Consider the following 72,089-nt stretch of genomic DNA (forward strand, 5'->3'; position numbering starts at 1 on the left):
ACAAATTTTTCGCAGGCTTGTGGCTTATATCGCCATAATTTATTATTTATTTTATTATTACTGTTATTTACTTATTATCCCAAACAGCACACGGATGCCTTTTGAATTTCCTAAGGATACTTTATTGGGATATATGACATATCCTGAGGACGTCTGTTTGTAATCCTGGTACGTTCTTAGGATATCCTAAAGAATAGCAAATGAGCGCCTCAATAATGCTTAGAAGTATCCTTAGGAGATTCTATTTTAACTTCCTAAAGATATTTGTAGGATGGTAATAATTTCATCAACCATATCTGGCTATAAGTAATATTTATTAAAACTTTACGACGTTTCGGCCATGGGTTTCAGCCCTTATCAAGTGCTATAAACAATTAATATATAATTAAATTGATAATATTACAAAATAATACGAATTAGGTGCTTAACTATTAATATACCAACCTACATAATACCGCCTTATTATAACAACCACTACTTTTTTTGATCTTTTACTTCATGACGTGATGTGATGTCATGATAATGTGTTACAAACTAACTATATTAATGTGTCAATACGGAACTATTTATATACTCAATCACTAGATCAGACTAAACGACCTTTATTAATTTTTCGTAGACATTGTTTAGATTGTCAGTATCTTTTGTAAGTTAATATTGTTGTCAAATTTCTTGATGAAAAACATCTCCGCTATTTCTCGTTTCCTGACATATTTTTCATGGTGTAAAATTTCGGGCGAAGACCAATCGAAATCATGTCGCATATCAATTTTATGATTAGTAATGACAGAAAAATTACTACTATGTACCTTGATGTTATTGAAATGTTCCTTTACAGGTACGCCTAATTGTCGTTTAGTTTGACCTATATATGATGCAGGACAATTTCCGCAATTAATTCTATACACTACTTCTGTTTTTTCTTTTAAAAATTATTACCACTTTTAATTATCAACTGGTGACTTCTTAGTTTTATATATATATATATATTTGTAGGATGTTCATAGGAATTCTTATAATCCTTAAAAGATCTACAATACATCCTAAATTAGTCCAGGATACATCATTGCGGTGCTTTATATGCTATTTCTAGGATTAATTTAGGTTATATGCATATTTTTTCAGGACTATTTCAGGATAAATTAAAAAAATTTTTTACACATATTATACATATATATGTATACAAATTTTTATTAATATTATTGCATATTATTGCATATTACAAATTTATTGCACATGAATAAAAACAAAAAAATTATATATATATGAAAAAATTCGAATTTGAAAAATTCTTTAAATTTGAAATTAAAAAATATATAATGAAAAGAAAAACTACATTAAGTAGACAACATCCATCATGTGTACATAGATGAGTAGATTTTAACTAAAAATAATATTTAAACCAAATAGAAAAGTTTTTTGCACACGGTAAGTGATTAACTTCGGAGCCTATCCCAGATAGCACAGTGAATTCTAACAGTATTCTTTAAGTTTTCTCTTTTTTGAATTGTAATTCTTGAGGAATTCATAGATGAATACAATAAGAATGATCGAGGAAGTTACATGCACCATGATTGGAATTCTTGAGAACTTCTTAAAGTATTCATGAAAACTTCTTAAAGTATTCATATAGTATTCTTCCATTCCATTTCAATAAATATAAACTTTATGAATTCAATAGGAATAATATTTGGAATTGCACGCGTGCACTAAAAAAATATACTAAATCTAAAAAAATAATTGATTTCAATATTTGCAAGAAAATATTTATTTAAATTAAGCTAAAATATATTTGAATCATTAAAATATACATGTATATTTTGCTGATTTAAATGTATTTTTGCTTAATTAAAATAAATATTTTCTTATAAATATTGAAATCAATTATTTTATTAGATTTAGTATATTTTTTCAGTAAATAATTATAATAAGAAATTGTGTAGGAAAAATAAATACACAATATTATTATTTTAACTTCTTTTTAATATATTAATTTCTTATTTAAAATTAAAATATATTATATTTTTATATGCATATATAATTATAAAGAAAGTAAATATATATGTAATTACAATATACATAGTTTATATTAAATACTGTAATTTAATCAGTTTACCACAAAATATAATATCACATATTAAGTACCACAGTTTTTGTTGCAATATTTCTTATATTTAATTATGCATCTGAAAAAATTTCATACAAAATGTCATGTATATATATATTTATACATAATTACAGACTAAAATAAAATATTTTCTTTATTCTACCAGTATTTATTTTGTTTTCTTTAAATGTATAATTATTATATATAACGTAAAATTCAACTTTTGCAGCGATGTTCAAGACTTATATAGTAATTGAAATATATTTTATAATGAATATAATATTTATCATAATCTCGATCAAATTAATATTTGAATAAGTAACTCACAAGTTTCTTTTCTACCTTCTCTCCGTCTTTCTCTTCCTTTTTTTATGCGATCGGATGCATAATTTAACCATGATTGTATAGCATCTTCTATTTTTTTCATTGATGATAATGTGTGCAGGGATGCTACAGAATCTTTAACAGACCAAATATTATTTTATATTATACTTAACGTAGACTAAATTATTTGGTGGGAAAAGAAATGTATATGACAATAAGAAGCGTTAAAAAAATAACAAATTTGATAATTATAATTTTGAAAGATGTATATACGTATTACGCACAAAATTGGCTCAATTATACAATTATATAATTAAATATTTAAAATATATTACTGTTATAGTCTTTTACGACTTACTCAGAATAAGTTTTGAAGCATGCAAATCTTTAAACCGAATAGTATTTTTTTGTCCGCTCCAAGAATATTGCACAGCTAAGGGATCTGCCATTATTCTCTTCATCGCTCACCTTATATGATCTCCAGCGTCTTTTCCACCTTCTTGCTTTATAAAAGTTTTCTATAAAATTAAAAAAATAATCGCACTTTTCTAAATAAATAAAATTTAATAAGACAAACAAAATATATATAGTTTTCGATAATATAATAATGTATACATATATACTTACAAATTGTTCTCGTTTCTTTGCATCTTCCGCAATAGATTTTTCAAAAGCTTCAAATTCCTCTTTTGTTTGTAATTGGCTAAATCCTACATTTTCCAATTGCGGCGTATTATTATTTCCATTGTTTATATTTTTGGATTGTAAGTAGTGTATTATTATGTCCAATTTCCTATTTATCTTGTCTGGAAAATTGCCAAAATACATTATATATATATTTTTTTTTGTTTAAATAAACATTTACATTAGAATTTTTTTAACTTCATAAGTATATGCATTTTTTTATTTATACCTATGCAAGGACAACAATTACATCTGTTCGCAGTTTTATTGTTGACAGTTCTTGTGGTTTTTGGTGCCTTTTTATGTATCAAAACTGTTTGTGATGTACCTTTATAAATAAATGTAACATGATAATTAATATCACATTGCAGTTACATTTGGAACAAGAAATATACACAAAAAAATATTTTGGAGAATTTAATTTCTAGGAACGTATATAATTTAACATAATTATCATTAACATTATTGTCATTGAAGTACAAGAAGATGGAAAGATTATGATAACATAAAAAATATATATCCCTACAAAACACTAGCGGGACTTCCGTTTCCGGTTGCGTGTGAGAAGGTTGAGGTGCTGTCAGTGTGTGTATTTGAGTGGAATATTAGAGGTGTGTGGAAGAGAAAGGGGGAGAGAGAGTGAGAGAGTGAGAAGCTGAAGGTGGCGAATGCAAGGGGAGTGCAGGCAAGTGGGGTGAGAAGGGAATAGAGCGGTGAGAAGGAAGAGAAGTGATGCAGGTAGAGTGAGTTGGCAGTTTGGAAGATAGATCAGGGGCACGAGGGGAGAGGAAGGTACTAGGAAAGAGGAGTGCAGGTGTAAAAGGAGAAGAGAGATAGGGGATAGGTGTAGGTGCGGGGAAAGTCTCTAGTGACAGAGGAGCCAGTCGAGGATATAGGGAAAGTCACTAGCAGAGGAGAAAGTAACGGAGATAGGGTATAGGGAAAGTCACTAGGCATAGAGTAAAGGAGATATAGATGGAAAGAAAAGAAATAGAGGAGATAGAAAGATTAAAGAAGACGGAGAAATGGGAGAGAAGAGGGAGCACAGGGACGGCAGAGGAGGTTTTGAAAAGGAAAAGGGAGGAATTAGAGGAAGTAGGGTTGAGAAAGGAGAGAGAAGAAAAAGGGGATTTGGAGTGGGCGTTCAGGAGAAGTAAAAAGGTAATAAGGTCGCCGGAGGTTGAAAGGAGGGAGGAGGCAGGAGGGATAGGGGAGATATTGAAAGAGATGGGGAGGGAGTGGAAGGAGGAGATAATTCAGGAGATGAGAGAGATAAGAAGAGAAATTAGAGAAGAGATCAAGGAGGGAGTAAGAGGGCAGGAGGAGTTAAGGGAGGAGGTAAGGGGGCTGAAAAAGGAAATGGAGGAGAGGGAGAAAAAGTGGGAGAGAGAAAGGGAGGAATTTATGGAAAGGATTAAGGAGATGGGGAAGAAAATGGAAGAATTAGAGATAGGAAAAAAGGGGGAGAGAGAGAAAGGGGAGAAGGGAAAGGAGAGTGAGGAGATGGAAGATAGGATTAAGAGGATGGAATGGAAATGGGAGAGAAAGGAAAGAGAAGAAAAGAGAAAGAATGTGATAATAAAAGGAATTAAGGGAGGAGAAGGGGGGGGTGAAAGGGGAGGTGGAGAAATTATTGAAAGAGATAGGGGTAGGGGGGCAGGTAGAGGAAGTGAGGAGAATAGGGGAGGGGAGAAGGGACGGGACAAGTATAGCTTTAGTAAGGGTGGGAGGGATGGAGGTTAAAAGGGAGATAATGGAAAAGAAAAGGAGGTTGAGAGGAAGGGAGGAGAGGATTGAAGAGGATCTAACGTGGAAAGAAAGAAGGATGATGTGGAGATTAGGAGAGTTGGCGAGAGGGGAAGAAAGAGAGGGAAGGAGGGCATGGGTAAGGTATGGGAGAATTTGGATGAGAGGTAAATGGTGGAGATGGGACGAGGTGAAAGAGGAACTAAAGGAGGAAGGAGCAGGGGATGAGAGGAGGGAAGAGAGGAGAGAGGAGGGAATAGAAGGAAAGGGGATGGAAGCAATACAGGGGACGGGAAAGGAGGGGAGGGAAAGAGTGGGGAAGGAAGGGTGAAAAAGAGAAAGAGAGAGAGGAGGGAAGTGGGAGGTAAAGGGCAAGGGAGAGGAGGGGAAGAAGGAAAGGAGGAAGGAGAAGGGGAGGAAGGATGGAAGGTGGCATTCTGGAATGTGGCGGGATTAAGAAATAAGGACGCGGACTTCTGGGAAGCGGTGGGAGAATGGGACGTAATGTTTTTTCTGGAAACATGGGTAGATGAAAAAGGGTGGGAAAGGATAAAAGGGAGGATGCCGGGAGGATATAAATGGGAGGTGCAATATGCGAGGAGGAAGAATAAAAAAGGAAGGGCTATGGGGGGAATTATAGTGGGGGTGAGAAAAGGGGTAGGAATAGAAGGAAAGTGTAAGGCGGATAAAGAGGGAATGGTGGAGGTGGGGATAGGAAAAGGAGGGGAGAGATGGAGGTTGGTGGGAGTGTACATAAATGGGGAGATGGAGAAGAAGCTAGGGGAGATGAATGAATGGATGGAGGAGGAGGGAGACAGAGTAAGAACGATAATAGGAGGGGGACTTTAATGCAAGAACGGGAAATTTAGGAGGAAGAGTGGAGATAGGAGAGGAGGAGGGAGAGGAAGGGAAGGGGAGAAAATCAAGAGATACAAAAGTAAATGGGGAAGGGAGAAGGTTGGTGAAGAAGCTGGAGGAAAAGGGGTGGGCGATAATGAATGGAGGAATAGCAGGGGATGAGGAAGGGGGGTGGACATATATGGGACCGAATGGGAAATCGGTAATAGATTACATAATAGGTAATGAGGAGGTAAGAGAGGAAATTAGGAAGTTAGAGATAGGTGAAAGGATGGACTCGGATCACATGCCGTTAATAGTGTGGTTGGAAGGGAAAGGAGGAGGAGGAGAAAGAAAAGGAAAAAAGAGGAGGAGATGGAACTGGACGGAGGAGGGGAAGGAGGAATTTAGGGAGAAGATAGGGGAAATTTGGGGGAAGCAGAGGGATGAACAAGAAGAGGAGGGTGTAGAGGGAGAGTGGGAGGAGAAGAAAAAGAAGATACAGGAAGTGTTAGATAAGGGGAATGAGAGAGAAGGAAAGGAGGAATTTAGGGAGAAGATAGGGGAAATTTGGGGGAAGCAGAGGGATGAACAAGAAGAGGAGGGTGTAGAGGGAGAGTGGGAGGAGAAGAAAAAGAAGATACAGGAAGTGTTAGATAAGGGGAATGAGAGAGAAGGAAAGGAGAAGAAAGAAAAAAAGAGAGGGTGGTTTGATAGGGAGTGTAGAAGAGAGAAGGGGGAGGTGGTAAAGGAGTTAAAAAGGTGGAGGAGGATAGGGGGGAAAGGAGAAGAATACAGGAAAAGAAAAAAGAATTATGAGAGATTATGTAGAAAGAAGAAGGAGGAGGAGAATGAGGAGTGGACGAAGAAAGCAATGGAAGCGAGGACGGAAGGGCAGGTTTGGGAGGTGGTTAGGAGGGAAAGGGGAAAAGGAAAAGGAGGAATGGGAGAGGGGATTGAGATGGAGGAATGGAACAGATATTTTAGAGATCTATTAGGAGGGGTAGAATCGAGAGTGATAATGGGAGGAAGAAGGACGGAGAAGGAGAGAGGGGAAGATCAGATAGAAAAGGGAGAAATTAGGAGGGCGATAGGTAGGATAAAGGAAAGAAAGGCGGTGGGGGTGGACGGGATTCCGGGAGAAGTGTGGAAATTTGGAGGAGAGGGAATAGAGAAGTGGGTATGGGAGTTGTGCAATAAGATATGGAAGGGGGAGGGGTGGATAAGGGAGTGGAGTGAGGGGCTGGTGGTGCCAATCTTGAAGAGGGGTGAGGGAAAGGAGGTTTCGGAGTACAGGGGGGTAACTCTGACACCGTCTTTATACAAAGTATATGCGACGGTGTTGGCAGAGAGATTGAGGGGAGAGATAGAGGAAAAAGGGATGTTGCCACCGAATCAAACGGGGTTCAGGAAAGGGATGGGAACAGTGGACAATATTTATGTATTAAATTATTTAATAAACAGACAAATAAGTAGGAAAGGAAAGCAAATGGTTCTACTGTTTGTGGACCTGAGAGCAGCGTTTGATTCGGTGGACAGAGTGAAGTTGATGGCGGCGTTAAGAGGGAGGGGGGTGAAGGAAGAGACGGTGAGGAGGTGCGAGGAAGTGCTAGGAGAGATAGGGTTCAGGGTTAGAATAGGGGAGGAGGTGGGGGAGAAGTTTTGGACGGGGAGGGGGGTGAGACAGGGATGCCCACTGAGCCCGCTTCTGTTTAACATGTTGATGGCGGACTTGGAGGAGGAAATGGAGAAAGGGAGATGGGGGGGTGTGAGATTAGGAGAGGGCAAGGTCTATACATTAGCGTACGCGGATGACGTGGTGCTGTTGGCAGAAGATGAGGGGGGGATGAGGTGTATGATGGAGAGGTTAGGGAGATATCTGGAGGGGAAGGGACTGGAACTGAATGAGAAGAAGTCGAAGGTGATGAGATGCAGAAGGGGGGGAGGGAGGTTAAAAAAGGCTAGTTGGTTTTGGAAGGGAAAAAAATTAGAGGAGGTAAAGGAGTACAAATATTTAGGATATGTGATTCAAAGGAATGGGGGGCAAGAGGGACAGGTAAGGGACAGAATAAAGAGAGGGGCAGCAATTATGGGACAGGTATGGGGAATAGGTAAGAGGAGATTTGGGAATAACTGGGGGAAGAGGTTGTGGCTCTTCGATGCGTTAATATGGACGGTTTTAGGATACGGGGTGGAGATATGGGGATGGGAAGAGAGAGAGGGATTGGAAAGGATACAAGAAAGGTATCTGAGATGGATGTTAGGAGTGGACTGGGGAACGCCTGGATATATGGTAAGGGAGGAATTGCAAAGGGAAAAGATAAGGACAAGGATGGGTAGAAGAGCATGGGGATATGAGAGAAGGTTAGAGGAGGGTAAGGGAGGATGGTTGGCGAGAATATGTTTGGGGGAGATTAAAGAAAGGGCAAAAAAAGGAGGGGAATTGTCAGGGTGGGAGAGAGAAAGAAGGGAATTTTTTGAGGGTAAGGGGATGGGATTAAGGGAGATAGAGGAAAGAAGGGAAAAGGGGGAGTTCAGATGGGAAGAAGTTGAGGAATGGGAAGGAAAGGAACAGAGGGAGGAGAGGGTGGGAAAAATGATAAAATCGGAATATAATAAGTGGTACAAACAGATTAAAGGGGAGGGGATTCCGGGCTATTTGAAGAAAGGGTGGGCGGAAGGTAGATGGAGGAGGATGGCAAGGTACAGACTGGGAAATGAAATGAAGGGAAATAGGTATTGGGAAAAGGAGGAGGATAGGAAGTGCAGGATATGTGGGAGAGGGTTAGAGACGTGGGAGCATGTGTGGGAGGAATGTATGGATTGGGGAAGGGAAGAGAGCTGGCAGGAAATGGTAAAGGAGATATTAGGAGAGGAGGGGGAAGGGGAAATATGGTTAAAAAGGTTAGAGGAAGCAAGAGGGAAAGGGGGGGAGAAGGAGAAGGAGGAAAAAGGAGGACAGGGAGATGAGAGAGGGTAGGAGATAAGGGGAGAGAGAGACGGGGAGAGTGTGTGAGTGAGTGTGTGAGAGAGAGAGAGGGAGGGAGAGGACAGGAGTGGAAGAATAACGGTAACCGGAAGCGGAGGTCCAACATAGGCTAAGTAGAATGTAAGATTGCGTAGGTTAAGATAATTTAGAATAAGAAAGGTTAGGGAAAGGCGGACGTGTGTGTGTGTGTGTAGGTAGGGCAGAATGCGAGAAAAGATGAGAAAGGCGGCGAAAAGGAGAGGCGTGGCGAAAAATGTAATTAGATTAAGTTTTAGGTATAAGTTTAGGCTAAGGAAAAAGGAAGGAAGGAATAAAGGTTTGGGAACGCTCCTTTAAAAAAAAAGCGCCTTGTAATCCCCAATTGGGGCAGCAATAAATATATCTAATCTAAAAAACACTAGCGGACATTAATATGTAATGTAAACGTTATAATTTTCTTTCCACTCAACAATGTAACTGTTATGTACAAGATGTTACATTACAGTTACATTGTTGAATCATAAAATTATAACATATTGTTGTTACTGTCCACTAATGTTTAGAGCACATACCCAGCAAACACCGATATATAATTGTTACATTGCTATAATAAAACGGAATATAACAGGTAATATAACGTGTACGTTACATGTAACATCCATGTTAGTTGTAATTTCCCACTCATAGGTGTAACATTTTTAATATAACATAGATTACATTGTAGTTATATTGTAATTATATACCAAATAGCACATTGATGTATTGATATAAGTCAATGCTATCTTGGGATATAATGACAATATAACTACAATGTAATATATGTAATATTAAAAATGTTACATTTATGAGTGAGAAATTACAACTAACATATACGTTACATGTAACATGCTTGAGTATATAACATTTATATACTGTGTTTGCTGGGTATATACCTAACATCATTATTTTTATATTATTATAATTATTTTTATTTTATTGCATTATAATCAATTGTGTTAATAATTACGTTTATAGAACTTAAATTCTCCAATTTGTGTTTATTTCTTGTTTTGTAGATATATATAAAAATGAATTAATTTTAATATTCGTATTACATGTGTATGTACATATAATTTTAAATATTACATTGTATTGGATAATTTCATTTTTACTTTTTATCATCATGCAAGGAATACAAATAAATATTTATCGGATAACTTCATTTAAAATAATTTTTGTATTACCTTCACAAATGTTGGAAATGTTTATGTCATTTTCATTAACGTCATCAACTAGATTATTCCTGGTATCTGAATTAAAATTAAGAAAACTTATAATTATTTTGTATTTTTTTACACGTATATACATATTCGTACATACATGCATATATACATATAATATATATATATAATGGCATTAAAACATTTTAAAGATTTAGAGTAAAAAGTTATATTTAATTGAAAGATTTGTGAGTTTTATGAAAATATATTAATAAAAATTGGTTCGAAACTGTATTTTATAATTACTAGATTTAATATTAATTTCTGTTTTCCAAATTTAGAATATATTTTTGTGCATAGATTTAAACCAGTTATAAAATCTATGATCTTATAATATATTAATAATATATGCTTATGCTTGAATTGTAATATACATAATTGTATCATATATGTCTGCTTACCAAGTGAAATAATAATCGGTTTAGTATTGTGTACAGGCAATTCTTCTGCTGGATTTTCCAAATCCAAATCGTCACTATCATTGTCATCTGCACAAAAAATTAAAAATAGAATGATACGACATATACCTATTATGCATGTACATGTACAATCTCGCATATAATAATAATTTTACATTTACTAGACATAAATCTAATAAATATCTTGATTAAATATGTTTTTATACTATACTCATGACTTGATCAATTTCAAGAAATGACAGTGATATATATATATGATAATGTCAGTCATAATGAAACTTATAGATGTCGTAATACAACAAATAAAACTTGTGACACAAGTTTTGAAGGTAAATACTATATATAACAATGTTAAAATAATGTTAATTTAACATGTATTATTGAATAAATTACACATATATATATATATATATATATATATGTGTGTGTGTGTAATTTATTCAATAATACATGTTAAATTAACATTATTTTAACATTGTTATATATAGTATTTACCTTCAAAACTTGTGTCACAAGTTTTATTTGTTGTATTACGACATCTATAAGTTTCATTATGACTGACATTATCATGAATTGTGGTTAATTGTTTTGATGTTGACATAATAGTTGGTATATTTTTGTCACAAGTTTTCTTTGTATTAATAAATTCGGAAACTTCATTATCTATGGTATCAGATGTTGATGCAAATTGATTTGATTTTGATACAGTAGTTCCTGAACTTGATGCATCTGCAATATATATGTATATATTTTTTAGAATAACATTTTTATAATAAAGAGAAGTTGTCTAATAATAATTTTAATGAATACGATAATATTACTGATAAAAAGGAAAAATATTAAGTGCAAAATGAAATAATTTGTTACATTTTTTTAAAACAAATTCGTTACAAATTATACTTTCTTATATACTTACACTTAACAATTAATATAATTATATAACACAATTAAGCTTTTTATGTTTAAAAATAGCAAAAAAGACAATATTAATATAGAATATTAATACACACTATAGTTATTAATGTATTATATGCTAGTACTATGTAATAGTCTTGTTATTATATATAATTTACTTCTCATACCCATGACAATATAATCCAATTTTGATGGCAACGGTTGTAATTTTGTTATACTAATAATTTTAGGTTTTTTTTTTACTTGTTTATCATCTATGAATTAAACATATATAAAAATTATTGTAATATAAAAGATATAATAATGTCAATAATAGAGCATAACATTTAATAAATGTATTGAAAAGACAAACACACACACATATCAGGTATATAACATTACCTTCAAATTCTGAGGAGATTTCTTCATTTTCAGTTTCATCGAATTTTGGATTTTTTTTCGAGATCGCTTTTGGGACAACTCATTATTTTTTTTTAAATTGTCGTATAATACTTCGTCTTGGGAAGAATACCCTGTGCACTGGCTTTCGAAATTTTTGCACTCCTGATAATTTTCTGTAGAAAATAAAAAAATAGTTCTAAAAAATTCATAATATATATATATATATATAAAATTCATAATATATATATATATATATATATATATATATATATACAGATATAAATAAGAATTAAAAAATTTACATTTTATAAGAGTTTAAATTGTAAATTTTTTAAATTATTACTCACCAAATGGCTCAAACAAACAAGCATAATCGTATTTTGTCCACTCTGATTTACATGATATTTGTTTCTTTATCCATGTTGTAATTATGGAATTTTTTTCAGTAGGCCAGTAGACAATTTTTTTTTCTTTATCTACTCAGTTTTCTGGGATAGATTGAAACCAATTGTCAACATGAACAACATAAAACATCTATAACCATTTATTTATTTTATACTATCTTTATATACACATAGAAAATAAAAATATATAAATTTAGTAAATATAATATGCAAAAAAATTTATTAAAAAAAAATTAATAATAATTGAATTACTAGTTTTATATTACTTATAAAGTAATAAAAACGAAATAAAATAGTTATATACAATATACAAATATAAAAAGATCTAAATATCTCATACGTTTAATTTAATCTTGTTACAGTAGTATACAATAATTTAAAAAATTTAATGAATGTTATTAATTACCACCAGTAATAAGTTACTTTTCAAAGATTTACTATTTAAATAAAAGAAAGTAACAGTAACTCATTTAGAAAAAGGGGGGAGGGAGAGAAGAATAAACAACTACTCTGATCCAATTATATCATACATGTATGTGCATTATGTAGATATATAAAAGGTCAATAATCGCATATGTAATTTATGAATTTTTAATTCATTCTTTTATCTAATATTAACTCTTTATTATAACTATCAAATATTCTTTTTCTTCTCATATTAACATACAAAATAAGAAGCGCACACACACAGACACACATACAGACTTTAAAAAAAAGGAAAGCAAATAAAAAATTTAGTGATAAATTAAGAGTATATGGTTTCAACCATAAGAGAAAATAATATTAATTCAGAATATTACATATAATGTTTGTTCAGTACAAATAATTAAAGAAATCACAATGAAGAATGTAAAAGTGGTAATACAAATGCTGAATTTTCTAACGTTATTTTTATACCTTTTTCTTTTATATGATTGATTGTAAATCTCTTTAATATTTTACTTTCACTTTTTATCAAATGTACACCTAATTTACTAGATTCTAGTGGATAAATGGGTACATCAGAAACTATCATTTTATATCCTATGCAAAAAATTTCCGAATTTAATGTTGCAATATATTTTATATTATATATACTGCCGTTTTTTAAATAACATATATTATTTGGTGCTGTTGTACGTAATGTGATCTTTTCAAAAAGTAATCCTTCATAAGAACCATCATTACAAAATGGAATGGCTAATTTTGTTTTATTTTTATGTATTAATATCGGATACGTTTTCTTTTCTACAGTTTTAACATTTGCAACTAACATTTCTTCCGATATTCGTTTGTAAAGTTGTGATAATGGTTTATCATGTTTGCGTAAGGATCTCTTTATATTCTTCATTTTATTCTCAAACGGAAAACAACTGAAATCATCTAGTGATGCTCGAAATGTACCTACATCATCAGCAAGATGTATTAAATTGTGTACGGTATATGTACAATTTTTTGTACCATACAGACATTTAAAATTCTGCACAAACCACATCAATAATTTTGCAGCATATTCTTTATTACGTATGCAGTTTAAAGGATCGCATAAAATTCTAATTGCGCAATGAAGAGCAGAAAAATGTTGAATATAATTATTTGGTAAAACATCATATAAAATGAATGGAGCGAAATACAATAGAAAAAAACGAAATTCCATAGCTTTCCACCTATGAAATTCATTTAAGTTTGATCTTGGTTTTCTCGATATTTCTGAAGGTAATTTTTGATTTAAATGTAACCGCTCGTTAAGTATTTGAAAAATTATGACTGCTAATGCGACATTCTTTGGTACCTTTTGTCCACAATAATAACAATCTTTTCATTATTCCAAGTAAAACTAAATGCATATAATCAAGTGGGAAAGCACTGACCATTCCAATTCCAAGTCTCTCTAATGGAGGATTTCCAGTATGATGGTTAGGATCAAATTTATTTTGAAAACTGTGATCAGTTCTACGTTCACAATTGTAATCTATAAATACTACTTTATCACTGATGTAGTTCCCTTTTATTATACAACGTTCACATCCACTATAACCAGTACAATATTTTATGCATTTAACAAATGAACGAGCTGGAGAGTCACAGATGATAGCTCTAATTCTAACAAAATAATGGTTACCATTCCATTCAAAACCTTGATCTCGTAAAATACAATATTCATCGACAAAATCATTTAAAAATTCTTCAACAGAAGAAGGTTTTGACATGCCGTGATAAATTCCAATAATAAAAGGCTTGGTCTACATTAATGATTTTACCTTGAATTGGCCATAATTGCTTGTTACTACTTTTAGAAATTGGCAATCCATCAATGTTTATATCAATTATTATAAAATTATTGATTAAATGAAGTTTGTTTTGTCTGCAATAATTAAGTAAAACTTTTAGAAGACCAAAATATAGAAATTCTCCATTACCGCATGGTTTACATTGTGTTACACTGACACATTCTCTCGATGTATGTAGGAAAACTCGAGCATCACTTGAAATATTTTCATTAGGATGATATTTTTTATATATTGTTAATAAATTTGACAGAGCATTATTAGAAATATTATTTGAAATAGCCCAAAATTGTAGTTCTGATGCAAATGTTTCATTACGATCTATAGATAAGTTAATTGTTTCATAATTATTATCCACTCTATTTTCGGTTAAATCAACTTCTTCAATATTAGAACTATTTGAATCGCTGCTGGAATACTGTAAAGTTTCATTAAAGTCTGTACATTGCGATGGAATAAAAAGATTTTCTATTTGATGTTCCTCAATGGTTTCTTCTTTAGTTGGGATAGCTTTATTTATATTACTTTTCTCTTCAAGATTATAATTTTCAAAAATATCTAATTCTATATTTTGACGTAATAATAAACGTCTGTTTCGTTGCCATCTTGATAATTCGTTAAATGGTTTTACTTGACGTTTCATTTTCATGTATTATTACTTAACATGCAAAATTAAATACAACTTACTTTTATTTTGTATAGTAGTTGTTATTATTTCTTAAGTTTTCAAACTTTTCTTGTGATGCGTGAGTGACTTTTATAAATCTGTAATAATAAAATATATGAATAAAATTATATAACATGATATTATACATTAGAAAGACTAAAGGAATAAGATATTCTATATAAAAGTAATATAAAAAAGTAATATGTGCACATATAATAGAAATTTGTATCCATAGTCAGAAATCACCTGTTGAAAGAACATGAGCTACATATGCAGACAAATATTTATCCAAATTTATCAATATATAAAGATTTTTATTGAATTTGTTGGCAAACTAACAAAATAGTTTGTTTACTGAATGATAAACAATAAAAATAAATCATGCGTTTATTTCAAGGTTATGTAGTAAAAATATATTTAGTTCAACTACTTACCATTCAATAACACCCAATAATTAATATAATTATAATGTAGCACTATGCCTGATGTAGTCTGATACAATATATAAATAAATATATTGCCACCCCAGGAAACGAAAAAAAATTTAAAAATATTGATAATAATTCATTGAACCGATATCGAATCAAATTTTTGGATTTGTTGAATCCATTTTCTATCCGTAATTCGTTTGAATCAGTAATTACGGATTGGCTATTTGCTTTCGGTATTTCACCCAATGTGCATAGAAATTAAACGTGCGACCAATCCGTTTGAATCCATAAGTACGGATTGGTCATTTACTTTTTGTATATTATTCAATGAACATCGAAAGAAACTTGCTATCAATCTGTTTGAATCCATAATTGTAAATTAGCCATTTGCTTTTGGTATCACATTCAATGTACAACGCAATAAACGTACGATCAATTTGTTTGAATCTATAATTGTGAATTGGCCATTTGCTTTTGGTATCACACTTAATGCACAACGCAATGAACGTGACCAATTCGTTTGAATTTATCGTATGATATTGAAACGAGAACATTTAAATTCACTGAAATAATAGTTGGACGTCAAATACTGTCAATTCGTGTAAATTCGACAAAAAAGCCAACTTTTGATTTGAAAAATTAATATTCAAATACACATATAGAATTTTCGATTTATATATATTTCAAGGTGATATAGAACAGTGACATAAAAATTACAAAATATATAACGTTATGTTATTACTAGATAGTGTATTTTATTAACATTTTATAAGACATCATGTAATTAAAATCATATAATTATAATAATAATCCATTATATATGGAATAAAAGTGTACATAATATAATAGTTCATTATTATTTAGTATACATTATACACATAATTTATTATAATAATCCTTGTGCTAAACTATCGATTTATATTATATATATAAAAAGAAACACAAAATATAGGAAATTGCGAACTTTTATTTAGTCAATCTCGAATATATTTGGCATAGCGCAAATAAATTGCTCAGTTCCTACGTCCATGACAACCATTTTCGAACAAACATCATGAATTGAAATTACAAATCGTTGGCCCGTCTCTTCTACAAATTTCCACATATGTGGCATATCAATGTCACCAATTCTTGCTAATGTCTCATCTGGAGACGTTGTTTCATCGACAGTGCATTAATTTGCACGTAAAATTACTTTTTCGGCAACGAATGTGGTAACTAAGAAGTGGCATCCTGTTTCAGGTACATTAATTATATCATCGATTCTAACAATTTTTCCGCATTTTAACTGTACAATAGTGTCGTTCCATTTTTTTGATCGTTTATAATTTTTACTATGGTACACCTGATTATTATATATACATTTGTTATATATCCGTTTTGTTGTAACTGGAGCGCTATCTGAGATATATACATGTTGTGAATCATAAAATACTACTCCATCATTTACTTCAACATTTACAGTCGACTGATTTTTCATGAACAATTGCTCACAAAACGCTTTTACATGATTCGGCGATGAACTACTTGACATTCCTACTTTATATGACAAAATCTGTAATGACTTTTTAGCTATTTGCTGCTCAACGCCCTTTGGTCCATTAACTAGCTGCTTTAACAAATAAATATTACATTCAAAAGGGTAGGTTGATGTAGCCCATAAAGGTCCACACTTCCGAACAGATTGAACAGCATGGAGCAACAAATGCACATTAAACCGCATTGATTCTTTTCCATATAGGACCTCAAACAAAGCAACAAAGATCATTAAATCTTGTTCGCACTTATTAAGTTCAGCATTTGTAATATTTGATTTTAACAAAATATAAGTACACTTTACAAGTAAAGCATAATGGTGTAAATACTTTTTGGGGATATAGTCTAAACATATTGGAATGCTATAATATAATAGCCATGATTTCCAATCTTTTGCTTTGTAATTACTTTGATCGGATATTACATGTGGTAATTTTTTCACGTCATGAGGTGGTTTGATTTTAAGTAAGCTTTCATCAATATTCTTAATTTTAGCAGCAGTTAAATGTATCAACGATGTTTTTACCCATAATTCCCAAATATGCTTAACAACCCCTAACAGAATTGTATGCATGTAGTCGAAAGGAAAGCCCCATACCATATCAAAATTTGAAATTGAGTTCAATACTGAATTGCCTTTTACTCCTCGAGATTGTATTAAAGATTGGCTTGAATGAAACTGTTGTATATCTCGCATATGGGATTCATGAGTTCTTAATTCCGGATTTTCATTTACAAAAGGATATCGCATAGTCGATATATATGTTCCTTTTTGATAACAATAACTACAACCAAAATAACCATTATATTTTACTCGATATTGTGTCAACGCTCGAGCAACAGAATCTGTTGAAAAGCATAACGTTGTTGATGTGAATGTGGTTTGACCACTATCAAGAGTCATAGAAATACCTTTTTCTCTTAAAGCATCTGCTTGTTCTACAAACACTGTAAGATATAAATTCATCAGTTTAGGAGTCGGTTCTTGCTTTACAACCATAATACCTGCTAATAAAACATTTTCAAATCTAATCTTGGGTGGCAAATCGTTCAAAATTACTGACAAAGGCCAAATACTACGTTTAGTTTTATGTCCTAAAGGTGCTCCATCTGTGCTGATATTATAACTTACAATGTGTGCTGAATTAGCAATTACTTTTTTATGTAATTCACCGTCATGTATGTCATTAATATAATTATATTGCTGTGTACCTTTTCTTGAATTAATACTCTGCATATATGCTGTGCGAATACTTTTAGCCTTTAAAAGTAACTCTATTTGATAACGTAAATCAATAGATAAAAAAAAGTTCTCGCACGACAAATTTAAGTTATACTCTTTATCACAAAGTTCGCATAATTTAGTTATATTAACAAAATCTTCTTTTCTAGTACGGTATATTTCACAATAGCAATCTGTACAATAGTAATGAAACAGTATTTTGTCATTAGGTGGGTCAAATGTTTTGTCAAAATAATAATTCGAAACATTAAGTTGTGTAAAATTAGGCCCTGCACAAAATTTAAGGACATTAATTAAACTTTTTCTCGCGTTATTCGACAGTCCAAACCGCAATGAATACCCTGCAACCATACGCATAACACTATTGACTGTTAAATCAGATTCTTTAAACATTATTTTACTTTTATCACGTTCTGAATTGCTTCTTTCTGTAAAATCATCAGTGATTGTCCTCGGATTTATTTCTTCCGAATCCTCGCCATCATTGTTACTATCTTCATCTTCCGATTGTATTTCTTCTGAATCGTCGTTATTATTGTTGCAGCTATCTTCGTCTTCTGGTTGCACATTCTCAGGTTCATTTTCAGCATAATCATTCATATGACCTACATAGATCCATTGTATTGCAGTATTGAAATATTTTCTGAACTTATTCTTTTTTTATTTCTTTATAGTTAGAAGAACAATAAATATGTAATATACAGCTTTTTGTAACAATAGTTTGTGGAACCGAGCCCATGTTTTTAAGATGAGTGCCATTAAGCCATCAATAAAAGACGAAAAAATTACAAGAAAAAAATTATTGATAAGTTTAAATTACATTAGCAATGGTATAATAATATGTAATATATATAATATATATATAATAATATATATAAAAATTATTTGGCTTGAATAGCTTAATCAAAATGGAGGCGTTATGCCAAGTTTAGAAAAAAGGTAAAGTGATTCAATATTTGCAAATGTTTTTCTGCATATAAGCATAAGAAATCTGTATAGAGTGAAAAGTATTACCTTCTTTGTTTGCATTAAGTAGTATCCTTGGTAAAACTGTGTTAAGTATTTTATTCCATTTACGACGAGTTGATATTGATAACAATCTTCTGTCGTACGTTGGATCCAGATGAAGCTTCTTTCGTTTTCTGTGCGATTGATTCATTTTCACTCTGCAAGTGATGAATATATTGAAAATGCAGTTTGTATATTATAAATAAATACTTGCAATGAACAACACATGTGTGAAAAACAAATTTGTTTAACGAAAGATGTTCTTTATATTGCATGCAAAAATCAATGTCTTGTTACAAAAGATAAACGATGCTTTTAACTTGTAAATACTGGAACGCGGTTTCAGTTTTTTTGCAGCAATACAATCTCTGTTCTTTTTAAAAGAAAGTTCATGCAATAAATTTAAAATAAAGTTTTTGCAATAAATTTTAGGTTAGGTTTTGCACGTTTATTTTATATTCATGTATTTCGAAAAAAAATGCAGAAAGTACAAGACCTTTTCTGCAAAACAAACAGCTAATGTGTGCGTAACGTGTAAACAGATAATTTATAAAGCATAATAGCACAAAAACATATACTGTGCACTTACACTACTTTGCATTTATCAATTCAGAAAATCGCACGTACATACCTAATCCTCGATTACCTTTTTTCTTCTATTCTCTTTCACTTTTAATAAATATCCTATTACAATTATGTAGGACAATTATGTAGGCTGAAGTCGTTTTAGATATGAGACACATGCGTTCACCACACTACAACCAGACTTTGGCTATGAATATCGGAACACAGCCAAAGTTCGCATTCGCAGTTCGGTGTCCGAATAACTACCGATTGTTGCCGAATCTACTCGAATGTGACGTCGCGCTTTCGCTGCGCATTGTGTGTGGACAAATGACGCGCGATTTGAATCTATACTTTTCTTCGTAAAGTCCGAGCGTTTTTATACCATGTATCACCGTGTATTCGTTAAACATTCCAAAATACCGTTTGATATTATATTAATTGTTATAATTATAATTGTTGTAAATAAGTTCCAAATGTTTGCTTATGTGAAATTCGCGGGTTTCGGCGCTTCCTCGTGTATGAAGGTAGTTGCCATTGAAGACATTAAAGTGAAAAGGTCAGACGTGAAAAACATTGATAAAAATAAACTTTATAAAGTGAAACATCCAGTGACAGGAAAATATTCGCATGCACAAGTGATTCTTGTGAATGGTAATAATTCCAATAAAAAATTGTACAATATTTATGAGTCTCAGCAAATAAAAATCGAAATAAATTTTTATTTACATATATCCTTTGCAGAGTCATTGGAAGAACTATCTAAAATAATTCAATCCAAAAGACCGGTAGTGAAGCCCATTAAACATCTTGCATCACCATCAGACAGTTTTAATTCATCAGCTGAAGAAACACCAGCAAAAAAGAAGGTAATAAATTCTATTTTACGTCTCTGCAAATGTGCACATTTCTATCAATTAACTTAAATAATGTTTTAAATAATATTTGTAGAATGATAAGTTTGATACCAATGTTGACACTAATTTGCAAAACCGTTTGCAAATTTTGCGGGATGAGCAAATTGAGCGAGAGATGATGATGACAACATCGCAACTGAACAATGAAGTGACATCAACACCTATTACATCATTAGTACGTTTGTTTTACATTTTTGTGTAAAATATATAATATAACGAACTAAAAGAGTTCCTTTTAATCTTATTCTCCATCGACAAGTAAAGCTAGCCTTCATATTGATTTGAAAAGTTTCAATTTACCTCAGCATTTATAGACTAATATGATTATCATACAATATATTTTGTACAATATCATAATATATATAAAATATGATTTACAGGTGACAGATTCAAGGAAAAAGCGAGATGCCATAACTCCTGAACAATCAAACAAATGTGTTTTGCTCAAGAAACAAAAGCTTACGGAGGTAAAATATTATTATTTTGCAATTATGTAGCAAAATGTTGATAAGATATTTTCAAGCGTAAATTCAAGTATGAGCTTCACCGCTTATGCTGATAAGCTACAGATATATTATATGTAAATATAATTTGGGCATCTCATGCCTTTTGTTATAATTTGTTCAATCTTAGAGTTCAATTTTAGAGTTTTTTAAATATCGTAACAATGAGTATGCATTGATACATTTATTTATTTTATATCTATGTATTAATATATGTATTTTTTTGTACTTTTTTAGATAAGTGAATGTAGTGTCAAATCGCATAAAGCAGCAGCAGAAGCGTACAAAAATCAAGTAGACTTCTTCAAGAAGGAATTGCAATCCGTGAAAGATGACTTAAACGTAAAACAAATAATATGGACAGAGGAGAAAACGGCATTGTCAAGAGAAATTTTACAGAAAGAAGAGAAAATTGAAAAACTCACAAATGAATTAAATGAGATACGAAATCTCAACAAAGAATTGCAAAAATCTGCAATCCAACATTTCGGCCAAATAAAAGGTTCGTGTTTAACTAGCTTCCCAGACAAAACATAATGTTTTAAATCAAGACATATACTCGTATAAGACGTCTTTAATACGTCTTATGTCTTGATTTAAGACATTATGTTGTCTGGGTTATATTTAATGAAATGTAACACATGGTTAACATAAAGTTATAACAGAAGCATGTTCTCATTCCTCTGGTGCAGCAACATTACAAGAGTTAAAAAATGCTGAAACTACAGACGTCTTAAATTCGATTAAAATAGCGGTTGGATATATTGAAGCAGATACTGAGAAGGTAAATTGCTTAACGAAATATGCATATATATTTTTATAATCTCGTTATTGATGTACTGTGAATGTGTTCTAGTATTTGCAACGAGTACCTAAAAGCATTTTGTTATCTTTGTCAGATGCATTCTATTAAAATATGATAAACGTTTTCAGTACTTACAGCAAATACTGGAACATCCTGCATAATTACAAAGGAATAAAATATGTATATAATTTAGAAATATGTACTGAATTTCTGAATTTACTTATATCTTATAATAATTATATTTACTAGTTGTTTGTTTTTTTAGATATATCTGGAGCATAACGTATGGATATCGACAGAAAGTTATGCCTTAGTAATTGGTACTGCTACGACACCCAGCATGTTTGTAGCCGAAATGATGCTAGTTCTGTTTCCTTATAAGACATTACTGAACAGTACCTTGTCAGGAAAACCAAGCAACAGGACGAAAGCGGACATTCGAAAAGCGTACAAGAAATTGGATCCAATAAAAGTGTTGGCGATAAAAGGTTAATAATAATTACTTTGGTTTTGTAATATTAATCGTTGCTGTACATAACTACGAAAATTTCAAATTAATTATGTAATATACTTGTATATATATAATTCACAGCAATATTTCGCCATTGGTTACTGACCGAAAAGAGAATGAGTGAAATTGAGGCAGATGAAGAGGTAGATAAAGCAAAAGAATATATGAGAAGGAAACTGGCAAGTATGAAAGGTAAATATATGTGCTTATATGTATTTGCGATAGTGATAATGTAATATTGAAACATAAGTATATTATTAAATTAATAATATTAATAATATTAATAATATTTATAAATTAATATTTTTAGAATCGAGGCAATTGCAAACAAAGAAAAAATTAAGCCAATCGAACGTGGATGAATTAAACAAACAATTGCAAGAGATGAACGCTATAATAGAAAATAATGCAGATTTTCAACATGACGATTTCACTACAGGTAAACATTACAGTTGCAAATTTGTCACATATTTACATTATGCTATTTGAAGGTTTTGCGCTTTGTATAAACAATAAGCCGCTATTGATTAATTTAATATATACTTTTCAGAATTAACAAATAATGAATAGCATTAAAGCAAATACTCAAGCAGAACAACAAGTCCTGACGAAGTCAAAATGACATTAAAATGAATCCTGATTTATAAAAAAGTGACTTTTAAAATCATTTTAGAGTCATTTTGATGTCATAACTTCTTGTTCTTGGATATAAATTAGATAAATGTAAATTAAAATGCATGTATAGTTTCAGATTCGCAATCATCTATCGAGACTGAATTAATAAATGAAACAGATAATAATAATGTATTGTTATTATCGGATATCGGCAATTGTGCATTAGAAAGTGTCGAGAATGTTGATACAGATGACGACGAGAATGACTACAATAATAATGGCAATAATGACAGCAAGAATAACTACGAGAATAACGGCAAAAATAATAGCGATGAGAATGACAGCCAGAATGAAAGCGAGAATGATGGCGAGAATGACGGAAAGAATGACGGCGAAAATGACGGCGAGAATGACAACAAAAATTGTGACGAATATATGGAGGAGATTGTGGAGTTCGTGGAGTTTCAAAACAATAGCCCAAATTAAATTAATAAAAAGACCAAACTGTGTTTAATCTATTGGTAATATTTATTGAAATACTTTACGAATATTCATATAAAATAAATAAATATGATATTAACAATTTTTACCTTGCACTATTTTATTTAAAATTATAATGTTAATTTTAGTTATGTTTTTTGTGATTTTCAGTGTTAGTTATTAGTATTGGTAATATTTTTTCCAGAAAAAGATTATTAGCCTATTCGTCTTGCTCGCTTTCATGCTGAAAGTATCAGTCTATCTTTCTTGCTCATTAATACATCGAAGAAAGATAGAATGGATGCTTTCAGCACGAAAGCGAGCAAGACGAACTTAACCTAGCTATATATATATCAATAAAAGTCAAATCTTTTGAATCCGTCTTTAAGGATTCATATCTGCTGAACTAGATCCACCTCTATTCACTTGAATTCACAATTTTGTAATAGGGAATCGATTCATATTTTCATTTTTGAATCTAAATAAATCCACTAGAATTTACAGGATTGTATGTAACGAGACGTATAGAAAACGGATTCAATGTGTTCAGTATCTATTAAATTCAATACTTTTTCGCGTATTCAAAAACTTTATTCATACAAATTTATCCAATCCAATCATTTCTCGTTTGCTGGGACCTTTTTATTGCAAAGTACGCACACTACGTACGTGACACACTGCACGAGATTACGAGATATGTCCGAACCGAACACGCACAGTCCAGATACTCGCGCATGCATGGAAAAATTACAATTAAGTAATTCCTTATGAATTCTCAAAGTATTCATAGTACTGTCGCAAAGTATTCATTAAAATGAATGTATAAAGAATATGTAAAGACGAACTGATTATGGATAATTCTTCAAGAATTCTTTAAATATTCATTTTTCTAATTCTGTAAGTATTCTTTAAAATGAATTTATTATGAACTTATATTCACCGTTGTGCTATCTGGGATACATATTATTTAAAAGAGATTAGGGCCAATTAAGTCGTCTAAAGTCGTTTCATCACCATTATCATCATCATCTGCTTCTTGGTTGTCTTCTTGCACACAGACCCTTGCAACAGATTCTGCTCTCTTATCCATGCTACAAAATTTTTTATTAGATTAATAAAATTAGTAAAATTTCACAAAAATTGTATTTATATTAATATATTACATACTTTTCTTTTTGTAGACGTCTATCTGCATGCTGTTCCATATTAGATTGGTTTTCATCTTCTTGCATCAAAGATTTCTTTGACTTATTTAAACTTAAAATAATATTAAAATTATATTAACTTTTTTAAAACTTTATTACTCATAAACATATTATTTTAATTTATAATATAAAATTTATAAAAGCAAAAAAGCAACATACTTTTTCTTATTACTACGTTCGTTTGCATGTCTCAGCCAAGATTTAATGAGCTGTGAAATATTTTGTTCAGTAGCTTCCGGAAAGTAAATTCTTACTGCACCTAAAATAAAATATACATTAACATATAATAAATATTTACAAAAAAATAAGGTATTAAGTTAAAAACAAAATAACATTATTGAGTTAAGAATAGAAGCTCAAAACAATAATAAAGCAATATATAGCAATTAGGAAGTCACGTAATTAAAAAAAGCTCAAAAAAATAATTGAATTTATTATAGATTTCTTGTATGTAAGAATATTACATAAATAATTTTTATTTTGCTATATAGTCATTATTGATAAATAATTATAAATTAAATATATAATATTTTAAATTTATATTTACCAAATATAATTTTTCGGAGATATAAATCAAAGAATAGATACTTTTTTTTCCTCCAACATAACTGAACATACTTCCGACTGAATCGCTCATAATTCGTCGTAATATGTTAAATGTTATTGACTTAATGTCTGTCCCACCAATCCGTGCCAGTTGTTTTATCTGAATAAAATTAATAAAATTAAATATTTTTAATTTTTACATTGTTATAATAGTTTATTGTTTAAATACATACTAATGCTTTACGATTAATCTTGTTATTAATTAATAGTTGTTCTAATTCTTGTAATTTTTCTAATGTTTCTACAGGAAAGAGTTCCATGTAGTCTGATTCTTGAGAACATCTTTTTTCTTTGTTTTATCATCTAACCCAAATGTTTGAATTTGATTTTGAATATAATCTATTTTAGTATTAATATTTCTTTGTTGTTCCTGTATTGATGAAATTTTATGCTTTATATCTAATAGCTTTCGAATAACATATCGTTCAAACTGTATTATTGCTGTAAATTAAAACATTGTAAAATAATAAAATATATGTATGTAAATTTGTAAATTATAATCTAGTACTTACAAGTATTAACAGAATCAGTTTTAAAATAAGCTTTAGGGTCGTGTGCACTTTTTATATTATGATTGAAATCATGTTCTATAACAATAAGAAAACAAAAAATTGTGAAATATTTAAATTAAATTTAAAACCATTAAATAATATAAAAAATAAAATTATTACATATACTTGTATCGATTATCTACATTATTATTATTTAGTTAAATACAATTGTAATTCCATTATACTTAACTGAATAATAATACAGATAATTAGTGCATGTACATGTAATAATTTTTGTATATTTTCATACTTATTTTTTTTCAATATATTTTGTCTATAACTTTAAAGTAAAAAATATGATGCTAGTACGACATGTTGTATATAAATAAAAATTACATATGTGATATAATAAAAGGCCAACTTAACGAGCTTATATGCTATTAATTGAAAAATTTTTATTTATTAATTTACGTCATACTATACAAAAGTTACGATAAACGTTTCGACTGTACGACAGTCTTTCTAAATTAATTTAGTCATTTCGACATCATAAATAAATACAACAATTATAAGATTATATGACGAACGCAGTACAAAATTCATGATTGTTGGCATGAGTTAGAGCGTCAGATGCTGTTATATTATGTAACGACACTGTGAACAAATTAATATATCCGCTCAAATATTACAATACATTTAGATTTTTAATAAATAGTATTAACTTACTTTTTTGTCAACGAACATAACACCTTTGTTAAAAAATTATTTCTTTTTACTTAACATAATCACAATGTGTACTTTTTTAAAAAACAAATCGATATCTGTATCTTACAATGTCGGCGCGCTGTATATATACCCAATTTTTAAGATGACGTAGACAATTTTTTTAGAATATCATAATAAGAACCGTCAAGACGCTCGGTGTCCTTTTTCAGGTTGATACTGTTGTTTTCTTCTTTAATATATATCATTTCTGATATCAACCTTTTATAATAATTCTTTTCATAATCTAGGATTTTTGTGTTGTTCCAATTGAAAGAGAGGATAACCGTAGCATAAGTTTTTTAGATATCTCACTCAAAATTATAAATAACATAATATACATAGATTGGTTTCAGAAAAAAACATTTTCGGGTAGAACACTCTCATATCATTCAAATCATCCTATATGCCACAAAAAAAGTGTAATATATAATTTAGTAGACCGGTCAATATTATTATCACATCCCCGTTTTCATAGTAAAAATTTAACATTAATCATAGAGATTTTATTGAGCAATAGTTATCCTCTTGATCTCATTTTCTCAGAAATCAATAATAGACTGAAGTTCCTTATTGTTAATAGATTAAACAAAGAAATGACTCAAGATATAAATAACGAAATCATAAATAATGACAATAATAAAAAATTCATAGCGATACCTTATATTGAAAGAATCTCGGAACTAGTAGCATCAGAATTAAAGAAATCAAATATAACAGTAGGATACAGATGTCTAAAGAAATTAAACAGAGTCATAAAAACGCAAAAAGACAGACATAAGCTCCAAAATAATTCGGGGGTCATATATAAGATTTCGTGTAATAATTGTGATGCTACATATGTAGGACAGACAAAAAGACAATTAGGTACAAGAGTAAATGAACATAAAAATAATATTAGATTAGATTCAGCAAGGCACTCGGTGGTTTCTGATCATATTGTAAAATTTACACACAATTTCAATTGGAACGACACAAAAATCCTAGATTATGAAAAGAATTATTATAAAAGGTTGATATCAGAAATGATATATATTAAAGAAGAAAACAACAGTATCAACCTGAAAAAGGACACCGAGCGTCTTGACGGTTCTTATTATGATATTCTAAAAAAATTGTCTACGTCATCTTAAAAATTGGGTATATATACAGCGCGCCGACATTGTAAGATACAGATATCGATTTGTTTTTTAAAAAAGTACACATTGTGATTATGTTAAGTAAAAAGAAATAATTTTTTAACAAAGGTGTTATGTTCGTTGACAAAAAAGTAAGTTAATACTATTTATTAAAAATCTAAATGTATTGTAATATTTGAGCGGATATATTAATTTGTTCACAGTGTCGTTACATAATATAACAGCATCTGACGCTCTAACTCATGCCAACAATCATGAATTTTGTACTGCGTTCGTCATATAATCTTATAATTGTTGTATTTATTTATGATGTCGAAATGACTAAATTAATTTTTTAACATATTATTAGGATATTGAGAAAGACTGTCGTACAGTCGAAACGTTTATCGTAACTTTTGTATAGTATGACGTAAATTAATAAATAAAAATTTTTCAATTAATAGCATATAAGCTCGTTAAGTTGGCCTTTTATTATATCACATATTTTAATTGTATACGAGCCGAAGTTTAATTTATAAAATATATATATTTAATTCACGCTGGCCTTACAATGCGTAATAATTATACACTTTTTAAGTTCCACCAATTTAATTTTAAGTTTGTACAACATAATTATGGACAACAAATCTTTGAAGATTTAAAATCTTGGCTAGGGGCGAATTATGGCAAAATAAGAACTGTGTCCAAATTAATATTTTTAAAACAATGTAGGACATTCAGAGTTTTACCTAAGCATCTATCAGACAATAGTAATATTAACGTATGTCATTATAAATCAAAAAAAAGGTTAGACAGTGTGTTGCATAAATTTAGAATGGAAATATTAAACATAGAGATATTTGACTTGCACAGACAAATAGGGTATTTTAACAAAAACATAAGATACTTTACACAAAGATTAAATAACAACATCCCATCCCAGGTATGGCAAGAGATTTATAACCACCATAATAGATTATTCAAAAAACAAATTTTAAACTTACATTACTTACATAAGAAAAAATTCTGTTGGTTATTGCAAAAAAAAGAATCGGATTACTATAATAATATTAAACCCATAGTTTTTTCTTGTTCAGAGAAAAATAGTGTAAACTCTCAAAATAATAAATATATTAATAACCACATTAACGCAACAAATTTTATAAACAGAACTATTAATCCATTAGAACAAACCAATGATAAATGGTTTATTAATTTGACTGATGTAGATATTCCAACTGATGTCACAAATTTATTGCAATTAGGTAGTGAATTTAGCCTTCCTATTAATACTGATAAAAAAACAGCTGTCCATGAATTCATTAAAGACATAGAAAGCAATTCGAATAACATAACTAATCTCACGACAATAAGAAACATAGCTATTCCACAGTTCTTTGTTTTTTTAAACAACAATACTAGGAAAGACATAATTAACGACAAACTTACTTTTATGTACAAAAAAACCATGACATTTTGTAAACAAAATCCCAGCATCATTTTCACAAGAGCAGACAAGGGAAACACGACCGTAGCAATGACCAAAGAATTTTATATAGACAAAGTTGAAGAATTATTAAATGACAAAGATAATTATATGACAATCAAAAACAATCCAATAATAAAAATAGAAAAAGACCTTAACAAAAATTTAAAACAATGGTTAAAAAATGAATGGATCACAAAAAAAGACTATTATTGTTTAAGTTCCAGTGATTCAGTGCTTCCTAAAGCATATGGCTTGCCCAAAATTCACAAGGAAAATGTTCCATTCAGAGTAATAGTATCATCGGTCAATACAGCACTACATCATTTAGCTGCATATTTACACAACATTTTAGTGACAAGTTTACCCAAAGGCAAAAGTCATGTTAACAATAGTTTTGAATTGTGCAACGCTTTGTCTGATCTTAAATTAAATAACAATGAAACAATCGTATCTTTGGATGTGATATCGTTGTTCACAAATGTTCCTGTGGACCTTGCAATAGACAGCATAAATAATAGATGGCATTACATTGAAAACCACACACCAATAGACAAAAATGAGTTTGTTAATGTAATTAAATTTATTTTGACTTCAACGTACTTCACATTCAACGAAACGATCTATAAACAAATACATGGAACTCCTATGGGATCGCCTTTATCTCCAATTATTGCTGATATTGTCATGCAAGATATAGAAACTAGGATTCTTGAAACTATAAAGGTTAATATAAGGTTTTACTATCGCTACGTCGATGATATCTTGCTTTGCTTGCCGGAAGATCAAGTCACATATCTAGTAGAAAAATTTAATGATTGTCACGATAGATTAAAATTCACAATAGAAAGAGAGGATAACCGTAGCATAAGTTTTTTAGATATCTCACTCAAAATTATAAATAACATAATATACATAGATTGGTTTCAGAAAAAAACATTTTCGGGTAGAACACTCTCATATCATTCAAATCATCCTATATGCCACAAAAAAAGTGTAATATATAATTTAGTAGACCGGTCAATATTATTATCACATCCCCGTTTTCATAGTAAAAATTTAACATTAATCATAGAGATTTTATTGAGCAATAGTTATCCTCTTGATCTCATTTTCTCAGAAATCAATAATAGACTGAAGTTCCTTATTGTTAATAGATTAAACAAAGAAATGACTCAAGATATAAATAACGAAATCATAAATAATGACAATAATAAAAAATTCATAGCGATACCTTATATTGAAAGAATCTCGGAACTAGTAGCATCAGAATTAAAGAAATCAAATATAACAGTAGGATACAGATGTCTAAAGAAATTAAACAGAGTCATAAAAACGCAAAAAGACAGAGATAAGCTCCAAAATAATTCGGGGGTTATATATAAGATTTCGTGTAATAATTGTGATGCTACATATGTAGGACAGACAAAAAGACAATTAGGTACAAGAGTAAATGAACATAAAAATAATATTAGATTAGATTCAGCAAGGCACTCGGTGGTTTCTGATCATATTGTAAAATTTACACACAATTTCAATTGGAACGACACAAAAATCCTAGATTATGAAAAGAATTATTATAAAAGGTTGATATCAGAAATGATATATATTAAAGAAGAAAACAACAGTATCAACCTGAAAAAGGACACCGAGCGTCTTGACGGTTCTTATTATGATATTCTAAAAAAATTGTCTACGTCATCTTAAAAATTGGGTATATATACAGCGCGCCGACATTGTAAGATACAGATATCGATTTGTTTTTTAAAAAAGTACACATTGTGATTATGTTAAGTAAAAAGAAATAATTTTTTAACAAAGGTGTTATGTTCGTTGACAAAAAAGTAAGTTAATACTATTTATTAAAAATCTAAATGTATTGTAATATTTGAGCGGATATATTAATTTGTTCACAGTGTCGTTACATAATATAACAGCATCTGACGCTCTAACTCATGCCAACAATCATGAATTTTGTACTGCGTTCGTCATATAATCTTATAATTGTTGTATTTATTTATGATGTCGAAATGACTAAATTAATTTTTTAACATATTATTAGGATATTGAGAAAGACTGTCGTACAGTCGAAACGTTTATCGTAACTTTTGTATAGTATGACGTAAATTAATAAATAAAAATTTTTCAATTAATAGCATATAAGCTCGTTAAGTTGGCCTTTTATTATATCACATATTTTAATTGTATACGAGCCGAAGTTTAATTTATAAAATATATATAAAAATTACATATATATTAATTTCTTTATAAATGTAAAATAAAATATATGAGTTTTTTTTCTTTTTTGAAAATAGTTTCAAAATTGGAAATAAGTATAATTTTGAAAAATAAAAAGTAAAAGTTTCTTTCAATTACAGACTAATGTAAATCTCTTAAATATCTTAAAACAATAAATATTACTTTCAAAGAAAACAGTTCATATATTAGCATAAATATAAATTAATTACCTGTGTTATTAATTGAATCGTGTCTTTCTACACTTGTTTTCTTTAAATGTATATTTGTTTCTATACTTTTCTTTGAAGGTGTAATTGTTGATAGATTAATATTTTCATTTTCTATCTGTTTTAATATACATCTTTGTCTGTAAAATAAAAATATAAATTAAAAATATAATATAAAATATAAAATAAAATATAAAATAAATAAATATAAAATAATATAAAATAAATATAAAATAAATTAAAATAAAAATATACATTAAGAATTAAATTGTAATACTATATATATATGTGCATATATATATATATATATATATATATATATAGATATATATATATATAATCTATAATATATTGCAATATACATATTATAATTTTCTATATTACTTCACAATATAAAAAATTTTTGTACGAACTTTTAAATATTTTATTTACTGGATTTTTATTTGATTCCATATTATTATTTTTCTTTTGTACTTTTGAAGATGGCACTTTTGGATAAGATGGTACTTTGATAATATTTTCTTCTTCATTTGAACTTATTTCTTCGCTACTAAGAACGGTTTTTACTCTATATTTTCTATTTCTTTTTGATGCTTTATCGTCACTTTCAGAATTTATATCTGATATAAATTCTGCTTTTTTTAGTTTAATCATTCCTTTTTCGTATTTATCTGAAAAATAAAACAATAAAAATTATTTGATAAAAAAACAAATTCTGAAACAAAAAAATTTTTAATTAAAAATAAAATTTTATTTCCCAAAAATATAAATAATTTTTTAAACATTTTTTATCTACAGCTTATAGCATTCTATATATATTTATTCTATTATTTTGTATTAAAGATTATCGAATAAATAATAAAATAAAAACGCAAATGACTCTACATTAATGTTATTTTTTTATATATTTATTACTTACTTGCAGTTGCTAAAATTCTCTTAACTTCATACAGCGGCCAAGAGTCCATTTTGGGTATACATTTTTGTACAGCTTTGGAAAATCGTTCAGTTGATGTAAAAGTAGGCCAATATGCTTGTTTCTTGTCTTTAGTTAACGAAGAAGAAGGTATCATTTGCAGCCCATCGTTAAATTCTACTATAGCATATTGGTCATCCGTTGTAACTAAATTAACGAAAATACATAAAAGATCCTTTCTGAACCCAATACTATTTAAACTGTATATGGAAAATCTCTAGAACAAAAATTGAGAAGAGAACAAGCAGAGAAAGTGTGGTAATAAAAAGATAAAAGATTTGGTCTTTTAACATATGCAAATATGTCATAATATTTCTAGCAAAAACCCTGCTAAATTAAAAAAAAACGAATTGGAATAAAATTAATTTATTGAACCAATATAGAATTCTAGCAAAAATCCTACTGAATTAAAAAAAACGAATTAGAATAAAATTAATTCATTGAACCAATATAGAAACTAAAAAAATTACTATTATACATATTTTTTTAATTCTATTTATGAATGCAACATTGGAAATACTACATATTTATTTTCTGATAACGGTAATTTAACATATTTAATATAAATATTTTCTATTGGCCACATTTCTAATTCACTTAAACCGTGCACACTAAATATTTTTAATAATGAAGAAGGACATGAAGTGTTATAAAAATCTTGCTTGTGTAAAAATTTCTGACCTATAATTACATTTGTATTGAGATCTTTATTGTGTACTATATTTTTTATTAATATAATAGTTCTATCAACCAATGAACAACAATTATCAGCTATTATCTCAGTACGTAAAATCATATTTGTTTTTCTAATTATTTTGTACTATGGATTACAGCAAGCATGTATTAATGGCCCAGATGAATGCATGGATTTCAAATCTATTGTAAAATTTTCAATTTTTGTTGTTGTAAGATTCTCTTCTATTTTGTTGTTTTCATATTCAATATATCTCCGGCAAATTTGTTATAGTGGTTTGTCATGCTTTTGTAATAATTTTTTTAATGTTTGTAAAAAATTTTCATATTTAAATGAACTAAAATTGTCTAATGAGCCAAATTTCTTTACATCTTGTACAAGATGAATTAGACCATGTACATTAAAAGAGATATTATGACTTCCATAAATTAATGCAAATGATGTAACAAAATGTTCTAATAGCTTTTGACAATAATCCAATAAATCATGTACTTCTGTGGAACATAATATTCTAATAGCTACATGTAATGTTATGAAATGATCATATATGTCACTACGAAGAATATTTTTCAGAGCTACAGGTCCTGTGTACAAAAGGAATTCTCGATATTCTGTAGCTTTCCAAAGTTTTATGAAAGTCAATGATCAAGGTTTTCGTGCAAACTCACATGGGACATGTATTTTTAATATAGTTTCTAAATTTGATGATATGTTTTTACATTTGCTACTTCCTAAACAAAATTGTTTATTATTGCCAAATAACCATAAATATAGTAATCGCCGTGTAACTCCTAAACAAACTAAATGCATATAATCTAAGGGTATATTATTTACAAAATCAAGATTTGGAATATTTTCAATAATTGATGTCTCAATATGAAAATTTTCATCTGTCTTTGTTCTAAATTCTAAATCTGTTATCAATGGAGCATCTATTTGAGGGAAGCAAACTTTATTATTGCGAAAAGTGCCTTCAGTTTTACATTTGGTGCAACTAGAATAACTAGTATGTCCTTTAACTTTTAATATGAATGCTTTTGCAGGAGTATCACATATTATAGAATCTATATTGCAATGAACATGTTTATTATTAATAATAATTCCATCACGACACAATAATTGTGTTTCTTCTATAAATTCTTTTAAAAAACTATCTGAATTAGAAGGTTTCTGTGTACTATAGTATGCTCCGATAATAAAAACTTGCTTTGATTGCCCTATAGAACCTAAAATTGGCCATAGTTGTTGATGCGATGACTTTGATAATGACAATCCATCTATATTTATATTTATTTTTATATTAGTAACATTTCCTGAGACAGATACAAATTTTTTTACTGACTTTAATAAACTAAATTGGCAATATTCCCCATCAGCACAATTTCTAATATTAACACTTCTGGGAGTATGCAAAAGTGCCCTAAGATCAGACGGTATATCACAATGACATTTATTACAAGTATACTGTTTTATGCCTTTTATAAGAGTACGTAAAGATGCTTGTGAAATATTTTCTTTAACTGCTCAACTAGCTAGAAATGTTTTAAAATCAATTTTTTCATTATCATTGTCATTATCAATTTCTTCATTACTCAAAAACTCTTGTTGCTCAAATAAAACTTCATTATTTTCTTCTTCACTACTTAAAGGGAGACTTGATTGATCAAAATCATTAATTTCATTTGATAAATCTACATCTATCTTATCTTGACTAAAAGTTATTGATGCATGCAAATCATTTGTAATTATTTCAAACGTTGATACGTTAGGTGGCACATTAGATTCCATACAGCACGAATCGCGAGGGATACGTTTCAAATTAGTTTCAGAGAGATATTTGTTACGAGACGATAACAATGGTTATCATTACAGATATGTATTTGATATGAAATAAATATGTGTCCGTTACCGCTCAAATTAGTTCCAATCTCCGCGTTCATAACATGAAATGTAGTTTATTTCAGATACGTAACAGAAGTGTAATATTGTTGCGTAACATACTTACAACAAATATATAACTGCAATATTTCAAAAATGTAATCGGTACGCAATAGATATGTAACTGAAATATATTTGGCTATCAATCATATAATTTTTTCGTAGGAGCGGAAATGTAAAAATTAAAAATTTTGCATAAATTCGACAAATAGAATTAATGAATTCACGTAAAAGTTTTCACTTCTTCCGTCTTAGGGTAAATGTGAAAAGTGAAAACTTTTACGTGAATTTATAACAATCCCTATTTGTCGAATTTACGCGACATTTTTACTTTTTATATACATTTCCGCTCCTACGAAAAAATTACATGGTTGATAATTAAATAATGCTTGCACTTCCTCTATGTGAAAAAGAATATAGACACTATATACAATAATATTCAACCATCAACATATAAACACACACACACACACACACATATATATATATATATATATATATATATATACTGCTATATATAATTTAAAAACTTCGGTTTTCAATAGTTTTGTACAGCTTTTCGTCAATAATTGAATATTATATATTTTTTCGTAACGGTCGGATATATATTATATAATTGAAACTTAAAATCCTTTTCGTTTAGATAAAGAAATATAATTAATAGAAGGTAGAAATTAGGTATAAGAAATTTTATAATGTAAAATGTACATTTGAATATGTGTATTTGAATAATATATATAAAATGTACATATGGAATTTTTTTTAGAATGTACATTTTGTACGTAAAATTGTTACACAAAGTTATTAAAAATTTTTAAGAAACTAATTTTATATTGCACTGACAAATATAGAAAATAAACATCAAAAAACGTAAATGTCGACAAAACGTAAGTATATATAATCTTATTAGATTATAACAAAAAATAAACTCTCTTTTTTTTTTAACTATAACTATTTCTATTTAACTCTGAATACGGTATCAAATCATTGATGAATAAGATTTCATCAGAATGCTAAAGATCAGAATTTTTATCGTCACTGTTGTCTTTTGAATTCACTGGTTTGTTGATCTTCGCTCTGAAACACAAAATTAAAAATATTGCATATTTTTGAAAAATATATTGTACATACATATATTATATATTTATTTAATATCATAATAATTAACTATACAAATATAAATTATATACATACATTTCTCTCTTGCATCTTAACGGGGCTTGGACCAGCCACTTCCCAATAAAATTGTCAATTTCCGTTTCCGACGTATTGATTTGCTGGCTCTGCACCACAACTACAAAAAATATACAATATATATCACATTATATACAATTAAAAATTAATTTTTAAAATGAGTATATAAATGTGTAAAATTTACCTCGAACTCTAGTTTGGTTATATTTAAATCTTTGAAACCCTTTTTCCCTCTGACTCTCGCCCAACTGAAGCCTGCCGCAATTTTGTTTGACCGGATTTCAAACAGGACATTTCGTGTAATACTTTTTACGTTGTCTCCACCAATTTGACAAAGAGCTGTACCCTGAAATAAAGTTATTTCTGAAAATATTTGTAATAAATTTAATAGTAATAGTAATAATAATAATTAAAATGTATATATGTGGATTAATATATGGATTAATATATCTATGGAAATAGATTATATAAACTGCTCTTACAACTTTTTGGAAATATTCAGTATCTTCTAAAGCACTCTCCAGTATATCCAGATCATCCAACGTTTCAATAAAGATTTTTTTTCCATCAATGACTTTCCTGTTAACAATGTGTAAACCTTCGCTGCGGTTATCATTCTTGAATCTATTAGGTACAACGTTTTCTTTTATTTCTGCGATGTCTTCTTTCATTATATAGACCTCCTGGAGTAACTTATTTAGCTTTCTAAAAACTTTTGATAATCCTTCTGAAATGTTAAATATTATAAATATTACATTATCAGAGATGGGGCTAAGTAAGAATGCAAATAGAAAGTTAACTATTTTAAAGTTGAATATTTTTGTATTGGCAAACGCGAGACGCTGGCGACGTCGAAATAATACTCGAGGTAGAGAAAAGTCATTAGAGAGAAAGACTTGTCAAACAATTTTCTATGAATATAATATACTACGTATAACGTATAAACCCGCCGATTGCACCAACGTTATTTTTGCTTTAAGCGAGACTTAAATATGTATCTATCTTTATCTTTCTTTCTAAATAAATAAAGACACATGTATATTTAAATAACGTTGGTGCAATCGGACCTAAGTGATAAATGAAAACTTACTATTGGTATTATAATCTGCATCTTTGTTTTTAAAAGGTCTTAACGGGAGTTGTTCCTTTTCTGAAATTATACAGAAACAAAACTGTATAAAATTACATATACAACATACATACATATATATATGCATTATAAATATTATTCTTTAAATGTATAGATACAAATAATTATATAAACTTACTGTTTGTAGTAGAATTGGTACATTCTATATTTTGTTCTACTGCAAGCTTATTCAATAATACTGTGGATTCTTTTTGTGAAACATTTTTATGTTCTTTTATTTTGGATGAAATAATGTTTCCAACTCTATCATCAGTTTCATTAATTAAATATGTTAAAATATTGTACGTACCTTCAATGAATACTTTAGACCAAATAATATAATACGCAGCAATATACACGCACGTGTGTGAATGTTCTTCGTTCTTCATGCACAAAATATATATATATATATATATATATATATATATATATTGGAAGAGGCACTTTAAGGCGATTATCTAACTTTTAACAACGATTTCGCTATCGTTATATATGTCGTTGCGCATATATATTTTCATATGTCGAAATACATGCGCGACGATGTAACGATAACGATGATAATTATTGTTAAACGTTAGAGAATCGGTCTACTGACCTCTCGTATCTTGTATAATACGTAAATGGAAAGTGTACGTGCGCACATTTTAATCCGATAATAAATATCTCTAGATTTTGTGATTGAATAATATTTACAACACAAATAATAGATCCATCTTTTAATACACAACAATTATTTTTGTCCTCTTTACAATTTATATAATATAAATGGGTTTTAAGAATTTTGTACTGATTAAGATTATTTTGCATAATTAAGTTATTCGGCAGAGGGCCTGCACAATGTTTGTTTTTCAAAATAGTATTTGATTGATTATCTAATTTTGAATGGAATTGATATTCGCATGCATACATTTCTCCAAAACGTCGCGCAACTTGTTGCAAAGTGTCTGATTTTCTTAAAATATTTTTTAACATTTGCAAATAATTTTCAAACCAAAAAGCGTTAAATTCATCTAATGCTCCGAATTTCTGAACATCTCTACTAAGATGCAATAAATTATGTATGTTGTGGGTTACGAATTGATCTCCGTATATAATTTGAAATGACTTTACAAAATGTGTCAAAAGTTTTTCAGCGTATAAAATATTATTTTGGTTTTCAATTAATTTTGGATTAATAAGAATTGATATAGCTACATGTAAAGTTAAAAAATTGATATAGATGTCTTACCGTCTATTATAAATTCATTTAGCACTACGGGTCCTGTATACAATAAAAATTGGCGGAACTCTGTAGCTTTCCAATACATAACATTGTTAAGACTTCTTGGTTTTCTTACAAATTCTATAGGAGTTCGTTCTCTAATTTTTATTAATAATTTTGAAATTTTTTGTATTTGAGTAGAATTTAAACGTATCGAAAGAGATCCTTTTATCCATAAAATCAATAATTTTTTAACGACTCCCAAGCAAATAAGATGCATATAATCTAACGGTACATTTGTCACTAAACCTAAATTAGGAACTATTGTTAATATTGTTTCCCCCTTATGATAATCTACATCCGTTTGCTCAAGAAAATCTGTATTAGTTCGAAGATGACTTGGAACATTTTCAACAAAACAAACTTTACTATTTTTATGCGTGCCTTGAATGTAACATTTTGAACAACTGCCATATCCGATATGACCTTTGGTGGACAATAAAAACGATTTTGCTGGAGCATCACAAACAATTGCATAAAGTGAAACTTGTATAGGCAATTTATTATTTATATTAGTTAATTCATGAATCAATTCTTTCACGAAATCATTTGCACTGGTTGGTTTGCTATTTCCATAATAGCAACCTACCATGTAAACATTCTTTAACTTAATATCGGATACTAAAATAGGCCAAAACAAAACTTTAGAGGACTTAGCTAAAGGTAAACCGTCTATGTTTAAAATTAAATCGATATTGGATGGGAGTGCTAATTTATCATAGTCAATTATTAATTTTTCAATAAAATTACGTAAACCGCAATGCCAATATAATCCGCCTGCTAATTTAATTATATTATTTTCACGCGGTGTTCTTAAAAAAGTTCTGGCATCTTTAGGCAAAAATGATAATATTGGAATATGTTTTTTTAAAATTTGTAAGAGGTCACTAATTGCATTCAAACAAATTCTGTATTTTATTGCCCACCACTTTAAATCTGACATGAATTCAGAACTCTGTATTCCATCGTTACTTACCAGTGAGTCGTGACATTCATATCTGTTACCTGCAGCATTGATGTTGTCTTCATCGAACTAGTCACATCCATAATCTTCGTCATCAGATAATGGGTCATCATCTAAACTACAATTTTCCGTATCGCTATCAGAGTTCACATTATAATCAGATTCATTATTAGCCAGATCAGATTTAGATGGAGGATTATCACCTGAAAAAAAATCTAATTAATTATCATGACAAAACTGATTATGTACTTTTCATTATCAAATTTATTTATAATTTCATCAATTACTATTGGATTGAGAAGATGATGAGCTAGCAGCTTGCAAGTTATCGGTAGAAGAATGATGCGAATAGCCGTAACTCCTTCAAGATCCTCACAAAATTGAATATCATCATCATCATCATCATTTACATATCGGAATCTGTCCAAATCATCCTGTGTTTCAGTAGCAACTAAATATCTACGATGACGTTTTGAGTACGACGAATATTTTATTTTGTTACCAGACATGCTGTGAAAAAATATATATTTTAAGAAAAGAATTAACTTATTTAACCTTCATAAGAGATTCCCATTATATATATTTTATATATATTGTTGTGTCTCCGCTTGGGAAAGGGGTTCAATAATTAATCTGCCACGTATTCACTATATTTACAATCGGTTTATTTCCTGTCCTTCGTATAACTCAGCCGTGTGTGTGTTCCTTACGCTATGCCGGAGAGGAAGAGACTGAATCCGCCGATACGCGTGTATATATATCGCACATTGTCACCTCCGCCATACCAACTTGCTTTCCTGTCCTAAACGCGATGTCATGCTTACGCGCCTATTTTGAAAGGCATGTAACTATGCAACATATTGTATATTTTATACATGTTTTTTTTAGAAAGGATACACACTATATATATATTTACTTACTAAAAAGTTTTATCTTAGAATTAAATAAGAAAATGAATCAGTTATACTGACGCAGGTTATGTAGCTGCTGGTAATAATATCCGCTCCGAAATTCAGAGTATTCCACTACTATCACAGAGCTCGCAATACACACTATAATTCTAACTATCCCGACAACGATGAAAATTTAAATAGTCACAAACTTACAAGAAATTCACCCACCGTCACTATATTTTGCATCTAACTCTTGCAATATGATCTGATTTCCCGTGAATTTGTGACCCAATGTGGCGTATATTTTCATGTGAAATGAAGATCTAATTTGTGTCAAATGCACAACCGATACCAAACTGATATCATTTTAATATATAACAAACGACATAATTTGTTACCTTTTGGATACATGTCAGATACGTTTTATACGAAGCTTATAATTCATCATTCTGTGAAAGCAAATTGAAACTAAATCTGCTTTCATCATTTCGTTCAAATACGTATCTAATATATATGTCAATTGAGACTAAAACTATGTTACGTTTCTATAATGTAACTTATATTTGGACGTGCTGTATGGGATACATTATTATATGTGTATGTCCATCATTTAAAGCTTTACTAATCATATCACTCTTTAATTTGCGAATTTTACGTTGTGTCGAAGAATTCATATCAAAGGTTTTTTTATTATTACCACATTGCATAACCTCAAAAGTTATTTTTACGTAAAAAGTACGTATAAAATGGTATAATTTTACCCTTCGATTTTTCTTGGTATTTTCTTGGTATCTTGGAAATGATGTAAACACTGTTAAATATTCAAATCACACACAAAGACACAAAGTGAATGCGAAGAAGCTGGCGAGAAAGCTTTTTCTTCTTCTTTCAAGGTGGGAAAGCTAAACAGACACACATCAGGCACTTTCTGTAATTGCGCGCGTAATGGTGCGCATACGCGCATGCGTACTCATCTAGAGTTCCTACATAATGTGATCGGCTTTAATACCGTTCACTAAAAAGCGGCACGGTAAGCCAATTAACGTTTCAATGTTTTTCAACAAAATTTATATAAAATTTTTTAATTTGTCTTAAAATAATTTTGAAAAAGTATGCTGGATCCTTAATGGCTCACATGTGCAAAAGATGTCCATAGGACGTCTAGAGGATGTTTAACATCCTGTGGATGTCCTCTGAACGTCTTTTAAACATTTGTGCTCTTAGATATAACCTAAATTAATTCTTCAAATAGCATATATAATACCTCAATTACGTATTTTGAATTAATTTAGGATGCATAGTGGACGTTCCAAGAATTACGAAAAGTTTTCTATTGACATTCTTAAGATTCTTAAATTAAATATTTCTTATAAAAATCAGATAAGAAATATATGTCGGCTCTCAATATTAATAATAATAATAATATATGAATTTTAAATTGGCCAATAGAGCCCAAGCGCGAAAAATTAATTCTTTGGAACTGTATCTTTTGGTTTGAGATTACTAAGTTCCATATATAAATTAATCTCGAACTTACATATGGAGAAAAATATAGGTTTGAAAAGTCGCTGAAGCGGGAATCGAACTCGCGTCTTTCACTTTCCGAGCAACTGCTCTTACCAAATAGCTCTTACCAAAGATAATCACATGCAATGATTATTCTTCATGTTATATAGGGTAAACCAAACGTTACAAGGGACATGTCACAACTGTCCGGGACCGATTTGATTTTCCTTGAAATATATTGTTAAATACACAAATCTAAAAGACACGTATTTTTTTATACGTACGCAATTTGAATTTTAAGGGGTGAAACATCCTTTTAAAGAAAAACGGTATTTTTCTTTAGGATCGAATATCTACTAAATTATGAGATAGAAAGAAAAAACGTAAAACAAATTTTAATGGCTTGAAGAGTACTTTAAAATTATAATATATGAACAAAATTTTTTTATTTTTATTATTTTTTCTAAAACCCCATTACTTAATTTTTTTTCAAAATTAAAAATTTTGATTTACCTAATTTAAAGCTTATTTTTTTCCAAATTCAATCATGTGTAATAAAGTTATTTCACGAAATATCATTTTCAAAAATTAATTATAAATGCTCCCGTATATACGCTCATCCGTGTTAGGTTCGTAAGTAATTACCGTTGAACAATAAGATGTATAAAAAATGTTTTTGTATAATTCTTATTTATGTTTTCTATGTATTTATAATTGCGTATTGTATACATTTAGATTTAAAAAAAAATATATTTGCATTTTATATTATTCACTCATTATACACATTACAATAATGATATTCGACAAAAAAATGTTTCAAGCATAATGACATCTTGCACCAAGAACATCTTACTACAGCTATATTATTACAATCTTCGATATCACATTTTGTTAAAGTTTCGCCTAAACTAAAGTGTACTAGATTTTTGAATTCGTCTGGTCTTTCATTCGTTTTTATTTTGGTGTGACCACCAATTCTTCGGACAAAAGTTTTATATTTGTTAATAAATGCTTCTCCTTCATTTTTAAATTTTTCTTCCATCCAAAGAATTTAATTACTTGTTTTCAAAGGTAAGCACTTTGGTATTCGATCTGTAGAAGCAATTGGTAATACTCCTGACGTAATATCGTCAAAACGTTGTTGAATATTTGCAAAGTGAACATCAATTGCTGCAATCATTCTCTTTAACGTCTGACCGTTTTCTGAAATCAATAAATATATAATAAAAAATAATTAAGATTAATCAAAATTAATATTATAAAAAATAATTAAATATAAATAAAAAATAAATAAATATAATAAATATATAATAAATGTATAATAAATAACATTTTATAATAAAATTATAAATAAAACATTATTTGTTCAGCCGGCGCGCGGAAAATCGCCCTTTTCGCACATGATGGGATTTTAGAAAGAGCTCCCTTTCCACGCATCGGTTACACAAAATATTGTAGCCAACATGTGCAGGTCATAAATCGGCCGGTCGTGCGGATTGTTACACTCGGCTTCGCCTCATGCACCAAATTTCCGAACTCTTGGCCGATTTACGATTCCCCGCACTTGTTAGCTAATATACTATTGTATTGCTAATATCCTATAATATTAATTTTTTATTATTATATATAAATAGTATAAAAAATATCATTAAATTATATTATTATAATAGTATTAAATAAGAGAATATTAATATAATAATAAATAAGAAAATAATATTAAAAACAGTTCCACACAAAATAAATATTTTTTGTCAATAAAATAATATTGCATTTGCATGTTTGTTAATTATTCTTTAATTTTACAATTATTAAATTAATACTTAAAAGATTAATTGTTAATCTAAATAAATACTTTATTCGTCTCCTTGGAGATTGAATCCGCTTTTTTGAGGAGGGTACCCAAACCTCTTACATCTACAAAATTAACAAAATTAACAAAATTAACATAATTAATAAAAATAACAAAAATTTCTATCAAATATGCAGAATTTACACAGCCGTACCTTCCGCACATAACCCATAAATACGCCCTTGCATTGAGCTCGCTACACACATACGCTTAAACTTTACATTTACTTACAACTAACTTACTACCTCTATTAACCTATTGACAGAGAGAGAGAGAGAGAGAGAGAGAGAGAGAGAGAGAGAAAGCGCTATTCCCTAATTAAAATCGCCTCGGCTCCCGATTCCTTCATTTGTTCTCTTCACTTCACATCCATTCATCCACTTTTCTTTCCTCTATCCATCTCCGTTCACCTCTCCCTTCCTCCCTCTCCCTCCTTATCTCCTTCTTCCTTTCCAACTCCCTCATCCACCCCTCCCCTTCTCCTTCTTGCCGCAGAATTTCGCTCATCCTCTCCCACCAAATCCTTCCTTCCTCCTTTTCCATGCATCCTTCCAACACATGTTCCCATGTTTCTCCTCCTCTCCCACATATCCTACACCTTTTCTTTTCTTTCTCTTCTCAGTACCTTACTTCTTTCATCTTATTATTTAGCCTAAATCTCATTACCCTTTTCCATCTACCCTCTCCCCACCCCTTCTTTATGTAATTCGGCACCCCTTCCTCCTTTATTTCCTTATACCATCTGTTATACCTCGACTCCCTTATACTCTCCTATTCATTCCCTCTTCTGCCTTTCTTTGTCCCTTTCCTCCTATCACATATATTTCCTCCCCTCTTCTCCTCCTTTTCTCCATCTCCTTTATCTCCATCCCCCTATCCTCAAAGACCTTTTTCCTCTCCTCCCAATTCGATAACTTCCTCCCCTCTCTTATTCTTCTTTTCATTTCCTCTAAGCATTTTCTTGATAAAGCTCCTCCTCTACTTTCTTCTAATTTTCTTTCAAAACTCACTGCCCTTCTTCCTACTCTTACTCTGAATTTCTCCTTCCCCATCTCTTTCACCAAGTATCCCGGCGTGCACCAATTAAATCCCATCGTCCATCTCATCCATCTCTCTTGCATCGCTTCCACTTCCCTTTTTTCTTTCCAATCTCATATCTCTGATCCATATTCCATCACTGTCCCTATCAACCTTTTGCACAGCCAGATCATCTTTTCCCAATCTTCTACCCTTTTCCAAATCTCCTTTTCCCTATTCCCCAAACCTGCCTTATCACTACCTCTGTCTTTCTAACCCTATCTTTCACATGTATTTCTTGCCTTCCATTCCTTTTTATCTTGTATCCTAAGTACGTAAATTCATTTACCTCTTCTATCTCTTTCCCTTTTCATCTCCATTTAACCTTTTTCAGCCTTCTTCCCTTCCTAAATCTCATGACTTTCGTTTTGTTTCACGTTTACCTTCAGCTTCTTCTTTTCTAAATAATTCTCCAAGTTTTAGATCATGTGTTTCATTCCTTCCTCATTTTCCGCTAACAACACCATATCATCCGCATACGCCAAGCAGTACACCTTCTCTTCCCCTAGCCTCACTCGTCCCCAACCTTCCTTCTTCAACACTTCCTCCATATCTGCCATTAAAGTATTAAACAGGTAGGGGCTCATCGGGCATCCTTATCTTACTCCTCTCACTGTCCAGAAACACTCTCCTATCTTCTCACCTTACTCTACTCTTCGTCTCTCTATTTATCTCCTCCATCCTTTTTCTAATTCCTTCTCTTATACCCCTCTCCCTCAGCATATCCATTAACCACCTCCCTATCCACCGAATCAAAAGCCGTCTTCAAATGCACAAACGTCGCCACCACCATATCCCCCTTCCTTTCCAACTGTCCATTAACCAGATAGTTTAATACTTATACATTATTCATCATCCCCATTCTTTTTCTGAAGCCCGTCTGGCTTTGTGGTATTATCTTTTTCTCTTCCAATTCTTCCTTCAACCTCACCGTCAGCACTCCTACATATACCTTATACAGCGTATACATTAGCGTTATCCCCCTATAATCTTCTACCTTATTCCCTTTCCCCTTTTTCCCTAACGGCACTATTATTCCCTCCTTCCAATTTTCCGACCATCCTTTCATATTTTGTTGCAAAACTTCCACATCCATTCTTCCACCTTCTCTCCTCCAAACTTCTATATCTCTCCCGGTAATCCATCCAGCCCCACCACTTTTCCTTTCTTCATTCTTCTCACTATATTTAGCACTTCTGTCCTTCCCATCTCCTGCTCCTCATCCTTTCCTCTTCCTCCTCCTCTCCTCTTTACTACTCTCCTTTCCACTCCTCCCAGTAGTTTCATAAAATATTCCTTCCACTCATCTTCACCTATTTTTTCGTTTATTCTCTTCCATTTCTTCCTTTCCCTATTTACTATTCTCTACATCTCTCTCTCTCTGTCTTCGTCTCTGCAGCCTCTTTTATCAGTTTCGTTACCTCTTCCATCTTTTTCCTTTTACATAGTACTTTGTATTCCGTTCTCTACTTTCTGTACCCTTCTCTTCCCCCCTCCTCCTCTTCATTTTCTTAGTTTTCTTCTCACCTTTCTTTTATCCTCACATTCTTCATCCACCATCTTCTTCTCTTCCTCCCTCCGCTTTCCTTTTTCCCTCTCCTTATCTCTTTTTCAGTTTGTCCTACCCATATCTCTAATTCCTCATCTACCCTTCTATCCCCTTCTATCCAATCTGCTTTCTCTTTTATTTCCCCCCCCCTTCCGACCATTTTTCTTTTTTCCTCTCCACAGCTATGTGAACCTGGCACCCGACTTAAAGTAAATGGATATTTCAGGTACGCATTCACAACGAATACATTTTTTGTTCTGGTAAATATATTTTTCATTTATAGAATGTTGTAAAGCGCGCATATTTTCTTTATAAAACGGCTTGACATTAATATCTAGAATATTAAAGTTGTCATTTTGTACGTATTGGCAATTATGACAAGTTACATTTCTGCTTAAGGAGAATTCGTCCTTTAATAAATGTTTTGCAACTAAATTACAGATATTATAGCAGCAATTCCATGTGCGGGAGTGATAAACTTATTTAATATAAGTGCTCTTTCTTTATATACTTTAATGGAAGGTCCACATGTCGACAATTTTTTAATAAACGCGAACATGTCACTTTGAGCTTCTTCTACATAACAATGGAAATTTGACCAATCATAATAACGGACTAGTAACGTCTGAGCTATTGCATCAAAAGAGCATGTATTAGTAAGCATAGTGGGATTTTTTCCGAGAAGGACCGGTCCTAAAGTGCTACCATTTTTTAATAAAGGTACTGATGTTGTAAATTTTGGTTTTAAATGAATATTCTCAATGTTTAGACACGCAGTTAAATACTTTCCACGCTTCTTTGGACTATTATTTTTACCTTTCCAGTTTTCCATTTTATTAAGATAGTTAAAACTTAAGTTAGCACTAGTGTCTTCTATATTACTGTCTGAGTAATAGGAGAGAATAGAATTAATATCAATAGGCGCGATAGAATTATCAGATACGCTAATATCGTTCTCACAATCAGTGGTAATTTTAAAATCTTTAGAGCTATCTGTAAGATCATTTATGTCATCGGAAATGTCATTATTATGTGTAGTCTTGTTAGTAATACAGAAAGACTGAACATTAGATTTATTTAGATTAATATTATCATCGGAATTATCTAAGTTATTATGTGCGGCATGCAAATTACCAGCTTGTAAAATTTTTACCGTGCCTGCAAGCGATCTGATATGTGTAATCAAAAATTTGTCAACACGCATGCACTTAGCATCTTTAAAAACAAGTTTTTTTTAAATCCTTAAAATATTCTTTGCTGCAAGCGGAAGATGCTACGCTGGTCGATATTATTGCTGTCTATAAAGGGAAGTGTTTAGTCATTTTTAATAAATTAGTGCCAAATTGAGGACACCAGTATGGATTCGGTTTTTCGCCAGTATCGCTTGGTTTACTTTCAATTTGTATAGATTGCAAAAAACTTGTTATTTTCATATCGTATTTATCATCTAAATCATCTATCAAATTTTCATTTATAAAGTCTGTATCATCAGTAGTATCATTAGTATCATATATTTCATCGTTTTTTATTAATTGAATTAATCGTTATTGTGCAGTAAGGCATCTAATTTGTTCGTCCGTAATTTCCTATTCAGTATCTGATGCGCTTACAATTAAAATGTCACCATAAATCTGACGAAATTGATTGATACATGTGCATTTTGTCAGAAGACCAAAACAGCGTACGTAGAAATCTTTAACATGCTTATGTTTTCCATCATAGCACTTCCATTCACATACAATTTTCATTAGATGCGCGATATCAATACGTATTATGCATTTTGGTTTTTGCATGTTGTCCGAAGTTTCGAAAAATGTCATGCATCGTTCAACGTAAAAATTCAAATTTACTTCATTAAATGCAAGACTAATTGCATTTATTAATGTTAAAGAGTAATCAACAACAATCTCTGAAGGACAAGGAACAGGTGTACGCTACCATTCACGTAACCAAAAAGACAACATATTAGTATCATGTCTTTCGGAGACCATTTGACACACTGGTAATGTTTTTTCATTCAAAGTAGCAACCATTTGATATATAAATATAACATTTGATGACCCATCTGGTCTATTAATACGTTTGATTAAAGATCCGGTAGCATCTATGCTTAAGACACCAGTGCGTTTTTTATTAAATATTAAATATATTTTAAAGTAATATATTTTAACACAAATAAAAAATATAAACTAATATAATGTAATATTCTTTATCAAAATAGAAAAGAAACAGATTCATGTAAATTTAACCTTAAAATTATATCGGGAGCAGGACGAGCGGAGAAAAGAGCACGCGACGTGGGACGCGGTGGAGAGGAAGCGTAACCAATCACACGTCGCGTCCCCATCGCGCACATCGTCTCCTCTCCGCTCCACTTCATGATATACAGGGTGTCCCAGAATTGACAGTAGAAAAAAATAGGCATATTCTACAAGTCAAAATAAGGTAAAATTGTCCTATAAACATATGTCCGGAAACGCACCCCCTCTGAGCTGCACCCCCCCAAAGTCTCTCCAAAAACTTGAATTTTCCGTATATTGTCTAAACTTGGACTTAGAATTTTATGTAAATTGGTACATACACATTTCTTTATGCGTTTTATTCATTTTTATTGTCAAAAATTCTCTAACAAAATTTCGAAGGGGGTTTTAAGGGGGAGGGGCTACTTTTCATTATGACAAAACTTATGTGTGGATGCAATAAATTTGAAATACATTACAGTTTATGACGGAATAGTGCTATTTTTGTTTTATGTTTGTTTTTATTTTTTGTAATCTACCATTTGTAGATTGAGCGGATAGTGCTTTGCGCGCGAACTACATAGTTCGCGCAAAACTTACCCGTTGAGGCGTAGGGTATAGATACAGGTGTCTTTATTGTTAAGTCGATTATCTCAAAAATGGTTCGTCGTATGAAAAAAATCAAAGAGTCAAAAAATACTTATTTTTGTATTTTCCGTCATAAACTGTAATGTATTTCAAATTTATTGCATCTACACATAAGTTTTGTCAATTGAAAAGTAGCCCCCCCCCCTAAAACCCCCTTCGAAATTTTGTTAGAAAATTGTTGACAATAAAAATGAATAAAACGCATAAAGAAATGTGTATGTACCAATTCTCATAAAATTCTAAGTCCAAGTTTAGACAATATACGGAAAATTCGAGTTTTTTAGGGAAACTTTGCGGGGGTGTAGCTCAGAGGGGGTGCGTTTCCGGACATATGTTTATAGGACAATTTTACCTTATTTTGACTTGTAGAATATATCTATTTTTTTTCTACTATCAATTCTGGGACACCCTGTATATAAGGTGATTAAGCAAGACTACTCCTGATAGGAAGCAATCGCACATCGCGTACGATTGAACTCAGCATCTTCCACTGTTTAATTTAAGACACTTTCTGTCTGTTGTCATTCACGAAAACGCATTCTAAAAGATTTGTCGAAGAAAACTCTTTTCTTGAGTTTATTAAGTCATAATATATATGATATATATATATATATATATATATATATATATATATATATGTATCATATAATCAGGGTTGGGAAGTAACGAGTTACTTGTAACGAAATTACAGTTACAGTTACTTTTTTTCAGTAACTGTAACTTAACTTCGTTACTTTTCTCCATCTGTAACTGTAACTGTAACTTAGTTACATTTTTTTAGTAATTAGTAACTATTTTAACAGTTACTCTATTAGTTACTTTTTTTGGAAACATCCGCTAAAAGTATCGTTGAAATTAAGAGTTTAGCAAGGCTCTGTAATATAAATATAAATTTAACGTATAAGACAGGCAATAAGAGCCAAATCGCGGATGACAATGCGTTATCCTAACGAAACTAAATTATTTTTTTCGTTAGAATTAAATACCGGTGCACAAGGCACCAAATTTTACTTGGACACGGCCAAGATTTTAAAATATGAAATAATCTCATATTTGAGATTTAATTTCAATACCCCTTTAACCCCCCTACGGAGATAAATAAATGAATGCAAGAGAAGAGATAAGAATAAATAAATGAATGCAAGTATCGTTTAAGTTTGGTAGCCGTTATATTGTTAAATTAAATTTTGATAACAGTAGCATATGGATCTTCATATGATTTAATCTTTTACCTAAAATTTTCATTTGTGTACATAAAATAATATAACACATAATTAAAATCGACCAATCACAGTCAAATATTAAAAAAAAATTCTTAAATGTAATAATTGATCGATTTGCTTCAAGAATTTTTTTAAATACTTGACTGTGATTGTGCATAAAATGTAAGCTCCTTATATTTAAAATAATGTATAATTATTTTTAAAAAATAACTGAAAAGTAACGACTCGTTACTTTTTGAGTAACTGTAACTGTAATGAGTTATTTTTTAAAATCAGTAACTTGTAACTGTAACTAGTTACTTTTTCAATAAAATAACTGTAACTGTAACTAATTATTTTTATAAAGTAACTTTCCCAACCCTGCATATAATATTACGAGTATGTGCATGTATAATATTTCATATATAATATTTAGTTCTCATATATAATAAGGTGCTCATATAATTTTAAGGTTAAATTTACATGAATCTGTTTCTTTTCTATTTCGATAAAGAATATTACATTATATTAGTTTATGTTATGTTCGTTATTAATTTTAAACCAGCAGGGGATTCAATAATTACGCCGGTTTTGTTATTTAATACTAACGTGACTATATTTCAAAGATCTAAGTCTATATCGAGAACTTATGTATTCTCCTGCCCACACGCACACATGCTTCCTGATCCAAGTTGATAAACGGAATGCTCCGATCGGCACACGCCCGCACGTTACTTGCTTGAGCGCCCCATATTGCAACCTAAGCATGGCGCTCTTATACTTGGCGCGTCTTATGAATCCAAATACATAACAGTTTATATTTTTTATTTGTGTTAAAAAATATTACTTTCTCAATATGCCCCGAAATGCGTCAAAATCTCCATCCGAGATATTCGAAGCTATTAAAGATTTATATCTTGTGAATGATGAAGGTCACGTTTTAATTTAACGCATTCTGTTTGGGAGGAAGCGCGTATTAAATTAAATAATACGATGTCCAAAAAATATATATATTTATGCGTGTCACAAAACAGAAATGGCTTATTACATAAATTGCATATCATTATGGAATAGATAATTGTACCAAAAAAAAATGAAAGATACATCTCTATCATCTAACGAATCTAATTGGTCTATACAATCCTCGAACAATATTTTACCTGATTTACGTACTTCAATCCATTTATCCAGAAACATGGCACAAAATAGTGCCGATAGATACTTTTATAAAGATCGTTCATATAAAATTTTAAATAAAAGTTGGGCGGATGTAATCGCCGAAGAATTGTGGAAAGTACTGTAGCTTTTATGTTGCTTTGCATTCAGAAATGCAAAAATTAATGATAATCCTGGCGAAATATTTGTTAAAATATGGGGTAAATGCACCAAATGTGATACAACTTTCACATATCCTTCTCCCCCTTCCCCCGCTTTCCCTTCCCCCTCATCCTCTATAGTCCACCTCCTCTGATTGCTTCGGATGCAGTATCTTTGGTACCCTATCCTTTCTTTCTTATCTTTCTCCACTTTCTTCCTACCGTCCTTTTCCCCCGCTCACTTCCCTTTGTCCCCTAGGATTGGTGTTTGTTCCTTCACTCGGTCACCTCCACAATCTGAAGGTGTCCCGCGTGTCCGGGGGGAGGCGTGATGCTGCCTTTGTTCCCTCATTTCCGCGCTTAATTCTCTCTGTCTTTTTGGCTCTGGAGACTTGAGCGAGCTTCCTGTCTCCTCGCAGCAGAGATCGCTTTGACCCGCCTTTTTCACTGCTTGTTTTATGCTTGGCATCTTATTCCCTCCTTTCTTTGACCGCGAAAAGTTTGTCGGACCCCTGGCTGTTTTTCGGTGTCCCATTGTTTCGGTGTCACTCGCTGCTGACTCCCTCTCTTTTCTTGTTTGAGGTTTCTCACCTCGCTTCCTTGTTTTTGTTTGTAGTTGTCTTCATTTTTGATTGATCCTACTTTCTCCCTCGTCACTCTGGTCTCCTGTCCCCACAGTTATGACCCCCACCGTCCAAGGGGTTCCCCCGAAACATTACCTGCCATACCCCAATGCCGGGCCCCAATTTCCCCCCCGCCCCGTTTATGTAACTTATACTTCATTTTCCGTTTTTTCATCCCTCACCACCACCCCATGTCCTGACCGCAGCGTCTCCGCAGTTCCCCCTGCCCCAACACATTCTTTTGGTTTGGGTCTGTTGATCCTGAAACTGTAATGTTCCCAACACATCTTCTTTGCTTGAAATGCGTTTTTTCACCTGTCCCCATCCGCAGGCTGGAGCGGGGATTAGGGCGGGGTCACGTTTAGTGAGTGAGAATTAGTAAGGTTTAGGACCTCCTACTTTCTGTTCGGACCACTTTACCTAGGTGTCTTGCTCCACCCTGTTTTCCCCACGTACTCTTTTTACAATTTCGCCGTCTCCCCTGGCCCTGCCCCTACAAGACGCCTTGGCGACCAGCCTCCGTTTTACCACCAAAAACCCTCGTCGAAGTCTTCTACGATTAGTTTCTCCTCTCCGGTGCTCGCCCTCCTCCTGTCGGCCCGGGTTCTGAAGAGTAACGGTCCCGACCGACCGGAGCAATATCTACTCTCGCCGTCTCTCGCTCGCCGCCAGTCATCCGCCTCGGAAACGTCCGATCGGTGTTCCTCCTTCTTCCTGCTTTATGCTCCAATCGTCCACAAACCACTCGTGATTCTCGCTTCCCCTTTTTTCCCACCCCGAACCCTTTCCACGCGCCGTCCGTTCCTACGGTATACCTGCCCCCTGTTTTCCCCTCTTCTCGCTCGCGTTCGTCCCTGGATGTCTCCGCCATCCTCGGCCCGGATTTCGGAATGTTCGAGGCGGCCCAAAGATGGCGAGTCGCAGGGACGGCTGGGACGAATGCAAATCAGCTCCACTCCACCCAGCACCCTGCTACTTCCTACTCTCGACCTCGTCCGCCGTCGATCCCCCTCCCCTTCGGAAATGTCCGAAGCGAACCTCGCGGGCCGACCCCGTGGTTCCCCTCCAGGCAGTGTCCCCTTTGGTACCCCTCCGGGCTAGCCCGCTCGGGTGACCACAGCGTGGCCTCTCCCAGAAAGCCGGCCCAGCCCTTTTTCCCCTCGTCACTTTACTCGTCCGACACCGCTGGCCTTTGTCCTTCCTCCCCAACGGCCGCCCCTCCGTCCGCCCGTTCCCCCTGGACTGTGACCCAGCTACCCGCACCTGTAGAACCCCCACCAGCACCCTGATGCACCTCCCTGTCACCGGGAAACCGCTCCACGAGCGGGCCCCGAGGGACCGATCAGCATGGCCCCCCCCATCCTGGCAAAAGCCCGATCCCCTTGGACAACCCTCTCGGCAAAGCCCCTCGGTTGACCATGCATGATCCCGCATCCTCCTTCTCAGCCAAGACCCCACACAATACCACCCTCCGGGCCACTCCACTCCTTAAACCTCCGGTCAAAGCCACTCGGGTAGGGCGCGCGGCAACCCTTCAATGCGGCCCCCGCCCGCCGACTGTCCCACCCCCCCAGATCCCAGAGGAGAAACTCCCCCCGGGGAAAAACCCCGTGACAAGCCCCCCTCCAGGACGGAGGGGAGGGAAACCCCGGACGCAAAGGCCGCCTACCACCCGACAGGCGTGTCGGGCCACAGAGCATGGTGGGAAGGAAAGCGCCGAAGCGCCGTGCAGTCCTTTCTCCTAACGGTGCCATGCCACCGGGCGTTTAAATTTCCGGGTCGCCCATCCCTTACCACATACGAGCCCGAGCCGAAGCTCTAACGGGGAAGTGGGCCCCGAACCCCACCTCACCCTGTTAAATAACACATTAGGATATATCCTGTCAGAAGGTACATTCGCAAGTCATCTCTGAGGTGCACGTTTTAGTAAAGTGAACGTCGCACTAGCCTATTAAGACAAGGACCAGAGAACCCGGCCTAGCCGGATGAACACCTATCTCTCCTATCCCTTTTACGCTTTTGATACCTTGCATTTTCAAATAGTTGCGAATACTTTACCACACCGGCTGACAGTGATCTTGACGAATCATTGAGAATTTATTTATTTTGTAACGTTCCAGACAAATTTCAAAATTTCAATCTTTTTCAAAAATTTATCCTTTAACATATTAGTCATGACAATCCCTAACCTACATGAAAGACCGGTATTAACAAATATTTAATCACACATATAATTACTCATAAGTTAAAACATGTTTTCTCACAAATGACCAATGGAATAGCAACCCACTTTTAAATAATATTCCATTATAAAAAAGCAATAATAACAATGGTGCTCCGCTCCGGATGCATTCGTTAGGACACATACAGGTTTGGAATAAGCAAATGTTAGATGGGGGGGCGATAAGTAGTGGTAAGGGGGGTCTGTAAAGTGGGGTAATGGTGGTTAGTGTGCAGCAGAGGGGATTAAGGAATGAGGTTGGGGCGTTATGAGGGTAGGGAGAAGGGGGGCGGGGTTGGGGGTTAGGGAAAAGAGGGGGGGTGTGGGGAGCGCGGTGGGGAGGGCTGGAAGTGGGGCAAGGGTAAGGTAGGGGGGGGAGCGGGAAGGTGGGAAATGTAAGTGTGAGTAGGGAAGGAACTGGTCGGGGAGAAGTGGGGTATGAGAGGGGCGGGGGACGATGTAGAGGTTCGGGGAGGGGTAGGAGGGGGGGGAGTGGTGGGGGCGTTGTGAGGGGTGGAGGGAGTCGGGGAGGTGGGGGGGGGGGGGGGAGGGGTGGCAGATTGAGGGGAGCGGGTGAAGTGGGGTAAGGAGTGAGGAGGGAGAAAGGGGAGGAGGGGAGGGGACGTGGCAGGAGGGGGGGGAGGGGGGGTGTGGTGGTGGGGGGGGAGGCTAGTTGGGGGGGTGGGGGGGGGTTAAGGAGGGGGTGGTATAGGGGGGCTATTGAGGTATGGATAGTGATGCGATTTAGGTTGGGGGGTGGGGGGAAGGGAGGTGGGGGGGAGGTGCGGGGGGGGGTTGGGGGTGGGATGGGGAAGAAGAGTTGAGGGGGACGAGGGGAAGGGGGAAAGGAGGAGGTATACGGGCGGCGGGGGGAATGTGGGGGAACGGTGGGTGTGGGGGGAGTAGTGGGGTGGGTTGGGGTGGGGGAGTAGTGAGTAACGAGGCTGGGTGGGGGTGTTAAGGGGGAAAAGAGGAGGTGGTGTTGAGGGGGGAAGTATTGAGGGGTAGAGGGGGGTGTGAAGGGTATAGGGTGAGGAGGGGTTAGTGGGGGTAGTAGGTAGGGGGGGGTGTTGGTTAGATAGCCCTATAGCAAATATATTATTAACCTTAAACTTCCCATTTCATTAGGAGACTAAAAATGCATATGCAATATAACATTATATCCGTCGTACGCTCGAAAGTACTACTAAATAAGAACATCGTAGGTTCCCCAATCACATAAATATAAAAGTATTTTATCTTGATTTATGATTTTTTCTATAATAAGCACCAATTTACATCTAGCTACAAAAAATATGTAAATTGAGTGTTAATCTTAGTCAGGGACAGTTGGCGAATAACCGATAAATCATATGTAGCCGCAGGCACGGTATAATAGCACAAAATTAATACGTTATTCTCCATATGAGTTTTCCATCAATTTACATGTAACTATGGAATATACATGTAAATTGATAAGTTTTAACCCTCCATCGCGATTTCCAAATGATAGATATAAATATTAGAAAAAATTAGAAATCCGTTCTTGACGTGAGTTATTTATCAATTTACATATAACTATGAAATGTAAATGTAAATTGATAAGTTTTATTTGTCCATCACAATTTTTAAATGATAGATATAAACATTAGAAAAATTAGAAATTTGTTCCTGATGCGAGTTATCTATCAATTTACATATAACTATGAAATGTAAATGTAAATTGATAAATTTTACCTGTCTATCATGATTATTAAATTCTAACTATAAAATAATAGTAGAAGTTACAATTAAACATTTCTACAATTTACATGCAAATATGAATATAAATTAAAGCAAATAAGATTATTTTAATCTATAACAAAATTTACGAAGTAATGCATTTTATTTCAAATCGCAAAGGGAATCGACATATTCTAAAGAATAATACCTAAAATATATAGATATCGTTTGTAAAGTAGTAATTAGGTATAAAACCCGCTTTATTATGTGAACTCGGCTTTACTCTCAAGAAACATCTAAAAGATTCTAGAAGGTTCTAGAAAGACGGTTGAGAACCGTTACATTCCAGAAGCATGATGCAATGCATGATGCAACGCTAAAACACGTTGCAACCTGCAAGGCCCGTTGCAAGCCACATAGCGATGAGTCACCAAAGAAGCACCGCTATCGCTACTAAGAAGAAGATAAGATAAGTTGGAGCGCATAACCAACAAAGGCATACCGCTATCGCTACCGAGAATAGGATAAGGAAAGTCGGAGCGCCCGGCGATGAGTCATCAAAGGAACGCCGCTATCGCTACTAAGAAGCCATCTCTCCGGGACTTAACCGTCGCAATCTCTACCAGGAACAGATTGTCTCCGGTACTTCCCCGGCATATCTCTCTTGCCATTGGCTAAGCCGCATCGCCCGATGGGAGGAGCGAGCCACATTTTACGGTATATAAACCCTGCGCCCGGCACGGAACGGCAGTGATTTCGTCGCAGTGGTTCCAGTCAACAACAATCCAGGATGTGAGTATAGAGTTAATGTTTCGCGAACTTACACGTACACTGGAAAAAAATTAGTTCAATTGTACATAGGCGATTTAAATAAAGTTTCGCATTCATACACCGTTCAGTATTCGCTGACGAAATCCGGGAAGTTATTAAATAAAGTATTTGTTTGTTTGCAAGAATTTTCTGATAATTTTGGAGTACGCGTACAAAAAGATGTAGATAAATTATTAGAATTATGTAAAAATGTCGTTATTACATGTTCTAAATCGGTCAAATTAACAACATCATTATACGCACAGTATTTGGAAAATGTTGTTAAACCGTATGTCGGGGATAATTTGTTTTTATTTATTGTTGATTCTTGGGGAGGACAAAAAAACATCCAAATGTATAACGAAATATTTCGCGACAAAAATAATAAACCAATATGTAATTTACAAATTATACCGCCAAAATGTACTCCGATATGTCAGCCGTGCGACGTTTATTTTTATCGACAAGTGAAAATTATAATTAAGAAAATACAAAACTGTCCAGATGTAATTTCACAATCAGATGACGAAAGCAAACAATTAAATACTCGTGCTGATGCGATTCGTATACAATCTTTAACTCATTATCAGCGCCGAAATTTAAATGTATGCTTCAATATGCATGGTATGCATCCAAATTAGCTGACGATAGAGAAATATTTTTAAATGTGAATCAATTATGCTTCTCTTCAAACATTTATAATAAAACATGTGTATGTGGACAACATAATTCATTTATTAAATGTTCGTGGTGCGAAAAAATTTTGTTTCCAATGTTTTTACATCAATTTTCATCCACAACATTGCGAAGCGATGGAAACCTTTTATCATATGTAAATAAATATATAATTATAAAAAAAAGTTTATATTGTACAAAATATTCTTGACAAAATAACACATGTATATTGCATGAGAAATATAATCAGTTCATGACTTTAAAACTGTTTTTTATTTCGTATTGCGTTCAAACATCCCGAAATGTCCTTATTTTTACATAGAAAAACAAAATAAATTTAAAAAAATAAATAATAATTAATGTAGTGTCTTTTATATATCCAAAATTGAAAAAAAAAAAAAAAAAAGCGAAGCAGTCGTCGGCGGGACTCGAACGCACGTCGCCGGCACAAAAATGTATGGACGAGAGCCTTAGTCGACTCAACTACGCCGCTTACCCGAAAAAGGTTCTAATGTTCTTCTTTACATGGGACATAGTTGCGTGACCCTAACTTTGTTTGGTAATTTCTCCTAAACGAAGGCCCATTGGCACAAACGCCTTTAGGGTTTTTATTAGCTACATGTAAGCTATCGAACGCACTGTGACTCGTTGGAAAAGCGATTTTCTAATTCGCGTCATCTCCTTGTAAGTTTAAAGTAAAATGTCTATAATAGGAACTCTAGTCGAGCACACTTTGTATGCGAAGAATGCGAAACAAGAACTCGCGTTGAGTCAGCGTTATTCCCGAGCGTGACGATTTGTCCGAGCCTCCACGGTGGGGCAGCAAACGGTGATTGGCCGGCGGGCCAATGGAAAGGCGACGCGCGGAGAACCGTATAAAAGCCAAGACGAAAAGCGATGGGACACAGTCGTTCGTCTTAATTTTAAGTGCCCACGTTTGCGGCATTAGCGGTTTCTTCACCGCGAGCGATCGACTTGTCACAACAGTCGGGTATTGTCTCGAGAGATCGGACATAGTAAAATCAGTTATATAAAACTGGCCTCGACTTGTCACGGATAGTCTAACGTAATAAGAAGTAGTGACTCAAATGAGACACCCGCGATTTGCGAATCGCTAGCGCGTAGACTCGTCCAAAACAATAATTACGCGACGCGAATTATTGTACCGTCGGGAAATAACATGTGTGTAAAGCGAACAATGGTGTAATCCAAGTTCTTTAATGACATTAAACGGTGTCTTGAACTTCTAAGAGTGTTTATACTTACCTTCGTATCACATCCCACGGTGATCCTTCTTCGGGTAACATAAGTGCACGGTGGTGAATACTCTTCCCTCGGCGATCTGAAAATAAAGGAGGATCGAACGATTAGTCGGAATCCTGACGCGACAAAGAAGTTGCGTCATCCACGCAGTTCTGATCTGCGCAACGGCGGCGATCCTCAAAGGACGACGCGGCACCCGACAAAGGTGGTACAGAGTTTGAAACTCATCGCTTCGCTTCGGGACAAAGAATTTGTATCGGCTTTTTAACACCTTGTTACTTATAAGGTCTTATAAAGGTATTATAAAGGTATTAATAAGGTATTATAAAGGTCAAAATAACTGGCGACCACTCAAAGGCGAAAGCGGGGCCATCTGGACCGATAAAATCGTGAACAGTGGAATACCACATACCCGTCCGGTCACAACCTAACCTTGCGACCGACCACTGGTCGCAATCCGCAGAACCTTGTCACGGATGAGCAACCCACGACCATGACAGAGATCCCAACGGATTCACAGAAGGACGATACGACCACCATGGACAATCTAGCGCAGCAGAAATAGAATTTCCTGAAACATAATTATACCATGGATAGGCAACCCACGACCATTCCAGAGACCCTGATGAATCCACGGCAAAGCGATGGAACCGATAGGAACTCTCCATCGAGACAGGAACTTAGTTTCCTGAAAACTGTAATTATGTAAATAGGTTAATTAAGATTAGGTACGTAGATTAAGCTTAACTGTCCAATCATAAAAATTTACAAATTTAGTTTTTAGTTAGCATTGGACGATGGATAGCTCTGGATTCGCACCCGTGATTACCCACTGAGTAAACATAAGCGTTAATTCACATCCTAACGTAAAATATGTAAAATAGTCAATTATCGGTACATCAAATAATCTAGCGATTAATGATGAAACGCTACTTATCATCCAGAATCAGTAAGATGGGAGTCACGAGTGCAAACTCGAAGTAAAATCCATCCCAATACGCAATTCAGCGAAATTAGTCACTTTTAGATGAGAAAAGCCAAAGCATGATTTGGACATCTAATATTTATAGGAATAGTTTTATTTTGATAATATAAATAAAAATTAATAAACAAATAAAACCCAATGCGAAAAAATGATCTAACGAGTGATCGATCCAAAACCGGTTCGAAAACTGATTTAAGATAGATAGAACCATAAATGGGACTGATACACTTTTCTCACACAAGAACAAAACATCCAAGAGAAAAAACAACTCTCCAAACAACTTTGGACTAAACCCCAAAGTTGGAAAATAGGTAGAGACATAAAAGGTTCATGAACATGATTAAACGCCTCATGCAATAATCAATGATACAAACAAAAGTTTGTATCACAATAACATCCCACAACGAACCTTAGTCCGAAACAAGTTGGAACGGTTTTGTATCGAACATCCGATAGAACAAACAAAAACAATAACTTAGGATAAGTAAAAATTACATGCATGATTTTATACCTAGAATTCCGTACAGGAGATTTTAAGTTTGCTCACTTGGTTTCTTTTTAACGCGATAACTAGTCGAAACCGAGATGAGATCATTTTATTATGATTTACGTAAAAAGGCGAAAACTAGTCACGCCTAATTTTAATTCCTTTTATTTAGCAAAGAGTGATATTTTATTTACATTGTATAATTTTATTTTATCTACAGTTATATACTGTGACGTGACATTTTTTATTGTCCGTCACAAGGGCCGAAGGCCCGGCCGGGAAGGCGGGAAATTCGGGAACCTTTGCTCTCTCGCCAATCTTTGAGAGAGAGAGAGCACCCGAAAAATCATTTTTGCGTTTTCTTCCGCGTCGGAGGATGCGCTCCGCGCATCTGTTTCGCGATTTACTTTATTCATAATTTTTGTTTAAGCGATTTTTGCGTTTTCGGTAAGCAATTTTGCATAGGGTCCGTGTCTCAGCCGGAGAAAGAAGGTGAGAGGACGGAAAGAACGAAGAGGACGATTTCGGACTGAGCAGAGGCCACCACGTCCGGATCACGCCCGGTAAATATTAATCACACATAGATTTTCGGGATTGCTCCTCCCGTTATAAACCGGGATACCGCCATAAAAGGTTCCTTCTTTCGCAGAGATTCCAGCAAGAGACGGGGATGGCCACTCTCTCGCGAGAGAGCCCCGGAAACAAAAGGCGCGGGAGATACCCTGCCTCGAGCCTCCGCAGATCCGGATACACGAAATTTTACCATCGATCAAACAATCGATCTGGCGGATTTATGAGAGGAACAGCAAAGAGGCGCGCTCGTAGGAGTCTTCCCGACGAACAATATAGAGGAACAGCGGAACTCAATGCGGAAAAAAAGAGGAACGGCGAGAGAAATTTTTCTCAAGCGAATTAACAGGGCCCCGCGGGACGCCCGGCGGCCCTGCCAGGATAAAGAGCGCCACGGGTGGAAAATGCCCAATTTATTATCGGTGTGATCCCGGCAGGCCTCTTGCTCGTCACTGTCTGGCGGAGCGTTGTCGAGGGCAGAGGTTCCTGCGTGCGGATGCCGAAGCATCGAAGGACTCACCGATACCGGTGAGACGAACGGCCCTATAATTTTGTAAAGCCGCTAAATTCGTTTTTTTGTGAGTAGAGTATTCGGGAGAGACGCGTGTCACGGCCGCGGCCGGTTATTAAATATTCATCGGTGTCATTTCGCGATATTACGAGAGGTTTAATTTAGAGATTCGTTCCGCGTGGAATTTATCCCGGCGCCCGGCCGACCGCGTGCTCTTTCTCCCGCGGATACGCCGACAGTCATCGCGATTTCGTTACATTAATGTAGAACAAAAGTCTCGTCTCGTGATTATTGTGTCGTTCTCGCCTGTTAGAGTTTCTATATCTGAGAATAGAAAATTGTCTAGAGTCACGCATCAGAAATAGCGTATTCTTTCTCGCGCATATCATTATCCGCGCAGTATTCTGATTCTTTGTAATATAGTGCAAGGGACGACCGGCGTGATTGATCTCAACGGAAGTCGCGCGGGACCTACTCTAGTTTACGAAAATTTTGTATTGCCTACAACCCTCAGAATTATTTACGCCGCACGGACCTTATTAAGTCTCGTGCGGTAATAATTATTCGACACGTAGGCGTGCGAATTTACTTCCGGGTCCCGCGTGTCGTCCGATATCACCGCGTCGGGTCGTCCCAAAGGCGCGGAATAATAACAACGCGCCGCGTCTCGGTCGTAAATACGCCGTATTGTATTGTCCGAATCAAATTTCGGCTTCGTTTATCAGGAGACGCGGTAGTGTCTCCGGCCATGTTCAAACCCTAAAAGACCTTAAAAGACACTACAAGTCTCCTTATCCTGCACCATCAAAGTCCATTTTTTGGGGGTGTAGAACTACTAAAATATAAAAAATTTTGAATTGCACGTAATATAACCTGAAAGGTGGCATCGCCACGAGTAATTTGAGCCAAGAAAAAATAAAATCGGTCAAACCGTTCTGGAGATACAAGCGGTCAAAAAGTGACGTTTTTCATGAAAAATGAAGTAACGTCGTCTTTTTCTTCTTCTTCTTCTTCTTCTTCTTCTTCTCTGTCCGCGTATAAATCTCTTCTCACCTTTCACTCACACCTCCCTCAACATCCACCCACCTCTTTCCCTCCCACATCCCGCCCCACCCCCACCCCCACCCCCACCCCCGCACCCCGCCACCACTCCCACCCCTCTTTCGCCTCTCTCACCCTCTTTCGTCCTCTCTCACCCTCTTTCACTCTCTTTCGCCCACTCTCACCCTCTTTCGTCCTCTTTCACTCTTTCATTCTCTCTCACCCTCTTTCACCCTCTTTCATTCCCTCTCATCCCCTTTCGTCCTCTTTCACCCTCTTTCGTCCTCTTTCACCCTCTTTCGTTCTCTCTCACCCTCTTTCGACCTCTTTCGTCCTCTTTCACCCTCTTTCGTCCTCTCTCACCCTCTCTCATCTCTTTCACCCTCGTACGTCCTTTCTCACCCTCTTTCGTTCTCTTTCACCCTCTTTCGCCTATCTCGTCTTCTCTTACCCTCATTCGTCCTCTCTCACCCTATCTTCAAAAAATCATAAAAATGAGAAGGTCAAGCCATGTTCAAAAGAAGGTCCTCAAAAATTTAAACCTAGTCTGTACAATGAAAAATAATTACTCGTAATTCCAGAGTTCCAATTTGTTAATATCGAATAATGTATTTGTTTCAAGTAATGGCAGTAGAGTCAAATACATACCTACGTATATGCAGTTTTTGCTGTTAATTGTACTTGAACGAAAAAAATAATTAAATGATTTAAATATAGCACATTTTAAATCAAGAAACTTATATAATCGAACTCTGTTTAGGAAAAGGTAGAACATTTCATTTGCCTCTGCCTTTACAAGAAACATTGGATAAGATATGTCCTCCGGAAGATCCTATAAATTTGAATCACGAGTTGCACATTCTCGTTCGAGGTATACCCAAGAAATCTAAAGTGGTTTGGGAAAATTTGATAGATATTAATAAAATGTATAAGACTTTACAATGGTTAAAAGAAAATAATCCTCATTACTCAAAAATTCGTCTTCCAGCGTCATCTGATGATCTATTAAAGGATAAGTTGCAGGAAACAGAATATAGGATTGTCGATGAGGAAAGCGACAATGACGAAATAAATGAGGTGGTTGAGGAATTACCAGCATTGAATTTGTACAATGTACAGCAAAACAAAAATAATAATGATCAAACCGTTTTAAAACGTACGGCTTTTCTCACACAAATCACTGAACATTCGGATATTAACGATCAGTATACAATATACCCAATACACGCCAAAAGAATCGATAACGAATCTGCATTGAAGCTTTATCAAATGGTGAAAATTGAAGATTTTCCAATGGATAATCGTTATAAATATCTGGATGTCATGTGTTTCCCTGATTTATATCCTGATGGTGTCAATGGACAACGAGAAGATAGAAACTTTGCATTGCCGGAATATTTATTTATTAGAACACGATTGATGTCGAAACATAGTAGATTCAGGTTGAATCTGCAGTATCTGTTCTTCCTTCTCAATGATGCTAACTACCGACAGTTGAAAAGTGGTATCTATTATACGATGATGGTTACTAACCCACGAGAGAGATACACTGCTGGTAGATACTTGAACGAATTGAAAGGTTACCAATTAGAATCGAATTTAATGAGTATTTTCGCAAAATTGAGAAATACGGATCAATTTTGGCGACAACCGTCCAATAATGTAAAATGCATGACTTTGCATTACGGTCCAGCGACGTGGTTTTTGACTTTGAGTCCTAGTGAATGGAAATGGTCCAATTTGGGTGAATATTTACGAGATATGAATCCCGATAAAGAGAAGTTAGGCATCAGCGAACTAATCGCATACGATCCTGTAAGTACTTCTAGATTCATGTGCATAAAATTCAAAGCCATGATTGATTTTATTTGTTCGTCCGATAATCCAATAGAAAAGGTTATTCATTACTTCTGGCGACTGGAATATCAACGTAGAAGTATCCAGCACATGCATTGTATGATTTGGATAAAAGATGCTCCAGTATTAGGAAAATCGCCGGATGAAGAAGTTGCTACGTTTATTCAAAAATACGTAACGTGTGAAATTCCAGATGAAAATGTTTCGCCAACGTTGTACGATACGGTAATAAGTGATCAGAATCATAAACATAATTCGTATTGCATGCGTACGAAAAAAACGGAAACTAATATATACAGAAAGTGTCGGTTCGATTTTCCTCGGCCAGTTACTGAGAATTTCGTTTTAAGAGACGTTATCACTTCGATAGTCGGTAGAAAAAATTTACGCAGTAAGAGCAGATTGTACGATCTTCCTCGCAAGGAGTCGGAAAGGTTTATAAATGATTATAATCCGTCTATCAAATTAGCCTGAAAGAGAAATATGGACATACAATTTATTAGAGAAAAATCAGAGTTTTTAAACTCATATTTAACAAAATACACGACAAAGTCGGAAAAATGCAATACAGACTTTGAAGTGATAGATTCGAATAAGTCCTTGGCATCGAAACTGTGGAATTTTGCAATGCGTTTATTAAATAACAGAGAATGCGGTGCTTTAGAAGCTGCGGATACACTATTAGGGAATCCCTTGTACGGTACGGATAATGATACCATGGTCAAATGGATCGATGTTAATGAGGTGAGAAATAGAAAAGTTAAAACATTTAATGAAATTTAAGCTCTTGATAAAAATTCTACGAATATTTACTGTTCGTCACTCATCGATGATTACTATCCAAATAGACCTCAGGAATTAGAATCATTGAATTTGTACGATTTTGCCAGATTCTGGGAAATTACGAAACAGATGTCAAATAATGACGAAGTCAAGTGTTACAAACTGGCATCGGGTTTATTTTTATAAAAACGAAAAAAGGGTTATTTAATTAACCATTATCGATTTAATATAAAAACTGAGCCCGAAAAATACTTTTACTCGCTGCTTCTTCTGTTCAAACCATGGAGAGATTTGAGTAAACTCAAAGGTACATTCGAGACTTACACGGATGCCTTTAAGAATTCAGAGTCTGTTTTAACGAAGGCAATGAAATATCACGAAAGGCTCGAAGAAATACAGAAAGCTTTTGAGAACGTTGCTGAATTAATCGAGAAGCGCGAAAATGATCTGAAAACAGCAGACAGAGACAAATCCGATGACGATAAACTGGATTGTAATCTGATAAAAGCTGACGACGCAATGAAAGATCTGGAAGATTTTGGTAAGATTGACGACCCGATTGATTTATCGCAAATGATGTCGCAATTGAACAAAGACCAGAAAAGAGTCTTTGATGGAGTATGCCAAGTTTTACAAGATAAGAATCAGATTCTGCGACTGTACGTAAGTGGCGAGGGTGGTACAGGGAAAAGTTTTCTAATTGAAACGATTAAACATTGGATCAGAATAAATTTGGAAAAAACGACAGCCATATCTGCTTCCACGGGTATCGCAGCATTCAATATCGATGGCTTGACAATCCATAGAATGTTTCAACTACCGGTTAGTCATGAATGTACACCAAAATATACGCAATTGTCAGACATGGTCTTGAAAACTTTGAGAGACAAATTAAAGAATGTCGAATTATTTATAATCGAAGGAATTACATGTAACAATGCAATGATGGATTTAGAAACGACTGTATTCAGTGATGGTCAAGCCTATGTAGGTTTGTCACGAGTAAGTAAATTGGAAGGCCTACATTTGATAAATTTCAATCCAGCATCAGTTAAAGCAAACTCAAAAGCTATTGTAGAATATAATCGACTGAGATCTATATTCAAATCTGAACTGCCACAAATCAATCCGTCCGAGAAAAAGGTTGTGAAAATGTACGATCGTCGATGGGATATCCCTAATATCATTGATGATATGCAGAATTATGATTGTGAGGAACCAGAAAGTATAGTTACGTGGAAAATATATGGCCTTTGCAATAACAATGCTGTTTCGTGTTACGCTAATGTAATATTACAATGTGCGTTTCATTGCGTACGTATTAGGCAACAAATACTGAAAAATAAAGCATCGAATGCATTGATTGATGCTATCTGCGCGATTGGAGGTTTTTAATTTATACAATTTTCACAACTCTTATTTCAATTATTTATTCTACCCATCGAAAGTTTTTTGAGAGCAGGCCGCCATGTTATTTTTCTGAGTCATTAACAAATTGGTACTCTGGAATTACGAGCAATTATTTTTCATTGTACGGGCTAGTATGAATTTCAAATCAAATCTCTATAAACAACTATTATATTTTGTGCACTAAGAATAACATATCGCACTTATTTTCTAGAATCAAATTGTAATCAGTTTTACTTATATGTATGTATATTCAATGTGAACTTGCACCTTGAATAAAATATCACAGTTACTTTTCATGGTAATATATTATTACTAAATTTAGATAATATACACTTTACGTATGTTCACTTTGAACTGGCACCTTGAATAACATATCAGTTACTTTTCGTGATAATTTATTATTAGATCGTTTAAATTTTTGAGTACTTTCTTTTGAACATGGCCTAACCTTTTCATTTTTATGATTTTTTTAGGATATATATAATCCTGATGACGTCAGCGGACGCGGACAAAGAAGAAGAAGAAGACGACGTTACTTCATTTTTCATGAAAAACGTCACTTTTTGACCGCTTGTATCTCCAGAACGGCTTGACCGATTTTATTTTTTCTTGGCTCAAATTACTTGTGGCGATGCCGCCTTTCAGGTTATATTACGTGCAATTCAAAATTTTTTATATTTTAGTAGTTCTAAACCTCCAAAAATTGGACTTTGATGGTGCAGGATAAGGAGACTTGTAGTGTCTTTTAAGGTCTTTTAGGGTTTGAACATGGCCGGAGACACTACCGCGTCTCCTAATATTTTATTAAAGATCGAACAATATTTTAGTCAAACCATTCTCGTCATTGCCTAAACCTAAATTAGTATAACATCCTACAACTTTGGGGGCTCAGCCGGGATTTGGCAAGCGGCGGGAGGGTTCGAGGTCGAGAAGGTTCGATCTTCCCGGAAGTGAATACGTGGCAGGAGATAGTGAAAAGAAAAATGTCGGAAGAGTGTACTTTGACGGTGGCGGAATTGAAGGAGAGACTGAAGGCGCGTGGACTGCCGACGGCGGGTGTCAAGACGGAGCTAATTTTGCGATTGCAAGCATCCGATCCGACGGGTTCCTGGATGGAGAGCGGAGAGTCTGGCGGTGAGAGGAACGAGGCGCAGGAGAGCGTTTCGCAGGAGAGAGGATTGCGAGAAAACACCCCGCGAGAGAGTATGTCGCGGCAGGAGATTGAGCTCTATAAGCGGGAAAGAGAGCTTGCTAAGCGCGAGCTTGATCTCGCACGGCGCGAAATTTCGCTATTGCGTGGACAATTGGAAAGAAATCACGCTGGCGGAACGATGGAGGCGGAGATGCTTGGTGATGGAGAGGCATCTCGCACGCGACCACGAGTGAACTTGACGACGGTGGCTGATTTGTTGAGTGATTTCGACGGCGTCTCCAATAATTTCGATACCTGGGAGAAACGACTGAAGTTCCTGAAGACGGCCTACCAGCTGGATGATGATTGCGCGAAGCTTTTGCTCGGAATGCGGTTAAAAAAACGAGCGTTTGAATGGTTTCATTCGAAGCCGGAGTACATCGAGATGTCCTTCAAGAGGCTTCTGGAAGAGTTGGGAACCATGTTTTGATACCGTGAGAGCAGATTACATTTGCGCAAGCAGTTCGAGGGTCGTACATGGAAGAAGGACGAGACGTCCAAGAATACCTGCACGAGAAGACTATCATGGGCAACAAAGTACCAGTCGAGAAGGACGAGCTACTGGAGTACATTATCGAGGGAATACCGGACGTCACGATGCGCGATCAGGCGCGCATCCAGGGATTTTCATCGGTAGATAGCCTATTGAGGGCATTCGAGAGGGTGGCGTTACGCGACCGTGGAGTGGCGAGTTCGAGTCGGCATAGCGGTGATAAGGTAGTAAGCGACAAAAGGAAGAAAACTTCGACGGACGTTAAACGCTGCTTTAATTGCAGCGAGCGCGAACATGTCGGCGCGAATTGCCCGACGAGGGCCCTCGGAGCTAAGTGTTTCGGATGCGGGGCGCGCGGTCACATAGCTTCTAAATGTCAAAAAAAAAATAATAACGGTGCGGAAAAATCTGTTGTCGCGTCGATCTCGCGAACGCTGCATAAAAAATATATACAAGAGGTGACATTAGGCGGCCGAGTCATTACAGCATTGATAGACACCGGAAGCGATATATCGATATTACGAGCAAGCGAATATGCGAAGATGGGGTCACCGAGAATGCGAGCGGTAGATACGGAATTCTGCGGGATAGGCGGTTTTAGTGCAAAAATATTAGAATTTCGAGCGAATGTTCTGATCGGTGCGCATACGTATTCGATACTTATTCGAGTCGCGTCCGATATCGTCATGCCATACGATTTGATTATTGGCGCGGATTTTATAGATACCGTAGAAATTAATATTAAAAAAGGCGTAATGTCGATTAGTCCTATCTGCGAATTAACGGCCGACGAGTCACGACCTGAAATATTTACGATCGATGTTGGCGGCCCGGATACAGAAATAGACGTCGGTGTGTTTACTAAAGCCGAACACAAGCGTATTGTCGCGGACTTGGTAAATAATTATAAGCCGCTTCGAGCACGAGATACAGATGTTAAAATGACAATTATTTTTAAAAATGACGAACCTGTTTACCAAAAGGCCAGACGACTTTCACAATATGAAAGAAATATTGTAAATATTCAAATCGATGAGTGGAAGAGAGAGGGTATAATACGGGAATCTGTCTCTGATTTTGCCAGCCCTGTCGTACTTGTAAAGAAAAAAATGGTTCGTATAGATTATGCATAGATTATAGAATGCTAAATAAAAAAATAATTAAAAACAGATATCCTCTTCCCCTCATCGAAGATCAATTAGATCAATTGCAGGACGCGAGAGTTTTCAGTACGATCGATTTAAAGAACGGGTTTTTCCACGTGCGAGTGGCCGAGTCAAGCGTTAAATATACATCTTTTATTGTGCCGGACGGACAATACGAATTTCTAAGAGTCCCCTTTGGTTTATGTAATTCTTCTTCCGTCTTTCAAAGATTTATTAACGTGATCTTTAAGGATCTAATAAAACGGAAAATTGTATTAATATATATGGACGACTTAATTGTACTTTTAAATAACGAGGACGACGGATTAAAAAATCTGAAGATTGTGTTAGATATCGCAAGTCAGGCCGGTTTAAAAATAAATTGGAGAAAATGTTGTTTTTTTGCGTTGCAAGGTGGAGTTCCTCGGACACGTCGTTGAGGAAGGTACGATACGGCCGTCGGAAGAAAAAATTAAAGCGGTTTTATGTTTTCCGGAGCCCGCGAACATGCGACAGGTGCAGTCTTTTCTGGGCCTGAGCGGTTATTTCCGTAAATTCATTTCGGGTTACAGTATGATCGCGCGTCCGCTGTCAAACCTGTTAAATGGAGGCTAGGTTTCAATTCGGTGCAGCTGAGAGAAATGCTTTTGAGCGCTTAAAGATCATGCTGAGCGAGAGGCCAGTATTGACTTTGTTTCGGGTAGGCGCAGAAACCGAATTGCATACCGACGCATCCATGTACGGTTTCGGGGCGATACTCTTGCAAAGAGACAGCGAAGACCAATTATTGCACCCAGTATACTACGCGAGTGGTAAGACTACCCCGGCGGAAGAAAAATATCCGAGCTACGAACTTGAGGTCTTGGCAATTGTTAAAGCGTTAAAGCGATTTCGCACGTACCTATTAGGTATAAAATTTAAAATAATTACCGATTGTCGAGCGTTCGCACAGACAATGTCAAAGCGAGACCTTTGCGTGCGGGTAGCCAGATGGGCATTAGCATTAGAAGAATTTCAGTATGAGATAGAACATAGGCCCGGCAAAAGCATGACGCATGTTGATGCTCTTAGCCGTAATCCACTGCCGATGTGTTTGATAGCGAGCGAGTGCGAGGGAGGAATGCTTGCGCGATTAAAGAAAGCCTAGAGTGCGGACAGCGATCTAAGAGAAATATTTGAAGCGATTGAACGAGGTTGTTCGGAGGGTTATTTGATTCGAGGTGGAGTATTGTACAGGGAAAATAATGGCGACCTTAGATTAGTCGTTCCTAAGGCCATGCAGTTGCAGATGATCCAGAAGATGCACGAGCAAGGACACCTTGGAATCGCGAAGACAGAGGCACTGGTGAGGAGGGACTATTGGATCCCTAAATTGCGTCCCAAGGTCGAGGATGTTCTGCGAAACTGTATCCCGTGCATCCTGGCGGAGCGAAAACAAGGAAAGGCTGAATGCTTTTTAAGCCCGATTAGCAAGGGAGATGCGCCACTGGATACTTTTCATATCGATCACGAAGGCCCCTTGCAATCAACAAAGAAAAGTTACGCCCATATTTTTGTTGTAGTGGATGCATTTTCAAAATTCACTTGGTTATACGCAACCAGATCGACGGGCACAGCAGAAGTAATCGAGCGACTACGAAGACAGGCACATATATTCGGTAATCCAAGAAGGATTATATCAGATCGAGGTACAGCCTTTACATCGAAGGAATTTGAAGAATACTGTCAATCGGAAAGTATCGAACATCAACTGATAACCACGGGAGTGCCCCGAGCGAACGGCCAGGTTGAGCGTATAAACCGCACGCTCATACCTTTGTTAACGAAGCTGTCGGCCCCTAAGCCGAACGAGTGGTACAAACATTTAAACGCGGTACAAATGTGTATGAACGCCACGATACAGAGGAGCATCGGGATGACGCCTTTTCGAGTGCTGCTGGGCGTTAATCCACATATTAAGGAGAACCTTGACATCAGAGCGCTACTTGAAGAAGAAATCTTCGCATCCTTCGACGATGATCGAAAAGAGCTGCGAGCGGAGGCTAAAAGAAATATCGAGAAGATCCAAAAAGAAAATAAAAGAACCTACGATAGGAAAAGGAGGGAACCCCTGAGTTATCATAAAAGAGACCTTGTCGCGATTAAGCGCACGCAGAGAGGTC

The 72,089-nt window shown here is 34.0% G+C and overlaps 4 protein-coding genes and 3 pseudogenes across 8 annotated transcripts; 2 read left to right on the forward strand and 5 right to left on the reverse strand.

Moving 5' to 3' along the window:
• Positions 1 to 2,778: 2,778 nt before the first annotated feature.
• Positions 2,779 to 11,799, reverse strand: LOC114945950 (uncharacterized; annotated as a pseudogene). The gene is made up of 8 exons (XR_014924542.1): positions 11,641 to 11,799; positions 11,427 to 11,513; positions 10,840 to 11,073; positions 10,327 to 10,413; positions 9,890 to 9,955; positions 3,345 to 3,443; positions 3,059 to 3,237; positions 2,779 to 2,949 (listed from the first exon to the last, which is right to left on the reverse strand). The product of XR_014924542.1 is annotated as an uncharacterized LOC114945950 (transcript).
• On the forward strand, positions 5,706 to 9,350 carry LOC146723467 (uncharacterized). Its single transcript, XM_085481888.1, has one exon. It carries the CDS (start codon positions 5,856 to 5,858, stop codon positions 8,676 to 8,678), a length of 2,823 nt encoding a protein of 940 aa, XP_085338014.1. The 5' UTR covers positions 5,706 to 5,855; the 3' UTR covers positions 8,679 to 9,350.
• A 4,557-nt stretch (positions 11,800 to 16,356) lies between the features above and the next one.
• On the reverse strand, positions 16,357 to 19,986 carry LOC114929811 (uncharacterized). 2 transcript variants are annotated; one of them, XM_029301492.2, is made up of 3 exons: positions 19,828 to 19,986; positions 19,203 to 19,354; positions 16,357 to 18,793 (listed from the first exon to the last, which is right to left on the reverse strand). In XM_029301492.2, exons 2-3 carry the CDS (start codon positions 19,345 to 19,347, stop codon positions 16,584 to 16,586), a joined length of 2,355 nt encoding a protein of 784 aa, XP_029157325.2. In that variant the 5' UTR covers positions 19,348 to 19,354; positions 19,828 to 19,986; the 3' UTR covers positions 16,357 to 16,583. The 2 variants fall into 2 exon arrangements, with proteins under 2 accessions (XP_029157325.2, XP_029157326.2); XM_029301493.2 differs by having other exon boundaries at positions 19,824 to 19,986.
• On the forward strand, positions 19,978 to 23,698 carry LOC114945949 (uncharacterized). 2 transcript variants are annotated; one of them, XM_029322305.2, is made up of 9 exons: positions 19,978 to 20,414; positions 20,505 to 20,629; positions 21,058 to 21,144; positions 21,418 to 21,682; positions 21,849 to 21,964; positions 22,251 to 22,473; positions 22,578 to 22,688; positions 22,807 to 22,935; positions 23,242 to 23,698. In XM_029322305.2, the coding sequence occupies exons 1-9, from the start codon at positions 20,147 to 20,149 to the stop codon at positions 23,595 to 23,597; spliced, it is 1,680 nt and encodes a 559-aa protein (XP_029178138.2). In that variant the 5' UTR covers positions 19,978 to 20,146; the 3' UTR covers positions 23,598 to 23,698. The 2 variants fall into 2 exon arrangements, with proteins under 2 accessions (XP_029178138.2, XP_085338015.1); XM_085481889.1 differs by having other exon boundaries at positions 21,873 to 21,964.
• An 860-nt stretch (positions 23,699 to 24,558) lies between these two features.
• On the reverse strand, positions 24,559 to 33,008 carry LOC114929814 (uncharacterized; annotated as a pseudogene).
• A 157-nt stretch (positions 33,009 to 33,165) lies between these two features.
• Positions 33,166 to 35,182, reverse strand: LOC146723468 (uncharacterized; annotated as a pseudogene).
• A 1,162-nt stretch (positions 35,183 to 36,344) lies between these two features.
• On the reverse strand, positions 36,345 to 40,623 carry LOC114929810 (uncharacterized). 2 transcript variants are annotated; one of them, XM_085481883.1, is made up of 9 exons: positions 40,538 to 40,623; positions 40,168 to 40,390; positions 37,966 to 40,083; positions 37,795 to 37,887; positions 37,617 to 37,676; positions 37,009 to 37,253; positions 36,711 to 36,872; positions 36,527 to 36,626; positions 36,345 to 36,409 (listed from the first exon to the last, which is right to left on the reverse strand). In XM_085481883.1, the coding sequence occupies exons 3-8, from the start codon at positions 38,042 to 38,044 to the stop codon at positions 36,543 to 36,545; spliced, it is 723 nt and encodes a 240-aa protein (XP_085338009.1). In that variant the 5' UTR covers positions 38,045 to 40,083; positions 40,168 to 40,390; positions 40,538 to 40,623; the 3' UTR covers positions 36,345 to 36,409; positions 36,527 to 36,542. The 2 variants fall into 2 exon arrangements, with proteins under 2 accessions (XP_085338009.1, XP_085338008.1); XM_085481882.1 differs by having other exon boundaries at positions 37,795 to 40,083.
• Between the last annotated feature and the right edge of the window lie 31,466 nt (positions 40,624 to 72,089).

The sequence above is a fragment of the Nylanderia fulva genome, unplaced genomic scaffold (genome assembly GCF_048542155.1).
Source record: "Nylanderia fulva isolate GAGA-0341 unplaced genomic scaffold, ASM4854215v1 Scaffold195, whole genome shotgun sequence".
Classification (NCBI taxonomy): Eukaryota; Metazoa; Arthropoda; class Insecta; order Hymenoptera; family Formicidae; genus Nylanderia; species Nylanderia fulva.

Coding starts and splice junctions, on each gene's coding strand:
- LOC114929811 (XM_029301492.2), bottom strand. CDS start 19,347: ATGAATCAATCGCACAGAAAACGAAAGAAGCTTCATCTGGATCCAACG. Junction 18,794..19,202: donor ACTTAATGCAAACAAAGAAG/GTAATACTTTTC, acceptor GGATCTATGTAG/GTCATATGAATGATTATGCT.
- LOC114945949 (XM_029322305.2), top strand. CDS start 20,147: ATGTATCACCGTGTATTCGTTAAACATTCCAAAATACCGTTTGATATT. Junction 22,689..22,806: donor GAAACTGGCAAGTATGAAAG/GTAAATATATGT, acceptor TAATATTTTTAG/AATCGAGGCAATTGCAAACA. Junction 22,936..23,241: donor ACATGACGATTTCACTACAG/GTAAACATTACA, acceptor ATGCATGTATAG/TTTCAGATTCGCAATCATCT.
- LOC114929810 (XM_085481882.1), bottom strand. CDS start 38,044: ATGAAGAACGAAGAACATTCACACACGTGCGTGTATATTGCTGCGTAT. Junction 37,254..37,616: donor TGCAGATTATAATACCAATA/GTAAGTTTTCAT, acceptor TTAACATTTCAG/AAGGATTATCAAAAGTTTTT. Junction 36,873..37,008: donor CTGAATATTTCCAAAAAGTT/GTAAGAGCAGTT, acceptor ACTTTATTTCAG/GGTACAGCTCTTTGTCAAAT.
- LOC146723467 (XM_085481888.1), top strand. CDS start 5,856: ATGAATGGAGGAATAGCAGGGGATGAGGAAGGGGGGTGGACATATATG.